The sequence below is a fragment of the Triticum aestivum genome, chromosome 5B, assembly GCF_018294505.1.
Source record: "Triticum aestivum cultivar Chinese Spring chromosome 5B, IWGSC CS RefSeq v2.1, whole genome shotgun sequence".
NCBI classification, from domain to species: domain Eukaryota; kingdom Viridiplantae; phylum Streptophyta; class Magnoliopsida; order Poales; family Poaceae; genus Triticum; species Triticum aestivum.
Window position 1 is genome coordinate 561,047,247 of NC_057807.1, and position 72,089 is coordinate 561,119,335.

The 72,089-nt window shown below is 44.1% G+C and overlaps 2 protein-coding genes across 2 annotated transcripts; one reads left to right on the forward strand and one right to left on the reverse strand.

Moving 5' to 3' along the window:
- The first annotated feature begins 28,517 nt into the window (after nucleotides 1-28,517).
- Nucleotides 28,518-33,897, forward strand: LOC123116928 (uncharacterized). The gene is made up of 7 exons (XM_044537794.1): nucleotides 28,518-28,679; nucleotides 28,758-28,805; nucleotides 28,886-29,003; nucleotides 32,528-32,587; nucleotides 32,967-33,075; nucleotides 33,160-33,382; nucleotides 33,532-33,897. The coding sequence occupies exons 1-7, from the start codon at nucleotides 28,641-28,643 to the stop codon at nucleotides 33,637-33,639; spliced, it is 705 nt and encodes a 234-aa protein (XP_044393729.1). The 5' UTR covers nucleotides 28,518-28,640; the 3' UTR covers nucleotides 33,640-33,897.
- Nucleotides 33,898-35,378: 1,481 nt separating this feature from the next.
- Nucleotides 35,379-39,797, reverse strand: LOC123113227 (DNA repair protein recA homolog 1, chloroplastic). Its single transcript, XM_044534413.1, has 13 exons — nucleotides 39,507-39,797; nucleotides 38,710-38,801; nucleotides 38,548-38,623; nucleotides 38,398-38,460; nucleotides 38,171-38,300; nucleotides 37,510-37,595; nucleotides 37,301-37,426; nucleotides 37,120-37,224; nucleotides 36,995-37,051; nucleotides 36,841-36,903; nucleotides 36,691-36,767; nucleotides 36,057-36,129; nucleotides 35,379-35,733 (listed from the first exon to the last, which is right to left on the reverse strand). The coding sequence occupies exons 1-13, from the start codon at nucleotides 39,702-39,704 to the stop codon at nucleotides 35,632-35,634; spliced, it is 1,248 nt and encodes a 415-aa protein (XP_044390348.1). The 5' UTR covers nucleotides 39,705-39,797; the 3' UTR covers nucleotides 35,379-35,631.
- Nucleotides 39,798-72,089: the final 32,292 nt, after the last annotated feature.

The following is a 72,089-nucleotide window of genomic DNA, read 5'->3' on the forward strand; positions in this document are numbered from 1 at the left end:
TACTGTCACGTGTTGTTGGCACAACAAGCGAGGGGATCGATTGCGCCGCCTGTTCTCCCAGCTGGGGAATGGTTTTCCCGCATTTTTTGACAGCTGCTTCTTGTTTGCTCGATCCCGAGCTCGCCTCCTTACGTAGACGTGCTCGATTTAACTTCCTGATGTGGCGTTCATAGTCTGTGTCAACAGGCTTGGGAGCTGGTGGTTGAGCCATACGAATGAAGTGGTCAAATGTTTCCTCAGGCACTTTCTCCCTTGGCGGCGGTGGCAGTTTCGGTGCAAAATGGGCTTCCACCTCGGCCTTCGATATGGCTGCGATTTCCTCCTCGGACCTGTCATAAGCCCTCTGCGGAAGAGGCGTGAGGCTTAGACCATATTTATATCGCTTGCCTCCGCCTGTACTTCCTGTACTACCTCGACTCGTACCGCTACGCACCATAGCTGCGGGGTGTCTCTTCTGCGATTGGTGAGGCGGCGGAGACGGCTGACGGGGCTGAGTTGGATGAGGAGGAGTGGCCGCCTGAAGCTGTGCCGGACTTGGAGGAGGAGTGGCCTGAGGTTGTGCCGGACTTGGAGGAGGAGTGGACGTCTGACGCTATGGTGGACTTGGAGGAGGAGGATTGGCCTGACACTTTGCCGGACTTGGAGGAGGAGTGGCCTAACACTTTGCCGGACTTGGTGGACTTGCAAGAGCGGGAGACTGCTGACTCGATGGCGGACTTCGACGAGGAGTCGGCTGACGCGGTATCGGTGGCCTTCGAAAGATGATGCAATCCTTTTTCCATAGGATGATACGATGTTTGGCCTCTCCGAGAAAGCGCTCGTCGTCACCTCTAGGAATGTCAAGCTGTAGCTCCGAATATGGTGGGTCCACCACCTCATCAACCAAGACACGAGCATAGCCCGCTGGAATCGGTTGCAATGGAAGGTTGCCTCGGGGGGATTTGTAAAAGCAACGGCGTCCGCCACCTTGATGGATATGTTCGTTATTTTGACGTGTAGCTCGCAGTTAGTGTTCTCCGTGATGTCATCCACGGGGTATCTATCCAGCATTGCATCATCCGGGGCGGCCGAACCCACGCTGCTTCTCGTCATGGATGGGTTGGTGCTATCCAATGCTAGATCATCCGCTAGCTACTACAGCTGCTGAGACCCCCTTTGCTGGGTAAGTGAGTCGATCTGCTCCTGCTGCCGCTGGAATTTGACTACCAATTCCGCTTGACTTGCTTCTAGGCCTTGAAGGCGTTCATAGTCCCGCTTCCTCTGCTCCTCCTCCATCTTCCTCTTCTTCTCCTCCGCAATCTTCTTTCTCGCACGGGTTCTGTAGTCAGTGTTCCAGTCTGAAAACCCCTCATACCACGGAATAGTGCCCATGCCTCGTGTTCTTCCTGGGTGTTCAGGATTTCCCAGGGCACGCGTAAGCTCATCGTTCTCTCTGTTGGGCTGGAACACCCCCGATCGTGCCTCTTCTATTGCAACAAGTATCGCATCGTCGGCTCCCTTCAGACTTGCCTTCGTCGAAACATTGCCTGTCTTCGGGTCCAACTCCCCCCCATGCGCATAGAACCAAGTCCTGCACCTGGGGGGCCAGCTTTTAGTAACCGGAGTGACACCTGCATCCTCCATCTCTTTCTCAGACTTATCCCACTTAGGCATTGCCACCGCATAGCCACCTGGCCCCAGCTTATGGAACTTATCCTTTTTTCGGCATTCTTCTTGTTTATTCTCGACCGTTCCTTAGCTAATTCCGAATCCTTGAATTTCACGAAATCGTCCCAATGAGCACGTTGGTTCTCTAGTGTTCCCTCGAATACTAGAGTCCTCCTTCCTCCCGTGACGTACTTGTCCCATTCATGATTCTTGTGGTTCTTGAATACAACCGCCATATTCCTAAGAGCAGCGTCCTTGACTTTCTGCACATCTACTTCTGTGAAATGATCTGGTAGGGTGAAATGTTCCATGAGAGTATCCCAAAGCAGATCTTTTTGATTCTTGTCGACAAAAGTAACATCTGGACGTGGAGCAGCGTCCTCTTTGCCTTTTTGTCTTTTGTCTTTTGCTGGCTCTCTCCATTCTTGAAGGGAGATCGGGAGTTGGTCCTTCACAAGAACTCCGCACTGACGAACGAACTTGTCTGCAATCTTCTTAGGCGCTAATGGTTCGCCATTAGGTCTGACTGCCTCGATATTGTACTTTACGCCCTCCTTCAACTTTTTGTTCGGGCCTCGTTTCGTCCTTTTGCCTGAAGATTTGCTCGATCCGGATGGCTGAAAGAACAAAGATCGATTCGCTAATATATCTTCAAGTCATTTAAAACATGTGATGATCACCAGATACCTGCTTATATAAATATATATACCTCACCGGTCTTTGTCGTTGTTTCAGGATCAACATGTTCTTCGTCATCGTCATAATCGTAGTTCATGACTTCATCAATTCGGTCGTCGCGATCGAATATCATATCACCCTCTCCGGTGTTGTTTAGAAATTCCGAGCCGTCATAATCTTCTTCATTCTGATCATCATCTGGCCCGCGTATCATATCGAACATGGTCTGTTCTCCCTCTCTGACGGTATTGTCTGCCATAGCTTTTATTTAACTAATCCAAAAGAAATATAAAACAATTTAGTATTCAAATTACATCGTCTCGAATAATAGATATAATCTCGAATACTTCGTCTAGAATAATAGATATAATCTCGAATACATCGTCTCGAATAATATATAATATTGAATAGTACATCACTGGCTAGCTAATTAAAGATCAAATACTACAGAAGAATCTAGGACACTCGCGGTTCCTGCGGCGCAGGCGGTGGACACCCAAAGAGAAGGAACCCTCACAGGATCATAGCTGAAGTGAGATCCCCGAAGATACTGCCAGGTATTGGAGAACCTGCCGCCCTCTAACGCAACCATGTAGCGATGGACGTGCTCATCCTCCTCCCTGACACGGTGACATACCACCTCCGGCGGGGCCGGGTCCCTCCGCACCGAAACTGGCCCACGCGAACGCCACCAAACGAGATCAGGGTCGACGACGGGACCCGGGGCCGGGTTCCTCATCAAGCGGTGCGCCCCTCCAGGCAGCACCTCCCAGTGCCAGCCCAGCGGAGCCCAGTCCCGGACATGGGTCGGCTGGACATCATCGCGGACGGGTCGACGGCGAGGATGCGGGCCGGGCATCATCGAGAACAAATACTAGCTATATGCCCGCAAAAAGTAACATTTTTTTAATGATTGGATTTTGATAACTAAAATTTCTAACATTTCTACTATTTCAAAAATTTATATACTATTTCATACTAATTAGGCATCTAACACTAAAAACAGAAAACACAACTTCTAAACATCCATTAAAAAACTAAAAAACAACATTATATAAAAAATTTCCATACTAATTAAACACTAATTATATCCATCTAACATGCATTCATACATATATAATAGTGAAAAAATAATAATCTAAATAATCTAAACTAATTAAACATACAAAATACGTATATACTAATATATACATGCATTAATTCATACATATGTGTGTGTGTGTGTGTTCATCATGCTTGTGTGTGTGTATGGGCTCGGGGAGGGGCGGCGCCCATGGTGGCCGCCGGGGCCGAGGGAGAGGGGTTAGAGGGGGAGATCTCACAGTGGGGGACGGCGATGGCGAGGTGACAGCCGGGGGCGATGACGGGCCGGGGCGGCGACGCGGGGACGACGCGACGGGGACGGGCCCGGGGCGGCGACGGAGACAAGGGCGGCGACGGTGACGGGGGCGGCGACGGGGACGGGGGCGGTGACGGAGACGAGGGCGGCGATGGGGACGGGGGCGGCGACGGCGACGGAGACGACGGAAACAGAGGAAGAAACAGAGGGAGAATGAAAATTTCGTAAGTCTATATATAGAAGGCACCTTTAGTACCGGTTGGAGCCACCAACCGGTACTAAAGGCCTGTTTTGGCCAGGCCAAGCGGCGGGAAGACGAGGCCTTTAGTACCGGTTGGAGCCACCAACCGGTACTAAAGACCACCCTTTAGTACCGGTTGGTGGCTCCAACCGGTACTAAAGGCCTCGCGCTGCCACCCCAAAGTTTAGTCCCACCTCGCCGGGCGAAGGGCAGCCGCACTGGTTTATAAACCCAGCCGCGGCTACCACTTCGAACTCCTCTATATAGTAGGCTTGTGGGCCTAAATTCTGTGTGCTGCCCTGTGAGCCTGCTGGGCCTTTAAGGCATGTAATTACACACCTGTGGCCTATCAGGCCAACAGGGCAGCGCCCCAATTTTCTTTATAGTTTTTTCTTTTCTGCTTTATTTTCTCCTATTTATTTTTGCGTAGTTTTTTGTATAGTTTTTTCTTTTCTGTTATATTTATTTTCTTCTATTTATTTGTGAGTAGTTTTTCATCTAGTTTGCCAAAATTCAACATTTTCAGAGTTCATTTTGTAGTGATTTTCAATTTCACGGTCATTTTGTAAACGGTTAAAAAATAGCAAATATTTTTTTTTTCTTTTCTGCTTTATTTTTTCTTCTATTTATTTCTGAGTAGTTTTTTCTTTTCTGCTATATTTATTTTCTTCTATTTATTTTTGAGTAGTTTTTTTATATAGTTTTTTTCTTTTCAGCTATAGTTTTTCTTTCTTTTCTGCTATTTTTTCTTTTCTGCAAAACTTGATGGTCAAAGTCTGGAGTTATAACTTAAAAAAAAGAAATGTCGACGTGCAATTAGTTTTTGCCATAACAGAAGAAGTCCGGAGTTGTAATAAGTTATTAAAAATAAAAAAGAGGTGCAATGCTTGTTAATTTGCTTCAAGCCTTTCGGGATAGTGTAAACTGCACTGCGCATAGCTCCGTGCAGTCTACCGTATTCCTGAAGGCTTGCAGCTAAGCAACGTGAGCATTGATCCTCTTCTTCATCGTCTCTGCACTCAGGGCTTATAAACCGCTCCTAGTCCCTCTCACTTCGCGAGGCGGGACTAAAAAACAGCTTACGTCTGGTTCATCCATGAACCGGTACTAAAGGTGCTTGTGGGGCCCCAGCCTTACCTAACACAACCTCATTAGTACCGGTTCGTGGTACGAACCGGCACTAAATGGTGATGGTGGGGCCATAGCCTGACCGGAGGCTGACACAGCCTCTTTAGGTACAAAAAATTACAAACTTTCTGTTACTGCCCGTAGTTTTCAAATTTGAATAGTTTAAATTTTGAATTATTTGAAATTAGTGTGAATTTGTTTGCACATAAAATTTCTTCGCGTTTGAAATGCCAAAACACATAACTACCCTAACTATTACAGAGATTCCCCTCTGGGTGCCAAACACAGAAGAAAGTGATGATAGCTAGTGAAGCCGATCACATCCCAGATCTTTGGGTGTGAAACTTTTTCTTCGCGTGTGTCCCTTTGCGCCGTAACCATGGAAAATCTTCATCATTTAACGGGATGCTCGGGTCAATATTCACTGTGAATGGAGCAATTTCATCAAACTTTTCATAATCTTCTGACTTGTCTGTCTTGTCATCCACTCCCACGATGTTTCTCTTCCCAGAAAGAACTATGTGCCGCTTTGGCTCATCGTACGATGCATTTGCTTCCTTATCTTTTCTTTTTCTTGGCTTGGTAGACATGTCCTTCACATAGAAAACCTGTGCCACATCATTGGCTAGGACAAATGGTTCGTCTGCATACGCAAGATTGTTGAGATCCACTGTTGTCATTCCGTACTGCGGGTCTTCCGTTACCCCGCCTCGTGTCATATTGACCCATTTGCACCGAAACAAAGGGACCTTTAAACCACGTCGATAGTCAAGTTCCCATATGTCCTGTATATAACTATAATATGTTTCCTTTCCCGTCTTGGTTTCTGCATCAAAGAGGACACCACTGTTTTTGTTGGTGCTCTTCTTATCTTGGGCGATTGTGTAAAATGTATTACCATTTATCTCGTACCCTTTGAAAGTCATTATATTCGAAGATGGTAACTGGGACAGCAAGTACAGGTCATCTTCAATAGAGGTGTCATGCAAGGTACGTGTCTGCAACCAGCTGGCGAAACTCCTGGTTTGTTCACATGTAATCCAGTCATCAGACCGCTCCGGGTGTTTGGAGCGTAGCAAATTCTTGTGTTCATCCATATACGGAGCCACCAAGGCGGAATTCTGTAGAACTGTGTAGTGTGCTTCAGTGAGAGAATGCCCGTCCATACATATGATTTGTTCCCCTCCTAGCGTGCCTTTTCCATCCAGTCTGCCCTTATGCCGCGATTCAGGAACACCAATTGGCTTAAGGTCAGGAATAAAGTCAATACAAAACTCAATGACCTCCTCATTTTGATGGCCCTTGGAGATGCTTCCTTCTGGCCTAGCACGGTTATGAACATATTTCTTTAAGACTCCCATGAACCTCTCAAAGGGGAACATATTGTGTAGAAATACAGGACCCAAAATGTTAATCTCTTCGCATAGGTGAACTAGGACGTGCGTCATGATGTTGAAGAAGGATGGTGGGAACACCAACTCGAAACTGACAAGACATTGCACCAAATCATTCTGTAACCTTGGTATGATTTCTAGATCGATTACCTTCTGAGAGATTCCATTGAGAAATGCACATAGCTTCACAATGGCTAATCGAACGTTTTCCGGTAGAAGCCCCCTCAATGCAACCGGAAGCAGTTGCGTCATAATCACGTGGCAGTCATGAGACTTTAGGTTCTGGAACTTTTTCTCTGCCATGTTTATTATTCCCTTTATATTCGACGAGAAGCCAGACGGTACCTTAATACTGAGCAGGCATTCAAAGAAGATTTCCTTCTCTTCTTTGGTAAGAGCGTAGCTTGCATGACCCTGATGTATGTCGTCTTCTCCGTGCATACGTTGCTGGTCCTCCCGTGCCTCAGGTGTATCTTTTGTCTTCCCATACACGCCCAAGAAGCCAAGCAGGGTCACGCAAAGATTCTTCGTCACGTGCATCACGTCGATTGCGGAGCGGACCTGTAGGTATTTCCAATATGGCAGGTCCCAAAATATAGATTTCTTCTTCCACATGGGTGCGCGTCCGTCAGCATCTTCTGGAACAGGTTGTCCGCCAGGACCCTTTCCAAATATCACCTTCAAATCCTTGACCATATCATGTACATCAGCACCAGTACGGTGGCGAGGCTTCGTCCGGTGATCCGCCTCACCTTTGAAATGCTTGCCTTTCTTTCTTACGGGATGCCTGCTCGGAAGAAATCGACGATGTCCCAGGTACACATTCTTCTTACAACTATTCAAATATATACTGTCGGTATCATCCAAACAGTGCGTGCATCCGCGGTATCCCTTGTTTGTCTGTCCTGAAAGGTTACTGAGAGCAGGCCAATCATTGATGGTCACGAACAGCAACGCCTTTAGGTCAAATTCTTCCCCCATGTGCTCATCCCACGCACGTACACCTGTTCCATTCCACAGTTGTAAGAGTTCTTCAACTAATGGCCTTAGGTACACATCAATGTCGTTGCCGGGTTGCTTAGGGCCTTGGATGAGCACTAGCATCATAATGAACTTTCGCTTCATGCACAACCAAGGAGGAAGGTTATACAAACATAGAGTCACAGGCCAGGTGCTATGGTTGCTTCTCTGCTCCCCAAAAGTATTAATGCCATCTGCGCTTAGACCAAACCATACGCTCCTTGCGTCATCTGCAAACTCCTTCCCGTACTTTCTTTCGATTTTTCTCCACTGCGACCCGTCAGCAGGTACTCTCAACTTTCCGTCTTTCTTACGGTCTTCTCTGTGCCATGCTCTTTGTTTTGGAACAAACGTTTCAACCATGGTATTAGAGGAGAATACCACATCACCTTGGCAGGAATCTTCTTCCTGGGGCGCTCGCCCTCGACATCACCATGCTCATCGCGGCTGATCTTATAGCACAATGCACCACATACCGGGCAAGCGTTCAAATCCTTGTACTCACCGCGGTAGAGGATGCAATCATTAGGGCATGCATGTATCTTCTGCACCTCTAACCCTAGAGGGCAGACAGCCTTCTTTGCTTCGTACGTACTCTCGGGCAATTCGTTGTCCTTTGGAAGCATATCCTTTATCATTACCAGCAACTTTCCAAATCCCTTGTCAGATACACCATTCTCTGCCTTCCATTGCAGCAATTCCAGTGTGGTGCCCAGCTTTTTCTTGTCACCTACGCAATTCAGGTACAACAATTCTTTGTGATCCTCTAACATGCGCTGCAACTTCTTCTTCTCCAAATCACTTGTGCAGTTTCTCTTTGCATCGGCAATGGCCCGACCTAGATCATCAACGGGCTCATCTGATGCCTCTTCTTCAGCTTCTTCCCACATTGCCGGCTCAGCTTCTTCCCGCATTACCGGCTCAGCTTCTTCCCCCAATTGTTGTATCATCGTATTCAGGGAACCCATGGCCAGGATAGCTGTCGTCGTCCTCTTCTTCTTCATTGTCTTCCATCATAACCCCTCTTTCTCCGTGCTTGGTCCAAACATTATAGTGGGGCATGAAACCGGACTCAAACAGGTGGACGTGAATGGTTCTTGACGTAGAGTAATTGCGACCATTCTTACAGCCAGCACATGGACAAGGCATAAAACCATCCGCCCGCTTGTTTGCCTCAGCCGCAAGCAGAAAAGTATGCACGCCCTCAACGAACTGGGGAGAGCATCGGTCATCGTACATCCATTGCCGGCTCATCTTCATTACACAACACAGAATAGACCAAATTAATACAAGTTCATACATAAAGTTCATACAACACTTAAATGCAACAAACAAATAACTCTCTACCTAAAGCATTTAAATGCAACAACAAATGCGATCAAGATCGCAACTAAGGTAACAATTGATCAAACAACATAATGATACCAAGCCTCACTATCGATGGCATATTTTCTAATCTTTCTAATCTTCAAGCGCATTTTCTCCATCTTGATCTTGTGATCATCGACGACATTGGCAACATGCAACTCCAATTCCATCTTCTCCCCCTCAATTCTTTTCAATTTTTCTTTCAAGTACTCATTTTCTCTTTCAACTAAATTTAACCTCTCGACAATAGGGTCGGTTGGAATTTCCGGTTCACATACCTCCTAGATAAAAATATCTATGTCAACTTGATGGGCATAATTTGTCATAAACACAAAATGCAACAAATAGTTTTAAAAGAGAATATACCACATCTGAATCATAACAAGGACGAGGGCCGACGGGGACGGATATCAAAACCATGGCACTATGTATAACAAACAACGTACGGGTAAGATAATTATTATACGAGTAACTATATATCCAAATCACACAAACATCAATTTTTTATATAAAATTTCATGAACAAGAGGCTCACCACAAGGTGGTGCAGCGATGGGACGGTGCGGGCGATCGACGGTGGTTACGACGGAGATTTAGAAGGCACTAAGTAAACCACACCTACATATGCAAACTAAGTGTTATTTTGAACTCAAATTGCATATAAATGAAATACTACCACATATAATTCATCCCAAATTACTAAAACCCACAGTTAATAACCAATGCAAGAGCTAATCTAGCAATGAGAGATGAAAGGACAAAGTTGCTAACCTTGGTGATCATTTGAATGGATGAGGGCCTGCAAATCTTGACAAATTTGGGGCAAATTTTGTGATGAACTCGAGAGGAAGAAGGGAAGAACAGAGGAGAGGGAGAGGGGAAAGGGCGAAGAACAGAGTGCGGGTGGACGAAGGGTTTATATAGGACGACCTTTAGTACCGGTTCGTGCCACGAACCGGTACTAAAGGTGCTGGAAGGGCCCCACTCTGACAACATCCTGCCACCACTCTCATTAGTACCGGTTCGTGGAACGAACAGGTGCTAAAGGTTTGCCACGAACCGGTACTAAAGAGCTCCTCCAGGCTAGCCGTTGGAACCGGCACTAATGGACACATTAGTGCCGGTTCTGTTACAAACCGGGACTAATGTGTCTCACATTTGACCCTTTTTCTACTAGTGTAGAACTCGATGAAGTACTACCTCTTGAACCGGAAAGTAGTGCAGCTCAGGAAAATGTTCCTGTGGTGCCTACACCGACTGGAGAGGAAATCAATGATGATGATCAAGGTACTTCGGATCAAGTTGCTACTGAACTTCGTAGGTCCACAAGGACATGTTCCACACCAGAGTGGTATGGCAACCCTGTGCTGGAAATCATGTTGTTAGACAACGGTGAACCTTCGAACTATGAAGAAGCGATGGCGGGCCCAGATTCCAACAAATGGCTAGAAGCCATGCAATCCGAGATAGAATCCATGTATGAAAACAAAGTATGGACTTTAACTGACTTGCCCGATGATCGGCGAGCGATAGAAAACAAATGGATCTTTAAGAAGAAGACGAACGCGGATGGTAATGTCACCATCTATAAAGCTCGACTTGTCGCTAAGGGTTATCGGCAAGTTCAAGGGATTGACTACGATGAGACTTTCTCTCCCGTAGCGAAGCTTAAGTCCGTCTGAATCATGTTAGCAATTGCCGAATACTATGATTATGAGATATGGCATATGGACGTCAAAACGGCATTCCTTAACGGTTATCTTAAGGAAGAGTTGTATATGATGCAGCTGGAAGGTTTTGTCGATCCTAAGAATGCTAACAAAGTATGCAAGCTCCAGTGATCCATTTATGGGCTGGTGCAAGCATCTCGGAGTTGGAACATTCGCTTTGATGAGATGATCAAAGCGTTTGGGTTTATGCAGACTTATGGAGAAGCCTGCGTTTACAAGAAAGTGAGTGGGAGCTCTATAGCATTTCTCATATTATATGTAGATGACATACTTTTGATGGGAAATGATATAGAATTCTTGGACAGCATTAAGGCCTACTTGAATAAGTGTTTTTCAATGAAGGACCTTGGAGAAGCTGCTTACATATTAGGCATCAAAATCTATAGGGATAGATCGAGACGCCTCATAGGTCTTTCACAAAGCACATACCTTGATAAGATTTTGAAGAAGTTCAAAATGGATCAGTCCAAGAAAGGGTTCTTGCCTGTATTGCAAGGTGTGAGATTGAGCTCGGCTCAATGCTCGACCACGGCAAAAGATAAAGAAGAGATGAGTGTCATCCCTTATGCCTCAGCCATAGGATCTATTATGTATGCCATGTTGTGTATCAGACCTGATGTAAACCTTGCCGTAAGTTTGGTAGGAAGGTACCAAAGTAATCCCGGCAAGGAACACTGGACAGCGGTCAAGAATATCCTGAAGTACCTGAAAAGGACAAAGGACATGTTTCTCATTTATGGAGGTGACGAAGAGCTCGTCGTAAAGGGTTACATCGACGCTAGCTTCGACACAGATCTGGATGACTCTAAGTCACAAACCGGATACGTGTATATGTTGAATGGTGGGGCAGTAAGCTGGTGCAACTACAAGCAGAGCGTCGTGGTGGGATCTACATGTGAAGCGGAATACATGGCAGCATCAGAGGCAGCGCATGAAGCAATTTGGGTGAAGGAGTTCATCACCGACCTAGGAGTCATACACAATGCGTCGGGGCCGATCAAACTCTTCTGTGACAACACTGGAGCTATTGCACTTGCCAAGGAGCCTAGGTTTCACAAAAGTACCAGGCACATCAAGCGTCGCTTCAACTCCATTCGTGAAAATGTTCAAGATGGAGATATAGAAATTTGCAAAGTACACACGGATCTGAATGTCGCAGATCCGTTGACTAAACCTCTTCCGCGAGCAAAACATGATCAACACCAGAACTCTATGGGTGTTCGATTCATCACAATGTAACTAGATTATTGAATCTAGTGCAAGTGGGAGACTGTTGGAAATATGCCCTACAGGCAATAATAAAAGGATTATTATTATATTTCTTTGTTCATGATAGTTGTCTTTTATTCATGCTATAATTGTATTATCCGGCAATCATAATACACGTGTGAATACATAGACCACAACATGTCCCTAGTGAGCCTCTAGTTGACTAGCTCGTTGATCAACAGATAGTCATGGTTTCGTGACTATGGACATTGGATATCGTTGATAACGGGATCACATCATTAGGAGAATGATGTGATGGACAAGACCCAATCTTAAGCATAGCACAAGATCGTGTAGTTTGTTTTGCTAGAGCTTTTCCTATGTCAAGTATCTCTTCCTTAGACCATGAGATCGTGTAACTCCCGGATACCGTAGGAGTGCTTTGGGTGTACCAAACGTCACAACGTAACTGGGTGACTATAAAGGTGCACTACAGGTATCTCCGAAAGTATCTGTTGGGTTGACACGGATCGAGACTGGGATTTATCACTCCGTATAACGGAGAGGTATCACTGGGCCCACTCGTTAGTGCATCATCATAATGAGCTCAAAGTGACCAAGTGTCTGGTCACGGGATCATGCATTACGGTACGAGTAAAGTGACTTGCCGGCAACGAGATTAAACGAGGTATTGGGATACCGACGATCGAATCTCGGGCAACTAACATACCGTCTGACAAAGGGAATAGTATACGGGGTTGCTTGAATCCTCGACATCGTGGTTCATCCGATGAGATCATCGAGGAGTATGTGGGAGCCAACATGGGTCTCCAGATCCTGCTGTTGGTTATTGACCGGAGAGCGGTCTCGGTCATGTCTGCATGTCTCCCGAACCCGTAGGGTCTACACACTTAAGGTTCGGTGACGCTAGGGTTGTATGAATATGAGTATGCAGCAAACCGAATGTTGTTCGGAGTCCCGGATGAGATCCCGGATGTCACAAGGAGTTCCGAAATGGTCCGAAGGTAAAGAATTATATATAGGAAGTGATGTTTCGGCCATCGAGAAAGTTTCGGGGTCACCCGGTATTGTACCGGGACCACCGGAAGGGTCTCGGGGGTCCACCGGGTGGGGCCACCTACCCCGGAGGGCCCCGTGGGCTGAAGTGGGAGGGGAACCAGCCCCTAGTGGGATGGTGCGCCCCCCTTGGGCCCCGATGCGCCTAGGGTTGGAAACCCTAGGGTGGGGGGCGCACCACTTGCCTTGGGGGCACTCCACCCCCCTGGCCGCCGCCCCCTTGGGAGATTCCCATCTCCAGGGCCGGTGCCCCCCAGGGGGACTATATAAAGGAGGGGGAGGGAGGGCAGCCGCACCCTGAGTCTTGGCGCCTCCCTCCCCCTGCTACACCTCTTCCTCCTCCCGCAGCTGCTTGCCGAAGACCTGCCGGAGTCCTGCTCCATCCATCACCACGCCGTCGTGTTGCTGGATCTTCATCAACCTCTCCTTCCCCCTTGCTGGATCAAGACGGAGGAGACGTCACGCTGACCGTACGTGTGTTGAACGCGGAGGTGTCGTCTGTTTGGCGCTAGGATCTCCGGTGATAGGATCACGACGAGAACGACTACCTCAACCCCATTCTCTTGAACGCTTCCGCACGCGATCTACAAGGGTATGTAGATGCATCTCTCTCTCTCTCGTTGCTAGATAAACTCATAGATGGATCTTGGTGAACATAGGAAAAAATTTATTTTATGCAACGGTCCCCAACACGGTGCGCCATAAGTAAAAAAAAATTTATTATTTTTTGTTGCATCTAATAATTTTTTAGAAAATGAATATGAATATGAAACAGTAATAATTTTTTATAAAAACAGTAATAATATTTTATAAAAACTTTAATAATTTTTTAAAAAAATATCATCAAATTTGTTATTTGAAAATATTTATGAATATGAAAAAATATCAACAAATTTGTTATTTGAAAATATCATCAAATTTTTTATTATTATTTTCTCGGCGGTGGTGTAGCGGGCCGGGGAGGGTGCGGGGGTCTGCGGCGGCGGTGGAGCGGGGGAGGGTGCGGGGGTGCTCGGCGACGGTGGAGTGGGGCCGGGGAGGGTGCGGGGGGTCGGCGGCGGTGGTGGAGCAGGGAAGGGAGCGGGGGGTGCTTGGCGGCGGTGGAGCAGGCCGGGGAGGGTGCGGGGGGTCGGCGATGGCGGTGGAGCGGGGGAGGGTGCGGGGGTTTCGAGATCGAGATGGAGGGGGCCGGTCGGATAGCGATCGAGATGGAGGGGGATCGAGATCGAGTGTCCTCATGAATATTCAATATTTTTTTGCATATTAAATATGAAAAAATATCATCAAATTTGAAAAAATATTCATGAATTCAAAAAGTGCCCATGAAATTTACAAATATTCATGAGTTCAAAAAGTGCCCATGAAATACAATCGAGAAATGAAGGCTATAATTAAATACAATCGATCTTAGCTAGCTATCTGTTCACAATCTTCTTGCCCTTATTTTTCGTAAATGGAGTTCTTCTCTTGAATGGACATCCTTTAGGTAGGGTGGTCATGCTTCTTCTTGTGGTGTATGCTGGTACTTCATCGTCGTCGTCATGTTCCATCTTCGGGTCGCCGTACTTGTCGAAGTCTTGCTCATTGGCGACTCCATCCATTCCGATGATCTTCCTTTTGCCTCTCCTCACGACAACACGACTGGGCTTTGAAGGGTCGGTAATGAAGAAGCATTGGTCCACTTGGGAGGCCAGTACCCATGGCTCATTTTTTGCGGTGACGTTTGCGCCCGCGGTCTTGGATTTGGCTTCGGATATAACCATGGTGGTGAAATACCGGTCTTCTTTTATGACGCTCTTGGCCCATCTGAAACGGAACATCGGGACCTTCTCTTCAGCATAGCTCAGCTCCCAGATCTCCTCGATCCTTCCGTAGTATCTGTCCTTGTCGTTACCAGTGTAGGATTCCATCGTTACCCCGGAGTTCTGATAACCATAGCTCTTCATGTCCTTTCCCTCGGTGTAGAATGTGTAGCCGTTGATATCGTACGCCTCATACGTCATCAGGTTGTGCTCGGCGCCCTGTGACAAGGCGAATATGAGTTGTTCTTCTGCGGAAGAATCCTCATGTAAAGGGTACGACAGAAGCTTCTGCTTGAACCAACGCGTGAAACATGAGTTGTGCTCTTTGATTATATCTCTGTCCATCCTCTGTTGGCCTCGGTCATTGTACGTCTTCTCAATAAAGGTTTTGTGCTCTACCACCCAAGAATCGACCATGTATATGTGTTGTAGCGCGACTAGGTTTGCTCTTTCAAAGTCGGCGAGTCGACCCGCAAAGTCGACATGCATTTCGCAGCGACCCTCGCGGTGACCCCATCCAGTAAGCCTGCCGAGGTGCCTGTTGACGGGCAGACCAACGGGGTTCTCGATGCCTAGATAATCTGTGCAGTAGGAGATGCACTCTTCGGTCAGAAAGCCCCTGGCTATGCTTCCCTCTGGACGTGACATGTTGCGAATGTATCCTTTCATGACACCATTCATCCTTTCGAACGGCATCATGATGTGCAGGAACGTCGGCCCGAGTTGGATGATATCCTCCATGATATGGACCAACAGATGCACCATAATGTCGAAGAATGCGGGCGGGAAGTACATCTCAAGCTCGCATAGTATCACCACGATCTCTTCCTGTAGCCTTTTGAGTTGCCTCACGCCAACCGACTTCCAAGAGATGACGTCGAAAAAGTTGCATAGGCCAAATAGCATTTCACGGATGTGCGCGTCCATGATCCCACGGGATTGCAACTGGAAGTATCTGCGTCATCAGCACGTGACAGTCGTGAGACTTCATCCCGCTGAACTTCTGCTTCGCTGAGTCTAGGTATCTCCTTATCTTCCCCGCGTAACCGTAAGGAAGTTTTACTCCTACGAGGCAGGTGAAAAACTGATTGATCTCCTCCTGACTTAGAGTGAAGCATGCGGGAGGGAACTCATTTCCGGTCTTCTTGGCCTTTTTGCCTTTGCGACGACTTTTCGTGTCCTGCTTCGCCTCATCATCATCATCATCATCATCATTAGTGTGAAGCTCCTCCCTGATGCCCATTGATTTCAAGTCTGTCCTTGCTTTCGGCCCATCTTTGGTCCTCTCTGGCATATTGAGCAGGGTACCAAGCAGACTCTCACACACGTTCTTCATGATATGCATGACATCAAGGCTGTGAGGCACACGGTGGATCTTCCAGTACGGCAAGTCCTAGAAAACAGACCTCGTTTTCCATACCTTCAGCAACGGCTCTGGCACCTTTTGCTTCTTATCTGGCTCTGGCACCTTTTGCTTCTTTCCCGGCAATGGGCAATCTTTCCAATTTTTCAATAGCTCGTCTATTTCCTCGCTGCTCCTCATACACGGGCGTCTTCGGGGTTCTGTTTCACCATCGAACAGATCCTTGCGTTTCCTCCATGACTCATCGTCGCGAAGCCACCTTCGATGTCCCATGAACACGGTTTTCGAACACCCAGGATCTCTATCTAGCTGGTGATATGTTGTGTCATCCATGCACCTAACGCATCCAGAAAATTCGTGGACCACCTGCCCCGCGACATATCCGTAACCGAGATAGTCGTGCACCGTCGTGAGTAGTGCGGCTCTCATAGGGAAATATTCTTTCTCTGCAGCGTCCCATGTATTGGCTGGCGTTTTCCACAGCGTGTCTAGCTCCTCTTTTAGCATCCCCAGATGCAGATTGATGTCGTTCCCTGGTTGTTTCGGCCCTTCAATTAGCATACTCATGTGAATGTACTTCCTCTCATGCACAACCAGGGGGAAGGTTGTACATCCACACAAACATAGGCCAGGTGCTATGTGTGCTTCTCTGGCTGCCAAACGGATTGACTCCATCGGTGCTCGCGCCCAGCACGATGTTCCTTGGATCCTTCCCAAATTCTGGGTGTTCGAAGTTCAACGCTTGCCACTGGCTCCCATCCTTAGGGTGACTCAGCATCTTGTCTTTTTTATTTATCTCTGGATCATTTGCGTCATCTTATCGCTTCTTCTCCTCCCTATCCGCGTGCCAACGCAGGAGCTTTGCTACCTTAGGGTCCATGAAATATCGCTGCAGACGAGGAGTGATCGGAAAGTACCACACCACTTTTTGAGGAGCTTTCTTCCTCTTCTTGTATCGAGTGACGCCGCACACCGGACATATGGTAGACTCCGCGTGCTTGTCCCGATAAATGATGCAATTGTTCATGCACACATGGTATTTCACGTGCGGTAAATCCAGAGGACACACGATTTTATTCGCCTCCTCGAAACTGGTCGGGCACTTGTTCCCCTTGGGAAGACGTTTGTGCCAGAATGACATGTTCTCGTCGAAGCATGCGTCGGTCATTTTGTGTTTTACCTTCATCTCCAGAGCCATGAGCGTTACTTTCAGGCGGGTATCCTCGGGCCTGCATCCTTCATACAATGGAGTAACCGCGTCTATCTCCAGTTGATCCAGCTTGGCTTTCTCTCGGGCGGTAGCTCTTGCGTTATCCGTCTGCTTGAGAGGCAGCTCTTGAATATGAGGGTCCTATACCCAGCCCATTGATGGTCCATCATCGTCTGCTCCAGCATCTTCATCTTCATGATCATGCCCTTCGTCTGCTCCGGCATCTTCCTCATCATCATGTTCGGCATCTTCTACATGATGACTATGTACTGCATCTACTTCATGATCATGTCCTGGAGATTCTTCGTCTTCTCGCCCGCCCTCGCCGCGGTTGTCTTGCTGCCCTTCCTCATTTCTTTCCCGGCCCCCATGGACAACTTCATAATCTGTTGGAAATATGCCCTAGAGGCAACAATAAATTAGTTATTATTATATTTCCTTGTTCATGATAATCGTTTATTACCCATGCTATAATTGTATTGATAGGAAACTCAGATACATGTGTGGGTACATAAACAACACTATGTCCCTAGTAAGCCTCTAGTTGACTAGCTCGTTGATCAACAGATGGTTACGGTTTCCTGACCATGGACATTGGATGTCGTTGATAACGGGATCACATCATTTGGAGAATGATGTGATGGACAAGACCCAATCCTAAGCCTAGCACAAAGATCGTGTAGTTCGTATGCTAAAGCTTTTCTAATGTCAAGTATCTTTTCCTTAGACCATGAGATTGTGCAACTCCCGGATACCGTAGGAATGCTTTGGGTGTACCAAACGTCACAACGTAACTGGGTGGCTATAAAGGTGCACTATAGGTATCTCTGAAAGTGTCTGTTGGGTTGGCACGAATCAAGACTGGGACTTGTCACTCCGTGTAAACGGAGAGGTATCTCTGGGCCCACTCGGTAGGACATCATCATAATGTGCACAATGTGACCAAGGTGTTGATCACGGGATGATGTGTTACGGAACGAGTAAAGAGACTTGCCGGTAATGAGATTGAACAAGGTATCGGCATATCGATGATCGAATCTCGGGCAAGTACAATACCGCTAGACAAAGGGAATTGTATACGGGATTGATTGAGTCCTTGACATCGTGGTTCATCCGATGAGATCATCGTGGAACATGTGGGAGCCAACATGGGTATCCAGATCCCGCTGTTGGTTATTGACCGGAGAACGTCTCGGTCATGTCTACATGATTCCCGAACCCGTAGGGTCTACACACTTAAGGTTCGATGACGCTAGGGTTATAAAGGAAGTTTGTATGTGGTTACTGAATGTTGTTCAGAGTCCCGGATAAGATCCCAGACGTCACGAGGAGTTCTGGAATGGTCCGGAGGTAAAGATTTATATATGGGAAGTCCTATTTTGGTCACCGGAAAAGTTTCGGGTTTTATCGGTAACGTACCGGGACCACCGGGAGGGTCCCGGAGGTCCACCAAGTGGGGCCACCAGCCCCGGAGGGCTGCATGGTCCAAGTGTGGGAGGGGACCAGCCCCAGGTGGGCTGGTGCGCCCCCCCCCCCCCACACACACACACACAAGGGCCCAAGGCGCCTAGGGTTTGGGGAGGGGGTGCTTCCACCTTGCTTGGGGGGCAAGTTTCCCCCCTCTCCACCCCTTGGCCGCCCCCCTAGATGGGATCTAGGACTGGCCGCCGCCCCCTAGGGGTGGAAACCTAGGTGGGGGCGCAGCCCCCTCTCCCCCTATATATAGTGGAGGCATTGGAGCAGCCCAAGACATGAGTTTCTTCTCCTGTTGGCACAGCCCTACCTCTCTTTCTTCTCATATCTCGCGGTGCTTGGCGAAGCCCTGCTGGACTACTACGCTCCTCCATCACCACCACGCCGTTGTGCTGCTGCTGGATGGAGTCTTCCTCAACCTCTCCCTCTCTCCTTGCTGGATCAAGGCGTGGGAGACGTCACCGGGCTGCACGTGTGTTGAACGCGGAGGTGCCGTCCGTTCGGCACTAGGATCTCCGGTGATTTGGATCACGACGAGTACGACTCCTTCAACCCTGTTCTCTTGAACGCTTCCGCTTAGCGATCTACAAGGGTATGTAGATGCACTCTCCTTCCCCTCGTTGCTGGTTTCTCCATAGATAGATCTTGGTGACACGTAGGAAAATTTTGAATTTCTGCTACGTTCCCCAACAGTGGTATCAGAGCTAGGTCTATTGCATAGATTCTTTGCATGAGTAGAACACAAAGTAGTTGTGGACGTTGATGTTGTTCAATATGCTTACCGTTACTAGTCCAATCTTGTTTCGGCGGTATTGTGGGATGAAGCGGCCCGGACCGACCTTACACGTACACTTACGTGAGACAGGTTCCACCGACTGACATGCACTTGGTGCATAAGGTGGCTAGCGGGTGCCAGTCTCTCCCACTTTAGTCGGAACCGATTCGATGAAAAGGGTCCTTATGAAGGGTAAATAGCAATTGGCATATCACGTTGTGGTTTTTGCATAGGTAAGAAACGTTCTTGCAAGAAACCCATAGCAGCCACGTAAAACATGCAAACAACAATTAGAGGACGTCTAACTTGTTTTTGCAGGGTATGCTATGTGATGTGATATGGCCAAGAAGAATGTGATGAATGATATGTGATGTATGAGATTGATCATGTTCTTGTAATAGGAATCACGACTTGCCTGTCGATGAGTATGACAACCGGCAGGAGCCATAGGAGTTGTCTTAATTTATTGTATGACCTGCGTGTCATTGAACAACGCCATGTAATTACTTTACTTTATTGCTAACCGGTAGCCATAGTAGTAGAAGTAATAGTTGGCGAGACAACTTCATGAAGACACGATGATGGAGATCATGGTGTCATGCCGGTGACGATGATGATCATGGAGCCCCGAAGATGGAGATCAAAAGGAGCAAAATGATATTGGCCATATCATGTCACTATTTGATTGCATGTGATGTTTATCATGTTTATGCATCTTGTTTGCTTAGAACGACGGTAGTAAATAAGATGATCCCTTATTAAAATTTCAAGAAAGTGTTCCCCCTAACTGTGCACCATTGCGAAAGTTCATCGTTTCGAAGCACCACGTGATGATCGGGTGTGATAGATTCTTACGTTCACATACAACGGGTGTAAGCCAGATTTACACACGCGAAACACTTAGGTTAACTTGACGGGCCTAGCATGTACAGACATGGCCTCGGAACACAAGAGACCGAAAGGTCGAGCATGAGTCGTATGGAGGATACGATCAACATGAAGATGTTCACCGATGATGACTAGTCCGTCCCACGTGATGATCAGACACGGCCTAGTTGACTCGGATCATGTAATCACTTAGATGACTAGGGGGATGTCTATCCTAGTGGGAGTTCATAAGATGAACTTAATTATCCTGAACATAGTCAAAAAATCTTTGCAAATTATGTCGTAAGCTCGCGCTTTAGTTCCACTGTTTAGATATGTTCCTAGAGAAAATATAGTTGAAAGTTGACAGTAGCGATTATGCGGACAGAAGAAAGCTTATGTCCTTAATGCACCGCTTAGTGTGCTGAACCTCAATCGTCGTCTGTGGATGTTGCGAACATCGGACATACACGTTTTGATAACTACGTGATAGTTCAGTTAAACGGTTTAGAGTTGAGGCACCAAAGACGTTTTTCGAAATGTCGCAGAACATATGAGATGTTTCGAGGGCTGAAATTGGGATTTCAGGCTCGTGCCCACGTCAAGAGGTATAAGACCTCCGACAATTTTCTTAGCCTGCAAACTGAGGGAGAAAAGCTCAATCGTTGAGCTTGTGCTCAGATTGTCTGAGTGCAACAATCACTTGAATCGAGTGGGAGTTGATCTTCCAGATGAGATAGTGATGTTTCTCCAAAGTCATTGCCACCAAGCTGCTAGAGCTTCGTGATGAATTATAACATATCAGGGATAGATGATCCTTGAGGTATTCACGATGTTTGACACCGCGAAAGTAGAAATCAAGAAGGAGCATCAATTGTTGATGGTTGGTGAAACCACTAGTTTCAAGAAGGGCAAGGGCAAGAAGGGACACTTCATGAAACGGCAAATCAGTTGCTGCTCCAGTGAAGAAATCCAAGGTTGAACCCAAACCCAAGACTAAGTACTTCTGTAATAAGGGGAACAGCCACTGGAGCAGAATTACCCTAGATACTTGGTAGATAAGAAGGCTGGCAAGGTCGATAGAAGTATATTGGATATACATTATGTTAATGTGTACTTTACTAGTACTCGTAGTAGCACCAGGGTATTAGATACCGGTTCGGTTGCTAAGTGTTAGTAACTCGAAATAAAAGCTACGGAATAAACGGAGACTACCTAAAGGTGAGCTGACGATACGTGTTGGAAGTGTTTCCAAGGTTGATGTGATCAAGCATCGCACGCTCCCTCTACCATCGAGATTGGTGTGTTAAACCTAAATAATTGTTATTGGTGTTTGCGTTGAGCATAGACATGATTGGATTATGTCTGTAGCAATACGGTTATTCATTTAAGGAGAATAATGGTTACTCTGTTTATTTGAATAATACCTTCAATGGTCTAGCACCTAAAAGGAATGGTTTATTGAATCTCGATCGTAGTGATACACATTTTCATGCCAAAAAGGATATAAGATATTAATGATAGTACCACTTACTTGTGGCACTGCCATGTAAGTCATATTGGTGTAAAACGCATGATGAAGCTCCATGTTGATGGATCTTTGGACTCACTAATTTTTGAAAAGTTTGAGACATGCAAACCATGTCTATTGGTGCATACGCATGAAGAAACTCCATGCAGATGGATCATTTGGACTCACTTGATTTTGAATCACTTGAGATATGCAAATCATACCACATGGGCAAGATGACTGAAAAGCCTCGGTTTCAGTAAGATGGAACAAGGTAGCAACCTGTCGAAAGTAACACATTTTGATGTGTGCAGTCCAATGAGTGCTGAGGCATGCAGTGAATATCGTTATGTTCTGACTTCACAGATGATTCGAGTAGATGTTGAGTATATTTACTTGATGAAACACGAGTCTGAGTTATTGAATGGTTCAAGTAATTTCAGAGTGAAGTCAAAGATCATTGTGACAAGAGGATAAAATGTCTATGATATGATCATAGAGATGAGTATCTGAGTTACAAGCTTTGGCACGCAATTAAGACACTGTGGAAATTGTTTCACAATTAATACCGCCTGGAACACCATAGTGTGATGGTGTGTCCGAACATCATAGTTGCACCCTATTGGATATGGTGCGTACCATGATGTCTCTTATCGAATTACCACTATCGTTCATGGGTTAGGCATTAGAGACAACCGCATTCACTTTAAATAGGGCGCCACGTAATTCCATTGAGATGACACCGTATGAACTATGGTTTAGAGAAACCTAAGTTGTCGTTTCTTAAAAGTTTGGGGCTGCGATGCTTATGTGAAAAGTTTCAGGTTGATAAGCTCGAACCCAAAGCGGATAAAATGCATCTTCATAGGACACCCAAAACAGTTGGGTATACCTCCTAATTCAGATCCGAAAGCAATAGGGATTGTTTCTTGAATCGGGTCCTTTCTCGAGAAAAGTTTGTCTCAAAAATTGAGTGGGAGGATGGTGGAGACTTGATGAGGTTATTGAACCACCACTTCAAATAGTGTGTAGCAGGGCACAGGAAGTTGTTCCTGTGGCACCTACACCAATTGAAGTAGAAGCTTATGATAGTGATCATGAAGTTTTGGATCAAGTCACTACCGTACCTCGTAGGGTGACAAGGATGCGTACTACTTCAGAGTGGTACAGTAATCCTGTCTTGAAGGTCATGTTGCTGGACAACAATGAACCTACGAGCTATGGAGAAACGATGGTGGGACCATATTCCGACAAATGGTTAGAAGCCATGAAATCCGAGATAGGATCCATGTATCAGAACAAAGCATGGACTTTGGTGGACTTGCCCAATGATCGGCAAGCCATTGAGATAAATGGATCTTTAAGAAGAAGACGGACGTGGACGGTGATGTCACCGTCTATGAAGCTCGACTTGTGGCGAAGAGCTTTCACAAGTTCAAGGAAGTTGACTATGATGAGTTTTTCTCATCCGTAGCGAAGCTTAAGTCCGTCGGAATCATGTTAGCATTAGCTGCATTTATGAAATCTGGCAGATGGATGTCAAAAACGAGTTTCCTTACCAGTTTCCGTAAGGAAAGGTTGTATGTGATACAATCAGAAAGTTTTTGTCGATCCTAAGGATGCTAAAAGGTATGCTGGCTCCAGCGATCCTTCTAAGGACTGGAGTAAGCATCTCGGAGTTGGAATATACGCTTTGATGAAATGATCAAAGATTTTGGGTTTATACAAAGTTTGTGAGAAACTTGTATTTCCAAAGAAGTGAGTGGGAGCACTATAGAATTTCTGATGAGTATATGTCGTTGACATGTTGATGATCAGAAATGATGTAGAATTTTCTGTAAAGCATATAGGGTTATTTGAAAAGTGTTTTTCAAGTGAAAACCTGGATTAAGCTACTTGAACATTGAGCATCAAGATCTATGAGGATAGATCAAAACCGCTTAATGGTACTTTCAAATGAGCATATACCTTGACATGATCTTGAAGGTGTTCAAGATGGATCAGTCAAAGAAGGAGTTCTTGCCTAAAATGTAAGGTATGAAGTTAAGACTTAAAGCTCGACCACGGCAGAAAAGAGAGAAAGGACGAAGGTCGTCCCCTATGCTTTAGACGTAGGCTCTATAGTATGCTATGTTGTGTACTGCACCGGAAGTGTGCCCTGCCATGAGTCAGTCAAGGGGTACAAGAATGATCCAGGAATGGATCATTGGACAGCGGTCAAAATTGTCCTTGGAGTAAATAAGGACATGTTTCTCGATTATGGAGGTGATGAAGAGTTCGGCGTAAAGGGTTACGTCGATGCAAGCTTTAACACCTATCCGAATGACTCTGAGTAGCAAACCGGATACGTATACTGGAGCAACCATTTGGAATAGCTCCAAGTGGAGCGTGGAAGCAGCATTTACAATATGACCTAGAGATTTGCGAAGTACATACGGATCTGAATGTTGCAGACCCGTTGACTAAAACCTCTCTCACAAGCAAAACATGATCAAACCCCAGAACTCATTGAGTCTTAATCACATGATGATGTGAACTAGTTTAGTGACCCTAGTAAACTCTTTGGATGTTAGTCACATGGCGATGTGACCTGTGAATGGTAATCACATGGCGATGTGAGCTAGATTATTGACTCTAGTGCAAGTGGGAGACTGTTGGAAATATGCCCTAGAGGCAATAATAAATTAGTTATTATTATATTTCCTTGTTCATGATAATCATTTATTACCCATGCTATAATTGTATTGATAGGAAACTCAGATACATGTGTGGGTACATAAACAACACTATGTCCCTAGTAAGCCTCTAGTTGACTAGCTCGTTGATCAACAGATGGTTACGGTTTCCTGACCATGGACATTGGATGTCATCGATAACGGGATCACATCATTTGGAGAATGATGTGATGTACAAGACCCAATCCTAAGCCTAGCACAAAGATCGTGTAGTTCGTATGCTAAAGCTTTTCTAATGTCAAGTATCTTTTCCTTAGACCATGAGATTGTGCAACTCCCGGATACCGTAGGAATGCTTTGGGTGTACCAAACGTCACAACGTAACTGGGTGGCTATAAAGGTGCACTACAGGTATCTCCGAAAGTGTCTGTTGGGTTGGCACGAATCGAGACTGGGATTTGTCACTCCGTGTAAACGGAGAGGTATCTCTGGGCCCACTCGATAGGACATCATCATAATGTGCACAATGTGACCAAGGGGTTGATCACGGGATGATTTGTTACGGAACGAGTAAAGAGACTTGCCGGTAACGAGATTGAACAAGGTATCGGCATACCGACGATCGAATCTCGGGCAAGTACAATACCGCTGGACAAAGGGAATTGTATACGGGATTGATTGAGTCCTTGACATCGTGGTTCATCCGATGAGATCATCGTGGAACATGTGGGAGCCAACATGGGTATCTAGATCCCGCTGTTGGTTATTGACCGGAGAACGTCTCGGTCATGTCTACATGATTCCCGAACCCGTAGGGTCTACACACTTAAGGTTCGATGACGCTAGGGTTATAAAGGAAGTTTGTATGTGATTACCGATTATTGTTCGGAGTCCCGGATGAGATCCCAGACGTCACGAGGAGTTCCGGAATGGTCCGGAGGTAAAGATTTATATATGGGAAGTCCTGTTTTGGTCACCGGAAAAGTTTCGGGTTTTATCGGTAACGTACCGGGACCACCGGGAGGGTCCCGGGTGTCCACCAAGTGGGGCCACCGGCCCCGGAGGGCTGCATGGGCCATGTGTGGGAGGGGACCAGCCCCAGGTGGGCTGGTGCGGCCCCCCACAAGGGCCCAAGGCGCCTAGGGTTTGGGGAGGGGGTGCTTCCACCTTGCTTGGGGGGCAAGTTTCCCCCTCTCCACCCCTTGGCCGCCCCCCTAGATGGGATCTAGGGCTGGCCGCCGCCCCCTAGGGGTGGAAACCTAGGTGGGGGCGCAGCCCCCTCTCCCCCTATATATAGTGGAGGCATAGGAGCAGCCCAAGACATGAGTTTCTTCTCCTGTTGGCACAGCCCTACCTCTCTTTCTTCTCATATCTCGCGGTGCTTGGCGAAGCCCTGCTGGACTACTACGCTCCTCCATCACCACCACGCCGTTGTGCTGCTGCTGGATGGAGTCTTCCTCAACCTCTCCCTCTCTCCTTGCTGGATCAAGGCGTGGGAGACGTCACCGGGCTGCACGTGTGTTGAACGCGGAGGTGCCGTCCGTTCGGCACTAGGATCTCCGGTGATTTGGATCACGACGAGTACGACTCCTTCAACCCTGTTCTCTTGAACGCTTCCGCTTAGCGATCTACAAGGGTATGTAGATGCACTCTCCTTCCCCTCGTTGCTGGTTTCTCCATAGATAGATCTTGGTGACACGTAGGAAAATTTTGAATTTCTGCTACGTTCCCCAACATAATCATCTTCGTCACCTTGCCATCGATAGCCATCCATGAAATCACGCAAGAGTAGGTGGTCCCGCACCTGTACGGAATCCGGGTCCATAAGGCTCCTCAGCTTGCATCTTCGACACGGACATCTTATCTCCGTCTCGTTCTTTTAAAGCATCTCGGCCTTCGCGGAGCTCAAAAACCTATTCACGATGCCTTCGGTCATCATGCGGACCATGGTCGCCTGCGGGGTAGAGCAAAACGATATTTTAGAACCAAGAAAAAATTTGGCATGACTTTGCCTAAAAATAGGACCAAAAAGAATGCATAGTGCCAAAATTCTCGCCGAAATGGAAATGAATCAACATTCCGACAAAATATTGGCAACTATCGCATTTCAAATACCGGTACCTACAAACACAAACATATATGCAACACTACAAATATATGCAACACCATAAACATACATAGATCTAGCTAGGCCATAAAAAGTGCATATGCACGTTGTTGGAGGAAGAAAAAAAGTAGATCTACAACATAAAGATAGCTTTCCCCTTACTTACCTATCAAAAAAAGGTAATTTAACCACTTAATTTGGATGAATCTATGATGCAAATGAGGTAAGGAGGAGGAGGCAGCCGAGACAAGCTTGGAGGAGGAGGTGGAGAGAATGAAGTGGGGAAAGTGAGTGTGTAGGTGTGGCTGTCCAAAATATCTAGCTGGTCCCAGGTTACTAATGGCACATTAGCTGATGGTGCGCCATTAATAGTTTTGCAAAAAAAAATTATAGTAGTGGCACACTATGTGGCTGGTGCGTCATTACTAGTTAAAACTAGTAATGACGCACTGTGCCCTGGTGCGCCATTAGCATTTTTGGGGAAAAAAATTGTTACTAGTGGCGCACCGTGTGTCTCACACTAATGGCGCACCGACACATGATGCGCCACTGCTATATAGTAGTGGCGCACCACATGTCTGGTGCACCATTAATGGCCATATCATCTATAGCCGTTTTCCTAGTAGTGGATATTGTCTCGGGGTGGAGTGGGGCTGCTGCAACATCAGGGGTGCACGCAGGTACTGCACCCCACCGTAGCCTAGTGTGGCGTAGTGGAGCGGCGCGTAGGTAGTGTAGGCGTGCGATGGACGCGACCTGAGGATCCTTGGCACCGGAGGCGGGCATGGCGGAGGAGGGAGCGCAACGAGGTAGGCGTTGACGTGCCCAGTCCATGGATTCAGCTAGTTGGCTAGGCGATGGAGAATCAGGGCTTGCCACTGCTGGTGTCCGCACCAGGCGGCTTGGTGTTGCTACCCGAAGCGCCACCAGAGGTCGACAGGCTGGGAGCAGGATGTCGGGTGTGGGCGGCGAGGGCGCTGTGGGATTTGGAGAAGTCATTGCTGGAGGCCATCTCGTCCTGCACGAACATGCCCACAACGACGTCAAACGCCAAGGGGTGGGCGTCTTCTCAATGATCTTCGTCATCATCTCATCCAACGATTTGCCGAAGTTTTGCAGCTCATCCGCGAAGGACTTAGTCAGAAGCGGAAGGTGGAGATGGAAGAGTCGCCTTGGCAGATCCCATGGAGCTCGAACTTTAGGTAGAATTGTCGAGAGCGGCGATGGTTGAGGAACAAGGCCTCAATCGCCGACCAGATCTCAAAGGCAGTGGCCTCTCGATTGATGACGGAGCCGACGAGGGTCTCGTAGAACCATTTTTTAACCGCCTTGTTGATGATCTTTCCATGCCGTGTCACCGGCGTGATCATTGAAGTCGGGACAGATGTGGCCGGTGACGTCGCACTGATTGATTGTCTCCAACATGAGGTCACGCCAGACCTTGGCCCCTTTCATGTCCACATGAACACGCACATGATTGTGAATGTTGGCTCCCTCGACACGGATGGCATTGGCGAGGGCTGGGAAGGCAAGAAACTCGGGACCCGTGGCGCGGTCTGGAGGGGAAGAGGAGTGGTGACCACCGCCAAGGGTGGGGAGGCCGGGGAAGAGAGGAGGTGGGAAGAGGCGCAGAGGCCATGAGGAAGGAGGGAGCGGATCAAAAAACTGATACCATGATAGGAAATTAGTATGAGTAGAGATGCATCATGCTTGGCTTCCTTTTCTTGGGAATTAAGTAGAGGATACATCAAAGAGAGAGGAGGACTCACGCACACAACAACCTAACCACCAATCCTATCTCTACTGAGTGTGGCGGTGTAGTGCATGGCGCATGCATAGGAGATAAGGCCGTGACCGGTTCATCTCCTTGAGAATAGCTCAAGCCAACTAGTCTAACAACTTCCACATCAAGCGATGCATTCCCCAGTCCCCATCGCGCCGGAAACCCAGCCAGTGGCGGCGGCTCTGCTTCTCACCCACCCAAATCGCTGCAATCTCTCCCTGCCGTGACACGCGAGCTGGCGGCCATGAATCCGAAGGAGCTCTTCGAGCTCTTCCTCGGAAAGGTTAGATGGAGGAGGCGCCTCCGATTCCTCCTCCGTCGTCATGCAAGGGACTAATCTTCTCCCGCTGATGTGATGCAGGAGCGTGGGGAGGCGATTCAGGATCTGGAGATCTCCCAGCGGGCCAAGGTTTCGCTCCTGTTTTCACTTGTTGCTGTTGCTGCTACTGGAGTGGTGCTGGACTGGTGGTCTCTTGCTTCCCTTTGCAGGGTCCGCTCACACAGGCGGAGGACGCCACGCTGCGGAAATTCAGCACCGCCGCGGACGTGGCCTACGCCGCGGCCTCTACGCTCTTCACTCTTCCTATCTGTTTTACCATAAATCAAGGTGCCTCGACCTCCATCTATAATCATGAGATGCGAATTGCCTTTCAATCTCGATGTTTGTGAGCTACTCCCTCTGTTCCAAAATAGATGATCCAACTTTGTACTAACTTGAGTACAAAGTTGAGTCATCTATTTTGAAACGGAGGGAGTACAACACTAAATGAAATCCTATTTTATTCGACCCAGTGGTCCGAGTTATATGTTCCAGCAAAGATGTAAGTTAAGAGATCTGTCAAATTAGATAAAGAATGTAAAAAAGTACTAGTTGTTAGGTTGGTATGTTATTCAGAAGTACACCTATTATTCAGATTGGAAATGTAAGGCGAATTTACTAGTAAGGCTAATCATAGTGGAAAGTAACTTAGAGTAGTGTCATGCATATGACATTAGTCTATATTACTACCTTTATAATGGAAAACAACATAGAGGTAATATCCTACTCCCTCTGTCTGGGTTTATTAGGCTAAAGACAACTTCTCTTGGCCCAAGACACATAGTAATTTGCTCATATTAATTATTTCATTTCATTTCCAATGCACTCTCTCACATCCATGCAGCCAATGAAAGCTGGTCACAATGGGGAGGAACTTAGGAGTAACATCACACACTCCAATACAACTTTGCTTATGTGGCACATATTTAATGAAGAGAGAGGTGCTTGTGGTAACTAGCTAAGTTACCGGAACATCACACACTCCAAGAAACAATGAGTCTATAACCTAATAAATACATCGTTGCATGACACTACGGGGGTGTTTGGTTCAGGGACTTTTTAGTCCCAGAGACTAGAAAAAATCCCTAAAAAGTCCCTAGGAACCAAACAGGAGGGACTTTTTCTACAGGGACTAGAAAAAGACTCTACTGGAGAGTCTTTTTTTATTAGTCCCTGGGACTAGAAAAAGTCCTAGGACCTCTGAACCAAACACCCCCTACATAGATGTTCCTACCCACTATGGAGGTAGTAACATAGTCTAGGGAAGTGTGTAAGTTACTAGCTTATGTTCTTGCCCATTGTGACCAGCCGAAAAAGCACGCATGCAGTGTATTAATTTCATGGCCATGGCATCAACAACAATGGTTTTCAATGCAACCAATAAAGTGGTTGCATGCATGCACCTTTCCAAAGCAAGGCCTTATAAAAAGGGACATGCTTGTGATGTTGTGAGGCTTAATAAACTCGGACGGAGGGAGTAGGTAGTTGTATTTATTGGCATGTAGACTCATATTGCATTGGGAAACGTTATGTGATGGTAATATAGGAGCAAGTACAATAGAGCTGAGTCAGCTGGCTATAAAAAATAAACTAGTATATTCTTGCTTAGTTGGAGGAAAGAGAAGAGGAGAGAGAAGATAAGCGGGCTCTTGGTGAAGAGCCAGCTCTAGCACGTGCTCCTAGACACTTTGTGAGAGTGAAAGGTGGGCCATATAATAAAAAAGTAATACACTCTTCTAATCAACTATTGTACATATTGGCTATAAGATGGGCTATAGATGACATGGCAATGGCTTATAGCCAGCAGTTGGCTATACTATTAACCATGCTCTAAGAGCAAGTACAATAGAGCTGAGTCAGCGGGCTATAAGGATTAAACTACTATATTTTTACTTAGTTGGAGGAAAGAGAAGAGGAGAGAGAAGGTAAGCGGGCTCTTCGTGAAGAGTCAGCTCTAGCACATGCTCCTAGACACTTTGTGAGAATGAAAGGTGGGCCACATAATAAAAAATTAGTACACTCTTTTGATCTACTATTGTACATGTTGGCTATAAGATGGGCCGTAGATGACATGGCACTGGCTTATAGCCAGCAGCTGGCTATACTATTAACCATACTCTAAGGCTAGTTCCAATGCATTGGTGCTTACATGAGGTGCTAAGCACATTAAAAACTTTAGCAACTAAAGCCCCCAATGCATAGGTGCTTAATTTGTTGGTGCTAAGCATCCTTCATTTAATGATTTTGCAACTAAAGTTCTTCATGCATTGGTGGGATCCTTCCAATTAAAGTGTTTTGCCTAGGTTCTCGTGCTTGGCATTGTTTCTTCCTGGGGTCACCATACTCATCTCTCTCCTCTTAATTACGTTGCCACATCAGACTTTTTGCCTACATGGCAGCCTTAGCACGTGTACAAGGTGGAGCACTGGGAGGGGCCTAATATGTTACTCTAAATACATCTCTCCTCATTAACTAGCTGCCACATAAGCAAACTTTTCTTGGGATGTGTTATGTTACTAGCTAAGTTACTCACACTATGACTAGCCTAAGAAGGTGCTTGGATCCAAGGGACTTAGAGGGTGCTTGGATACGTTTTAATCCCATAACTAAAAGTAGTGGGACTAAAACTTGCTAGCCTTACCCATGCTTGGATCTAAATACTAAAGAGACTAAAATCAAGTTAATGAGCATTTATTATCCTTCAAACCCTCCAATCTAGAACTCGCCTGTGTTAAAGGAGAGGAGTTTTTTTTTTGAACATAAAAGGAGAGGAGTTAAATAAGGAGAGAGAGGACTAATCCACATTTTAGTAGGGGTACCCCTGACTAAAAAAATTTAGTCTCAAGACTAGTTTTAGCCCCTCTTTAATCAGGGGTGCTTGGAATTGTAGCCTCTTAAAGAGACTATTTTTAGTCAGACTAAAATAAGTCCCTTGGATCCAAGCACCCTCTTATTTTAGTCTGACTAAAAATAGTCTTTTTAAGAGGCTAAAGTTCCAAACACCCCTGACTAAAGAGGGGCTAAAACTAGTCTTGAGACTAAATTTTTTTAGTCAGGGGTACCCCTACTAAAATGTGGAGTGGTCCTCTCTCTCCTCGTTTAATTCCTCTCCTTTAACACAGGCGAGTTCTGGATTGGAGGGTTTGGAGGATAATAAATGCTCATTGACTTGATCTTAGTCTCTTTAGTATTTTGGTCCAAGCATGGGTGAGGCTAGCAAGTTTTAGTCCCACTACTTTTAGTCATGGGACTAAATCGTATCCAAGCACCCTCTAAGACTAGTCATAATGAGGAGTAACTTAGAGTAGTAACATGCATATGTTACTACCTCCATAGTGGGTAGTAACATATCTGTTGTGTCATGCATCACTCTATTTATTAGGATGTAGACTCTTCTTTTTTTGATATGTGTGATGTTACAGTAACTAGCTATGTTACCGCATGCTCTCTTTCATCATTAATTACATGCCACATCATCTATTTTGCCTAAATAAGTGTAATGTTACCACTTACTCCCTCCGTTCCTAAATATTTGTCTTTCTAGAAATTTCAATAAGTGACTACATACGAAGCAAAATGAGTGAATGTACACTCTAAAACATGTCTATATACATCTGTATGTGGTAGTCCATTTAAAACTCTAAAAAGACAAATATTTAGGAACGGAGGGAGTAGTATGTTACTCCCACTGTGGGTAGTCTAACCCATATGGAATATGGGTATTCATAATGACGGGTATCAACGTTGGAAACCTGCAAAGCTAATCATTGTTGAATTTGTTGCTAGATGCTTACTTATACTCTTTTATGCAGCACATAAATTGGTTGCTCTTCCACCTCCGCATAGATTACTGATGTTGGGATACTCTGCTGGTAAATCTCGTGCCTTCTTAACCAGTTTCTGTCTTGCTGAAATCTCTAAATATGAAGAGAATATTTTAATTTAATTTGGAATCGGGCAGATTGGCTACTCCCAAGAATAAATCCATTCATGCACATTTTGTTCATATAAATCCTGTTGTTACTACCTATAAGGATTTAGGCTTGAAAAGTATCAAATCACATTGTTAGATACACTCGCAAGTAGATGGGCTTTCAAATTTTGGATTTGATTTACATCTGCTACTTTGTCCCTCCCTAGTTTGTCAAAAGGAAAACGGATTCAGGGGCATGAAGTAAGGACAGAAACTTTAGAAACGACATCCCTCTTTTTCACTATAAGTGCTAATTTTATGAACCAATGTGTTACCAGGTGGTGCTTGCGTGATCGGGAAGTTGGCATATTATCAGTGCCTTTATGGATGTGCTATAGATATTTTGAAAAATGGTGAAGAACGCATGAAGATGGAGCTAGCTAACATGTGTGGATCATTAACTAATGGCGCTTTATTTACTTTCATTGCCAGACAAAGATACTTTATATTAATAATTTGTTTCATTTACAAAATACTTACTAAGCATAGCAATGAAAAAAAACTTGTTAAAGCTGTTAAAAAGCACTTCATAGCTGAGCATCTGTTCAGTGATCACCATCAAGATGGTCCACTTTTCAGCTGGCGCCAACGCCATTCATATGTGGACAACAGTTTTGTGGAAAGGGAGAAGGAGACTGAAGCAAATAACTCTACCGGGGCCAGATCAATTTCTGGACAGACAATTGTAGACACTGTGAGTTACGACCAAGTAATTTTGCAGTTTGTTAGATCCAATGAATCCACATCGTTAACCTATGAAACAAAAATGTAGAACTTTCTCCTCCCCTCAATTTACTAAATAGCTAAAAAAACAATATTGACCTAATTTTATGTTTGTTGCAGATTGAAAAGGATCCATTGGCTTGTATTGGCTCTCCAGACATCAACAAGCTGTCGGTGGACAAAAGCACCATTCTGACGAGACAACAGCTGCAAGCCCACAGAAGTTAATTGCCGGCATCGTCCTAGGCATGCTGAGAAAACTATGCTATAAATTCTTAAGGATCAGAAGAAGCGGCATTTTATATGGCGACTTGAACTTGATTTCTGCTCTTATATTCCATAGGTTCCCGTGTTCTTATAGTCATTGGCAAATGGGCACTAGAAGTCTTATTTGCCTAATGTGTCTCCTTGGTTGTTGGACCTTCCTGAATTGTATATGCAAGTACCACAATGTACTTGTAGACATGCTTAATGCATTCTCTTTTCGTAATGCATTCTCTTGAATTTAGTAAGTATCCTAAATTTAACATAGAGGCTTATATTCCTAGAAAACTCCAAGATGCTTGGGAACCAATTATTAAAATTTGCATAGGTCCGTACTATTGCAATGTTTTATGTGAATTGGGTGCTAGTATTTCTACTATGCCTAAAATACTTTTTTATATGCTTGATCTTGGAAATATGGAACCTAGCAATTTGACCATTAACCTTGTCGATTCATCTAGTAAGAAAGCTCTAGGAAGAAAAGATGATGCTAAGGTTGAAGTGCAACTGAATATTATTCCCACTGATTTTATTATGAAGTGTGATTTTACTTGACCTATTATTTTGGGTAGACCTTTTCTAAGAACTGCAGTGCCACGCTTTTCTCCCCTAACCTAGGCGGTTAGGATAAACTCTCCCCTCTAGACTTCAATGGCGAGCCCATGGACTCGCCTCCCCTCTGCCAGTCGCTCTGTCGATCGATGGCGGGAGGGGAATTTCGGTGCCTCCGTTGTGGTTAGTAGTTTAGGTCGGGTTTTCTAGTCCTCGCAGGCGCGGCGCTCACGAAGATGGCGACGCTTCTTCTTTGAGTTTGTCTTCCAGCCTTCGATCTTCCTCGAGTTCGTCCGTCTGGACGTAGTCGACGGAGCTCTGGCGTAGATTCCAGCTGTCTATTTGGCCGTGGTGTTAGGGTTTCTCGTTATATGGTGAGATTTGGTGTTATGTGCTTCAAATATATGCAAGGATTCAACGGTGACGACTGCGGCTCCAGGGCACTGGTCCTAAAGGGGCATGTGCACACAAGGTCAAGCCTTCTGGTAGGGGAGCGGCGACAGCGCAGTAGTGGTCGTTTGATGGTCTTGGAACATGGATGTAATTTTTATTATGTTTGAGATGCTATATACTTCCGATGAACTTTTATAATAGATCTGATCATTTTCGCACACACAAAAAACAGCAGGCCCAATTCACATGAAGGAAGGCACTTACAAATTCAAGTTGCCACAGAATCAAGCTTATGGCCACTTCCCTAAAGAGGAGTTCAAGCGTACAAGTGGGAAAGGTCAATTTAGGTGACCTTTCATAAGCTTTGAACAATGGATAGAGGTTACAAAGCCTTGATTTAGGCTTTAAACAAAAGCACTTGTAATACAGTTTATCTTTGTGCAGTTTACTTTTAGTACAATAAGACGCCATGCTTAGTCTTCATTATGGTTTTAGGGGAATTTTCTGAAATTGACTAGGTATAATTTCATATCTTGTCGGTTCAGAACGGCCCGCCCAGCCTGGGCACACCAAGCCCTGGTTGCTCCCCTGGGTGTCATTCTTTTTGCATTGTGTTCTATTTAGCACCCTATTACTGTCCTGATTTTTTATATCTACTTCTGGCAATAATTTTCTGCGTGAACAATTATTTCAATTTCTAGTGCTTCAAGCTTAATGTTTTGATTGAATTTTCATATGAGATAAATTGTCGTTTCCCATGATTAACTTGTCAAGCCCTTTTTAGTACTGGTGGATGGTGGTACATTGTTGCTGTTGTTACAGCAAACAACCAACATATCAAAATCCTAAGAACACAGGGTGTGCCACTGGAACGTTCGCTTAGCTTCGGCGAAGAAGGGCCACTTTTAGCCGCTACAATTCTGATGCTAGACGCTATGGGGTCAAAATGCCTGGAATTGCGGTGCTAGACAGATGGGTTAGCGGTTCGTCTTCGGGGCTTGATGTTTGTCGTCAGTCATCATATACTTCTTCCTCCTCGGGTTGTGACGACGACTGCCCGAAAGCTAGCATGGCCATATGCCTGGTTCCTTCTGGTATCATGGCTCGGACTACCTGCAAGTGTACCAAGCGTAGTTGTAAATGGCTCGGAAAATGGTGTGACGCTAGTACTTAGAACACGATAAGGCCAAATGTTCATTAGATAATTTCTTTTTTTTCATGAAGTACTTTTTTTTGTTTAAATGGCTAATCAATAGCAGGCGTGTCCAAATGTCTGAGTCACATGGTGACGGCTTCGACTTATGATGTGTATATGACTTGGGAGCAGGTAAATAATACGGTATGAAATGTTTCAGATCAGATAGTGGTGAGGTAAATACTCGCAGATGTTCTAGCAGACTAATGTCTAAACAGCCCAGGTGTACAGTCAAACAAACCTTTTCTATCTCATCGCAGACGGTTGGGTTCTCTCGGAGATACTGCAGTGCCTTTTCTCTACCTTGACCCAGTCTGCACACAAAAAAGAGGAGCACATGAAAGCAACAAATTTACAGTTTATCAAAACAAAAATGAAATATATCATTGTTATTTTAATTCGAATGAAGTTACAAAATAACATAACTACGATTATGTTCCTGATTGGAATGTGCAAATCCAACAACAGATTTCCGAAGCACTATATAGAAACAATCATTAAAAGATTAAAACACAAGGAAATTATGTGAGGCCACCTTGGAGTTTTCTGGTTAGTTTCCTGTACAGATATATGTAACAGATGTTCATATCCTCATAATCCTCAAATTTAAGCAAATGAACATGAAGTAGAATTCAGACAGTATAGGCTACATAAAGTTACTGGAGTTCCACAAAAAGAGGAACAGGAATTCAGTACATATGATGTGATATGATGGTTCTCCAGAATCAAAGGGCACATATAACCAGCCGAAACACATGAAGTTCACATGGTAATAGGACTGGGGAGAATGGCATGAAAGGATAGCTGCTAGAAGGTTGTGTTTTGCTAATACATTCACAAGCCGTAACGAAATTCTTCTAAAGCTACTGGCATACCTTATATCTTTGTAACTATACCATGAACCCTTCTTTGCAACAACTTCCATCAGCTCAGCACAATCAAGAATGCAACCCTGTATGAATTCTCTCTTTAGCGAAAGATCTAGTGAGATCCAATGGGAATAGCTGAAAACTTTGTACACCAACCAGTTTACTAACGCCCTCCCCAAACATGATCTCGAATTCAGCTTGCTTGTAGGGCCTGGATACCTTGCAAAGAACAAAAGAAAAGACACTCATGCCCAATGTACAAAGTGTGGAGCAAAATACAAAACAAGAACTAGACATCTTCACGACATACTTTACTCTTCTGCACTCTGACACGGACCTTGACACCAATATCTTCATCTCCCTTGGCCTTGGCAAAATAAGATGAATTTTCTCAAGTCATGTCTTACGGAAGGTGAAATATTTTGTTTATCTTACAGATTTTATCTTCCCAATGTGTCGTATCTCTAGGCGAACTGATGCGAAGAACTTCAAAGCTATCCCTCCACTAGTGACTTCAGGGTTCCCATAGAATACCCCAATCTAGAAAAAAACGAAATTTATCACATGACGGAATAAGATGGAAATGAACAGTGAGCTGAAAGCTAATGTAGAACACCTTGTATCTTATTTGATTCAAGAACATTAGAGTACAACCAGCCTTTGACGCATTGCCTGACATCTTTCTCAATGCTTGACTCATCAGACGAGCTTGTAAACCCATCTGCTGCATCCCTATCTCACCCTAGCAAATAACTGAATCATATTTTTCATGCATCATATTGAATACAAATCTATACTAAAAACAAAAAGGAAAGAAAATCATACTTCAATTTCCGCACGTGGAGTGAGAGCTGATACTGAATCAATACAGATGAGATCTATTGCTCCAGATCTGCACATGCGGTCCGCAACTGGTAGAGAAAGAGACATATTAGTCAAATCACGAAAACAGAAGTCTCGCAACCTCTAGGCTATGTTTGGCATCACAGGTGGATTCTGATAATCCTGTTTGCACACCATAACTAACTATACCTTCAACCTAGCAGGTGCTTGAAATAGTATACGTACCAAAATAAAAATAGATATGTATGAACACATTAAAGTTACAATCCAAGAATTTCTGGTCATCAAATCAAAATACGTCTATGAATAAGAGTTAACTTCAGAAGGGCCAAATCATTTTTTTGGCAAAAGATGCTAAAAATATATTAGATGCCACAAATGCCAGGAAAATTATAAAGTTGAAGTGTCATTAATTATTGTTACATGCCCATCAGATGGTAAAAGATAAAATGTCACGCAAAAGTTCCTCTACTTCAATAGAAACTCTGTGTGCGGAAAATACAAAATAGTCACTAGTATGCGAAATATCCAAATTAGTCGCTACTCACTATGTAACCCTGTTTACAGGACAATATTATAACAGATGCAAGTAAGATTATTCAAACAAAAGGTACTGAACCCTCATAAGTAAAGAATGTATTACTTTCTAGTGCCATCTCTCCATTGTCAGGCTGGCAGACAATCAGATTTTCAATATCTACACCAAGTGCTTTTGAATAAGCTGGATCAAAAGCATGCTCTGCATCAACAAGCATGGCATTTCCTCCTAGCTTCTGCATATAGGATGTCGGGAGTTTTAAATGTCGTTAAGTTCTACGGGAATCATGAAATATACAATGGCGTCATACTCTAATACAGGAAGAAAAAGACCTGTATTTCAGCAATGGCATGCAGAGCTAGAGTGGTCTTTCCACTGCTTTCAGGACCATACACCTTCAATTTATTGTAAAGTTGCAAAAATCAGAGCAAATGGTGATCCAAAGGTGCCACGATGAACAAGAATAAACTATAGTAAGTTACCTCTACCACTCTTCCTTTTGGAAGGCCACCGCCCAAAGCAAAATCTAGTGTTAAGCAACCACTCGGGAAAGTCTCACTGGATAACAAGGTAACAGCAAGTATGAATAGCATGCATGGAACTTATAAGGGGATTTTGATACATTTAAGCAATTAAGAACATACACAAAAGCACCACCAGCACTGCCTAATCTTGTAACACTTCCTTTTCCAAAAGAATTGTTTATGTCTGTCATTGCTGCATCAAGAGCTTTTTGCTGTACATGGAATTGTAAAGAGTATGTCATTTGTCTTGATAAGAAGCAATAATTAACTATTTATCTGCACCAACTTGGGAAAAAATAGCATAGCTATTTCACAAAGAATGCCACAGCCTTGTACGGACAAAACTGACATGCCTATATAAAGTCGAGACAGGATACCTCTCTTAGGAAACATCTATACTGAGAATAATACATCTGAAGTTCAGTATATAGAACTAAAGCATTGTTTACAGTTTTATCCCCAGTAAATTGCGCAGCAGAGGGTTGTCTTTTGAAGTTCACTGTCATTATTCTTGTCCAAGTCAAACTTAGCATAACCACAGCAGCCAATAAGAGAAACCAGTAAGAATGTAAGATGTCAAGCAAATGCTAAACTATAAGACAATAGTTTCCTGAAGTATCGGAAGTACACTCCGGTCACTGCAATGCCACCATGCACCCTAGGTATTCGACACAATGCACAGCCCAGGAAAAGCAATATAAGCAGCAGCAGCAGCAACCTATGTCGTAGAAAAGGCTACAATTGTTCTTGATTCAAAGTTCCACCTCACCGCGGCGCCACACTCCAGGCTCTCAGCGCCAGGGGAACGCGCCGCGCCTTACCCGGACCGTACATCACTTGTTCGGCCAAATGGCGGCCAGAAGAAACGAAAAATGGAAGGGAGATAACAAGAAACGAGGAACGGGGAAGCTTCTTACGCGGTCTATCAGTCGAGGGTCGTCCTCGCCGGAGAGCGCGCCGTTCCCGACGCTGGCAACGAACTCACAGCGCAGCCGGCGGCTGCCGCGTCCGGAGGCGCTGCTCGCTGAGGCGCACGGCGCGGGGACTCTCCTGCGGGGACGGGGCAGGATGGCCGGGGTGAAACGTGCGGCGGCGGCGGCGGCGGCTGTGGCCATTGGTTGCGTGGCGGCTGAGGTCCACGGGGCCGCGTGCTCGATTTGTCGGGGTGGAGTGAAGGGGGAGAAGTGCTTCAAGAAGTTCGGACAGGGAGGGTTTAGAGCGGCGGATCGATCGCATTTAGATTCGTGCAGCGACACGGTGAGTTTAGGCCTTTTGGTTCATGGTAGGGTATAGGAATGTCCTAAGAATAGGAAAGCTGTAGAAAATGAAACGGCATGTATGTTAAATTTTATGAACATAAAAAGGAGATGTCATTTGGTTCATATGATCGGACATTTTTCTCTGTTGAGTCCAAGATAATGTACTTTTTTTCTCCTTTGAAATATGAAGGATAGAAGTCAATCCTGTATGGAAATGTGATTCTATTCCTATAAATCAAAGGACTAAAGGAATATTTTCTACGGAAATCCTATAATACATAATTCTTATAAAATTCATGTAAACCAAAGGAGGCCTTAATTTTTTTTTGAGAAAACATCTGATCTATTCATCTCCAATCATAGCAGTACAAATCAGAAATAATAAAAAATTACATTCAGATTCATAGTCCACCTAGCGACGACTACAAGCACTGAAGCGAGCCAAAGACGCGCCACCGTCATTGCCCCTTCCTCACCGGATTCGGCAAAACTTGTTTAGTAGACAGTCGACAATCGTCGCCGATGAAAAGTAGCGTAGATCAGAAGGATTCAACCTGAAGACACACGAATGTAGACGAACGACGAACATATCCGAGCAGATCCAGAAAAGGTAGATTAACCAGAGACACACCTTCACACGCCCACCGACGATGCTAGACATGCCATCGGAATGGGGGCTAGGAGGGGATCACCTTATTGCATCTTCAAGAAGCCGCCGCCATCTCGCCTTCTTTAGCAGGATATATACCCTAAGAAAACTCGAAGTAATATCTAAAAAAGTCGTGTGTTCTTTGTGCAAACATCTCGGTGGTGGATACACCATTGCGGAAAAAAGTCTAGTGCTCTATTCCCAAAGTGGTCAGTCGTCTTGGGCAGCGGTCCATGCCAAAGAGCTTATAGTGCTTTGGTCTCGTCGATCTTCACATGCTGAAGGGGAGGGGGGAGTAGGGCCCTTCACAGTTGAAAGATCGTGGATGTCGCATAGCGGGAGGTGAATAGGCGCTTTAAAATAGTTACGGTTTAGAATTGAACAAATGTGAAATAAAACTAGCGGTTAATTTGTGAAGCACAAAACCTAAAAAGACTAGGCTCACCTATGTGCACTAACAACTTATGCTAAGCAAGATAAACAACTAGGTGATAGCAAGATATATGACAAGAAACAATATGACTATCACAAAGTAAAGTTCATAAGTAAAGGGCTCGGGTAAGAGATAACCGAGGCACGCGGAGACGATAATGTATCCCAAAGTTCACACCCTTGCGGATGTTAATCTCCGTTTGAAGCGGTGTGGAGGCACAATGCTCCCCAAGAAGCCACTAGGGCCACCATAATCTCCTCACGCCCTCGCACAATGCAAGATGATGTGATTCCACTAAGGGACCCTTGAGGGCGGTCACCGAACCCGTACAAATGGCAACCCTTGGGGGCGGTCACTGATACGTCTCCAACGTATCTATAAGTTTTGATTGTTCCATGCTATTATATTATCAATCTTGAATGTTTTATATGCATTTATATGCTATTTTATATGATTTTTGGGACTAACATATTAATCTAGAGCCCAGTGCCAGTTTCTATTTTTTTCCTTGTTTTTGAGTTTTACAGAAAAGGAATACCAAACGGAGTCCAATTGACGTGCCAATTTTTAATGATTTTTTATGGACCAAAAGAAGCCCCCGAAGTAAAAGAGTTGGGCCAGAAGAGTCCCTACCCATCCACGAGGGTGGAGGGCACGCCCTACCCCCCTGGGCGCGCCCCCTGCCTCGTGGATGACTCGGAGACCCCCCCCCCCTGACGTGAGACCGACGCCAACAATTCCTATAAATACAGAAACCCCCGAAAAGAAACCTAGATCGGGAGTTCCGCCGCCGCAAGCCTTTGTAGCCACCAAAAATAAATCGGGACCGTGTTCCGGCACCCTGCCGAAGGGGGATCCATCACCGGTGGCTATCTTCATCATCCTGATGCTCTCCATGACGATGAGGGAGTAGTTCACCCTCAGGGCCGAGGCTATGTACCAGTAGCTATATGTTTGATCTCTCTCTCTCTCTCGTGTTCTTGATATGGCACGATCTTGATGTACCGCGAGCTTTGCTATTATAGTTCGATTTTATGATGCTTCTCCCCCTCTACCTCTTGTAATGGATTGAGTTTTCCCTTTGAAGTTATCTTATCGGATTGAGTCTTTAAGGATTTGAGAACACTTTATGTATGTCTTGCGTGGGATACACGTGGTGACAATGGGGTATTCTATTGATTCACTTGACGTATGTTTTGGTGATCAACTTGCGGGTTCCGTGATCTTGGGAATCTATGCATAGGGGTTGGCACACGTTTTCGTCTTGACTCTCCAGTAGAAACTTTGGGGCACTCTTTGAAGTTCTTTGTGTTGGTTGAATAGATGAATCTGAGATTGTATGATGCATATCGTATAATCATGCCCGCGGATACTTGAGGTGACATTGGAGTATCTAGGTGACATTAGGGTTTTGGTTGATGTGTGTCTTAAGGTGTTATTTTACTACGAACTCTAGGGCTGTTTGTGACACTTATAGGAATAGCCCAATGGATTGATCGGAAAGAATAACTTTGGGGTGGTTTCGTACCCTACAATAATATCTTCGTTTGTTCTCCACTATTAGTGACTTTGGAGTGACTCGTTGTTCCACGTTGAGGGATTGTTATATGATCTAATTATGTTATTATTGTTGAGAGAACTTGCACTAGTGAAAGTATGAACCCTAGGCCTTGTTTCGAAGCATTGCAATACCGTTTTCCCTCACTTTTGTTACTTGATACCTTGCTGTTTTTATAATTTCATATTACAAAAAACCCATATCTACCATACATGTTGCACTTGTATCACCATCTCTTCGCCGAACTAGTGCACCTGTACAATTTACCATTGTATTGGGTGTGTTGGGGACACAAGAGACTCTTTGTTATTTGGTTGCAGGGTTGTTTGAGAGAGACCATCTTCATCCTACGCCTCCCACAGATTGATAAACCTTAGGTCATCCACTTGAGGGAAATTTGCTACTCTCCTACAAACCTCTACACTTGGAGGCCCAACAATATCTACAAGAAGAAGGTTGCGTAGTAGACATCAAGCTCTTTTCTGGCGCCGTTGCCGGGGAGGTTAGTACTTGAAGTTATATCTTTAGATCTTGCAACCGAATCTTTTTGTTTCTTATTTATCACTAGTTTAGTCTATAAAAGAAAACTACAAAAAAATGGAATTGAGGTTGCCTCATATGCTTCATCTTTTTAATGTCTTTCGTGAAAATAAGGATTCCGATAATTGTGCCAAAGTGTTAGAAGAAGGATGCATTAAAATGTTTGGCACTAAATCTTTGAATGATGAGCATGATTGCAATGTTGTTAGTATGAATTTCTTGAATATCCATGGTGCTAATGATATGCAAAGCTACATGCTTGGGGATGCTATGTTTGATGAAGATGATATTTTTTTGTCCCCCAAGTTTTGATGATAATATTATTATGATGATAGCATGCCTCCTATTTATGATGATTATATTGATGAAAGTGGGTTTGGAAGTGTGTCAACTTTAGGAAGTAATGATCCCACTATTTTGGAGGGTGTTGAATCTTATTGTGATAATTATGAAAGTGGATTTGGAGAGGTCATGACTTTATTTAGTGATGAATCCACTATTTCGGAAGAGGTTCCAATTGATTATGAGAACAAAGTTGCTATCTATGATGATTATTGTGATGACATGTATGCTATAAGGAATAATGAGAACCATGAAACTTGTCATCTTGATTTTAATTTTCAATTGGATTATGCCTCACATGATAGTTATTTTGTTGAGTTTGCTCCCACTGCTATTCATGAGAAGAAATTTGCTTATGTGGAGAGTAATAAAAATTCTATGCTTGTGAATCATGAAAATAGTGCTTTATGTGATGGTTATATTGTTGAATTCATTCATGATGCTACTAAAAATTATTATGAGGGAGGAATATATGCTTGTAGGAATTGCAATAATATCAAGTTTCCTCTCTATGTGTTGAAAGTTTTGAAGTTATGTTTGTTTTGCCTTCCTGTGCTAGTTGATTCTTGCTCCCATAAGTTGTTTGCTCACAAAATCCCTAGGCATAGGAAGTGGGTTAGACTTAAATTTGCTAGTCATATTCTTCATGATGCCCCCATTATGTTTTGATTCTTATCTTTTTATGTGAGCATCATTGAAATCATCATGCCTAGCTAAAAAGGCATTAAAGAAAAGCGCTTGTTGGGAGACAACCCAATATTTACCCCTACTGTTTTTTTGTGTTAACATGATTAAGCTACTGTAGTAATCATGTTTTATAGCTTTTGTTTCAATAAAGTGCCAAGTAAAGCCTTTAGGATAGCTTGTGGTGATAGTTGTGTTGATCCTGCTGAAAATCAGAAACTTTTGCACTTAGTAAATAATTTCCAGAATCTTATTGAAACGTGCTTTTGACCTAATTATTTTTTATATGGATTGGTGCACAAACTTCTTAGATGTAAATAAGTTTTTCAGAATTTTTGGAGTTACAGAAGTATTCGAGAGTTACATATTACTACAGCCTGTTCTGTTTTTGACAGATTCTGTTTTCTATGTGTTGTTTGCTTATTTTGATGAATCTATGAGTAGTATCGGAGGGTATGAACCGTAGAGAAGTTGGAATACAATAGATATTACACCAATATGAATTTAGAATGAGTTCACAACAGTACAAAAAGTGGTGATTTTATTTTCTTATACTATCGGAGCTTACGAGTTTTCTGTTGAGTTTTGTGTTGTGAAGTTTTCAAGTTTTGGATGAAGTTTCGATGGACTACGGAATAAGGAGTAGAAAGATCCTAAGATTGGGGATGCCCAAGGCACCCCAAGGTAATATTCAAAGAATACCCAAGCAACTAATCTTGGGGATGCCCCGGAAGGCATCCCCTCTTTCGTCTTCGTTCATCGGTAACCTTACTTGGAGCTATATTTTTATTCATCACATGATATGTGTTTTGCTTGGAGCATCATTTTATTTTATTTTGTTTTGCTTGCTGTTTTAATAATATCCCAAGATCTGAAATTCTTAAATGTTAGAGAGTCTTCACATAGTTGCACAATTATTCGACTACTCATTGATCTTCACTTATATCTTTTGGAGTAGTTTGTCACTTGCTCTAGTGCTTCACTTATATCTTTTAGAGCACGTCGGTGGTTTTATTTTGAAGAAATTGATGAACTCTCATGCTTCACTTATATTATTTTGAGAGTATTTTAGAACAGCATGGTAATTTGCTTTGGTTATAAATTTAGTCCTAATATGATGTGCATCCAAGAGGGATATAATAAAAACTTTCATATAAAGTGCATTGAATACTATAAGAAGTTTGTTTCTTTATGATTGTTTTGAGATATGAAGATGGTGATATTAGAGTCATGCTAGTGAGTAATTGTGAATTTGAGAAATACTTGTGTTGAGGTTTGTGAGTCCCGTAGCAAGCACGTATGCTAACCGTTGTGTAACAAATTTGAAGCATGAGGTATCTCTTTGATTGTCCTCCTTATGTGTGGAGGCCGGGATCGCGCGATGGTTAACTCCTACCAACCCTTCCCCTAGGAGCATGCGTGTAGTGCTTGGTTTTGATGACTTGTAGATTTTTGCAATAAGTATGTGAGTTCTTTATGACTAATGTTGAGTCCATGGATTATACGCACTCTCACCCTTCCACCATTGCTAGCCTCTCTTGTGCCGCACAACTTTCGCCGGTACCATACACCCACCATTTACCTTCCTCAAAACAGCCACCATACCTACCTATTATGGCATTTCCATAGCCATTCCGAGATATATTGCCATGCAACTTTCCGCCATTTCGTTTATTATGACATGTTTCATCATTGTCAAATTGCTTTGCATGATCATGTAGTTGACATTGTATTTATGGCAAAGCCACCGTTCATAATTCTTTCATACATGTCACTCTTGAATCATTGCACATCCCGGTACACCACCGGAGGCATTCATATAGAGTCATATTTTGTTGTAAGTATCGAGTTGTAAGTAAATAAAAGTGTGATGATCTTCACTATTAGAGCATTGTCCCATGTGAGGAAATAAAAAAAAAGAGGCAAAAGAAGCCAATCAAAAAAAAGAGAAGGCCCAAAAAAAACAAAAAAAAACAAAAAAATGAGAGAAAAAGAGAGAAGGGGCAATGCTACTATCCTTTACCACACTTGTGCTTCAAAGTAGCACCATGATCTTCATGATAGAGAGTCTCCTATGTTGTCACTTTCATATACTAGTGGGAATTTTTCATTATAGAACTTGGCTTGTATATTCCAATGATGGGCTTCCTCAAATGCCCTAGGTATTCATGAGCAAGCAAGTTAGATGCACACCCACTTAGTTTCTTTTTGAGCTTTCATACACTTATAGCTTTAGTGCATCCGTTGCATGGCAATCCCTACTCACTCACATTGATATCTATTGATGGGCATCTCCATAGCCCATTGACCCATTGATATGCCTAGTTGATGTGAGACTATCTCCTCTTTTTTATTTTCTCCAAAACAACCATTCTATTCCACCTATAGTGCTATGTCCATGGCTCACGCTCATGTATTGCGTGAAAGTTGAAAAAGTTTGAGAATACTAAAGTATGAAACAATTGCTTGGCTGAAATCGGGGTTGTGCATGATTTAAATATTTTGTGTGACGGGAGCATACCCAAAACTATATGATTTTGTAGGGATAAGCTTTCTTTGTCCATGTTATTTTGAAAAGACATAATTGCTTCGTTAGTATGCTTGAAGTATTATTGTTTTTATGTCAATATTAAACTTTTGTTTTGAATCTTACGGATCTGAACATTCATACCACAATAAAGGAAATTACATGGATAAATATGTTAGGTAGCATTCCACGTCAAAAATTCTGTTTTTATCATTTACCTACTCGAGGACGAGCAGGAATTAAGCTTGGGGATGCTTGATACGTCTCCAACATATCTATAATTTTTTATTGTCCATGCTATTATATTATCAATCTTGGATGTTTTATATGCATTTATATGCTATTTTATATGATTTTTGGGACTAATATATTAACCTAGAGCCCAGTGCCAGTTTATGTTTTTTCCTTGTTTTTGAGTTTTACAGGAAAGGAATACCAAATGGAGTCCAACTAACGTGCCAATTTTGGATGATTTTTATGGACCAAAAGAAGCCCCTAAAGTAAAAGAGTTGGGCCAGAAGAGTCCCAAGCCATCCATGAGGGTGGAGGGCGCGCCCTACCCCCTGGGCGCGCCCCTGACTCGGAGACCCCCTGACGTGAGACCGATGCAAAAAATTCCTATAAATACAGAAACCCCTGAAAAGAAACCTATATCGGGAGTTCCGCCACCGCAAGCCTCTGTAGCCACCAAAAACCAATCGGGACCCTGTTCCGGCACCCTGCCGGAGGAGAGATCCATCACCGGTGGCCATCTTCATCATCCCGGCGCTCTCCATGATGAGGAGGGAGTATTTCACCCTCGGGGCTGAGGGTATGTACCAGTAGCTATGTGTTTGATCTTTCGCTCTCTCTCTCTCTCTCTCTCTCTCTCTCTCGTGTTCTTGATATGGCACGACCTTGATGTACCGCGAGCTTTGCTATTATAGTTGGATTTTATGATGCTTCTTGCTACCTCTTGAGCATGCGTTTGTTTTCCCTTGAAGAGGAAAGGGTGATGCAACAAAGTAGCGTAAGTATTTCCCTTGGTTTTTGAGAACCAAGGTATCAATCCAGTAGGAGGCTACACTCAAATCCCTTGTACCTGCACAAACAAATAAGAACCTTGCAACCAACGCGATAAAAGGGTTGTCAATCCCTTCACGGCCACTTGCAAAAGTGAGATCTGATAGAGATAATAAATATTTTTGGTATTTTTTATGATATAGATTGGAAATTAAAGATTGCAAAATGAAGTAGATTGGAACTTATGATGGAAGATAGACCCGGGGGTCATAGGTTTCACTAGTGGCTTGTCTCAAGATAGCATAAGTATTACGGTGGGTCAACAAATTACTGTCGAGCAATTGATAGAAAAGTGCATAGTTATGAGATTATCTAGGCATGATCATGTATATAGGCATCATGTCCGCGACAAGTAGACTTACTCCTGCCTGCATCTACTACTATTACTCCACACATCGACCGCTATCCAGCATGCATCTAGAGTATTAAGTTCATAAGAACAGAGTAACGCATTAGGCAAGATGACATGATGTAGAGGGATAAACTCAAGCAATATGATATAAACCCCATCTTTTTATCCTCGATGGCAACAATACAATACGTGCCATGATGCCACTACTGTCACTGGGAAAGGACACCACAAGATTGAACCCAAAGCTAAGCACTTCTCGCATTGCAAGAAAGATCAATCTAGTAGGCCAAACCAAACTGATAATTCGAAGAGACTTGCAAAGATAAAAAATCATACATAAAATAATTCAGAGGAGATTCAAATATTGTTCATAGATAATCTTGACGATAAACCCACAATTCGTCGGAACTCGACAAACACACCACAAAAAGTGTTACATCGAATAGATCTCCAAGAAGATCGAGGAGAACTTTGTATTGAGATTCAAAGATAGAGAAGAAGCCATCTAGCTAATAACTATGGCCCCGAAGGTCTGAGATAAACTACTCACACTTCATCGGAGAGGTTATGGTGTTGATGTAGAAGCCCTTCGTGATCGATTCCCCCTCCGGCGGAGCACCGGAAAAGGCCCCAAGATGGGATCTCACGGGTACAGAAGGTTGCGGTGATGGAAATAGGGTTTTGTGGTGCTCTCGGATGTTTTCAGGGTATATGAGTATATATAGGCAAAAGAAGTCGGTCAGGGGAGCCACGAGGGTGGGGGCATGCCTACCCCCCTAAGCGCACCCCCTGCCTCGTGGCCGCCTCGTTGCTTCCTTGATGTCCACTCCAAGTCTCTTGGATTGCGTTTGTTCCAAAAACGATTCTCCCGAAGGTTTCATTCCGTTTGGACTCCATTTGATATTACTTTTCTGCGAAACACTGAAATAGGCAAAAAATCAGCAATTTGCACTGGGCCTCCGGTTAATAGGTTAGTCCCAATAATAATATAAAGTGTATAATAAAGCCCATTAAACATCCAAAACAGATAATATAATAGCATGGAAAAATCAAAAATTATAGATACGTTGGAGACGTATCGAGCATCCCCAAGCTTAATTCCTGCTCGTCCTCAAGTAGGTAAATGATAAAAACAGAATTTTTGATGTGGAATGCTACCTAACATAATTTTCAATGTAATTCTCTTTATTGTGGCATGAATGTTCAAATCCAAAAGGTTCAAGATAAAAGTTTAATATTGACATAAAAATAGTAATACTTCAAGCATGCTAACCAAGCAGTTTATGTCTTATCAAAATAACATAGCCAAAGAAAGCTTAGCCCTACAAAATCATATAGTTTGGCCATGCTTCATTTTCGTCACACAAGATGCTCCCATTATGCTCCCCGGTTTCAGCCAAGCAATTGGTTCATACTTTTTTAACGCGCTTCAGCTTTTTCAACCCTCACGCAATACATGACTGTAAGCCATGGACATAGCACTATGGGTGGAGTAGAGTGTGATGATAGGGATTATGTGAGAAAACAAAAAAGGAGAAAGTGTCATATTGAAGCGGCTAATCAAGGGGTATGGAGATGCCCATCAATTGATGTTAATACGAGGAGTAGGGATTGCCATGCAACGGATGCACTAGAGCTATAAATGTATGAAAGCTCATCAAAAGAAATTAAGTGGGTGTGCATCCAACTTGCTTGCTCACGAAGACCTAGGGCAATTTGAGGAAGCCCAAAATTGGAATATACAAGCCAAGTTCTATAACAAAAAATTCCCACTAGTATATGAAAGTGACAAAATAAGAAACTCTCTATCATGAAGATCATGGTGCTATTTTGAAGCACAAGTGTGGAAAAAGAATAGTAACATTGTCCCTTCTCTATTTTTCTCTCATTTTTTATTTGGGCTTCTTTGGCCTCTTTATTTTCTCTTTTTTTATTTTTTTATTTGGGCTTCTTTGGCCTCTTTTATTTTTCATGAAGTCCGGAGTCTCATCCCGACTTGTGGGGGAATCATAGTATCCATCATCCTTTCCTCACATGGGAAAATGCTCTAATAATGATGATCGTCACACTTTTATTTACTTACAACTCAAGAATTACAACTCAATACTTAGGACAAAATATGACTCTATGTGAATGCCTCCGCCGGTGTACCGGGATATGCAATGAATCAAGAGCGACATGTATGAAAGAATTATAAAGGTGGATTTGCCACAAATACAATGTCAACTACATGATCATGCAAAGCAATATGACAATGATGGAGCGTGTCATAATAAACGGAACGGTGGAAAGTTGCATGGAAATATATCTCGGAATGGCTATGTAAATGTCATAATAGGTAGGTATGGTGGCTGTTTTGAGGAAGATATAAGGAGGTTTATGTGTGATAGAGCGTATCGTATCACGGGGTTTGGATGCACCGGCGAAGTTTGCACCAACTCTCAAGGTGAGAAAGGGAAATGCACGGTACCGTAGAGGCTAGCAAATTGCGGAAGGGTAAGAGTGTGTATAATCCATGGAACCACATTAGTCATAAAGAACTCATATACTTATTGCAAAAGTTTATTAGCCCTCTAAGCAAAGTACTACTACGCATGCTCCTAGGGGAGGGATTGGTAGGAGTTAACCATCGTGTGATCCCGACCTCCACTCATAAGGAAGGCAATCAAAGAACACCCCATGATTCAAACTTGTCAGACAACGTTCACCATACGTGCATGCTACGGGACTTGCCAACTTTAACACAAGTATTTCTCAATTTCATAATTACCCAACTAGCATGACTCTAACATTACCACCTTTATATATCAAAACAATTATCAAGTATCAAATGTATCATAGTGTTTAATGCACTCCATATGAAAGTTTTTATTTTACCCAACTTGGATGCCCATCATATTAGGACTAATTTTATAGCCAAAGCAAATTACCATGCTGTTCTAAAAGACTTTCAAAATAATATAAGTGAACCATGAGAGATCAATAATTTCTATAAAATAAAACCACTGCCGTGCTCTAAAAAGATATAAGTGAAGTACTAGAGCAAAATTGTCTAGCTCAAAAGATATAAGTGAAGCACATAGAGTATTCTAATAAATTCCGATTCATGTGTGTCTCTCCAAAAGGTGTGTACAGCAAGGATGATTGTGATAAACTAAAAATCAAAGACTCAAATCATATAAGATGCTCCAAGCAAAACACATATCATGTGGTGAATAAAAATATAGCATCAAGTAAAGTTACCGATGGACGAAGACGAAAGAGGGGATGCCTTCCGAGGCATCCCCAAGCTTAGGCTTTTGGTTGTCCTTGAATTTTACCTTGGGGTGTCTTAGTCATCCCCAATCTTAGGCTCTTGCCACTCCTTATTCCATAATCCATCAAATCTTTACCCAAAAACTTGAAAACTTCACAACACAAAACTCAACAGAAAATCTCATGAGCTCCGTTAGTGCAAGAAAAAAACCACCACTTTAAGATACTGTAATGAACTCATTATTTATTTATATTGGTGTTAAACCTACTGTATTCCAACTTCTCTATGGTTCATACCCCCCGATACTAGCCATAGATTCATCAAAATAGGCAAACAACACACGAAAAACAGAATCTGTCAAAAACAGAACAGTCTGTAGTAATCTCTAACTCTCGAATACTTCTGGAAGCCCAAAAATCCTACCAAATTAGTCAGTCCTAGGTAATTTGTATATCAATCTTCTGCAAAAAGAATCAACTGAAAATCACGTTTATGTGATTTATGAAAATTATTCTAGTGAGCGCAAAAGTTTCTGTTTTTCAGCAAGATCAAATTAACTATCACCGTAGGTTATCCTAAAGGTTTTACTTGGCACAAAAACTAATTAAAACACAAAACCACATATAACCAGAGGCTAGATGAATTATTTATTACCGAACCGGAACAAAAACCAATAAACAAAAATAAAATTGGGTTGCCTCCCAATAAGCGCTATCGTTTAACGCCCCTAGCTAGGCATAAGATTTCAACGATGCTCACACGAAAGATAATAATTGCAACACAAAGAGAGCATCATGAAACATGTGACAAACACATTTAAGTCTAACATACTTCCTATCCATATGCATTTTATAATCAAACAAATTATCAAGGGAAGCAAAAACTACCATATGCAAGGAAGAAGAGAGAAACAATAGCAATCTCAACATAACGAGAGGTAATTTAGTAACATGAAAATTTCTACAACCATATTTTCCTCTCTCATAATAATTACATGTAGTATCATAAGCAAATTCAACAATATAGCTATCACAAACATATTCTTAACACGATCCACATGTATGCAAAGTTGACACTCTTCCAAAATAGTGGGATTAACATTAACTAAAGTCATGACCTCTCCAAACCCACTTTTATCAAAAACTTCATAAGATTGAACATTCTCCAAATATGTGAGATCTAAAGTTGACACTCTTCCAAACCCAGTTTCAATATAATTGCAAGCATTATTATCAATCTCATATTCATCATGGGGCTTAAATAAATTTTCAAGATCATAAGAAGAATCACCCCAATCATGATCATTGCAACAAGTAGTAGACATAGCAAAACTAGCATCCCCAAGCTTAGGGTTTTGCATATTATTAGCACAATTGACATCAAGAGAATTTATAGTAACATCATTGCAATCATGCTTTTGATTCAAGGAACTATCAAGTATGCGTGCAATAGCAATAATCTCATGTTTAACATAAGGAACTATAGCAAATTCATCTCCATAAATATTGGCATCATGGCCATAAGAATAACAAGCATCATGTTCATCAAGGGATATTTCAATCAAATCATCGGAATCATCATTATCTATAAATTTATGCATATCATTATTTTCTTCCAAAGCAACGATCATTCTTTCAATAAATTCTTTGACATAGACATTATGAGCATAATTTTCATAGCAATATTTAAGTATGTCAAAAATTTCAGATTTGTAGAGAGTATTATCATACTTTTCAATCAAAGAAGAAACTTCATGAGCACCCTTAAAAACGACAAATTCTTCAAATTGTTCGATATCATAGTAACTATAAACACCCTTTCCATAAGAATATAAGATTTCATTATCATTAAACTCACATAGGTAAGGAAGGTGTTTTTAGGGTTCTTAGAGCAACAAGTAAAATTATAAATTTCACAAAGATTCCAAGCATAGCATAGCAAACTATTTATTTGATACCATAAGAGCTTCCCCTTTTCAGACAAATGATGATGCACAAAATGAGCATGCTCATCTAAAGATTTTCTCTCAACTAAACTAGTTGGGGTTTCAGCACGAGCACATATAGATCGAATATGATCCAAGTAGAACACTTTAAGTGGATCCATAACAATAGATTTTTAGCAAGAAAATATGCAAGCACATATAGGGCACATGGACACACTAGCAAACATAAGATCGAACAGAAAAAGGGCGAATAAAATGGCAAGGGTGAAGTGGGGGAGAGGAAAACGAGAGGCAAATGGCAAATAATGTGATGCAAGGGATAAGAGTTTGTGATGGGTACTTGGTATGTCTTGACTTGTGTGTAGACTCCCCGGCAATGGCGCCAGAAATCCTTCTTGCTACCTCTTGAGCATGCGTTGGTTTTCCCTTGAAGAGGAAAGGATGATGCAGCACAGTAGCGTAAGTATTTCCCCTCAGTTTTTGAGAACCAAGGTATCAATCCAATAGGAGGCTACACTAAAATCCCACATACATGCACAAACAAATAAGAACCTTGCAACCAACACGATAAAGGGGTTGTCAATCCCTTAACGGCCACTTGCAAAAGTGAGATCTGATAGAGATAATAAATCTTTTTGGTATTTTTATGATATAGATTGGAAAGTAAAGATTGCAAGATAAAATAGATCGGAAACTTATATGATGGAAAATAGACCCGGGGGCCATATGTTTCACTAGTGGCTTCTCTCAAGATAGCATAAGTATTACGGTGGGTGAACAAATTAATGTCGAGCAATTGATAGAAAAGTGCATAGTTATGAGAATATCTAGGCATGATCATGTATATAGGCATCACATCCGCGACAAGTAGATCAAAACGATTCTGCATCTACTACTATTACTCCACACATCGACCGCTATCCAGCATGTGCTACCTCTTGAGCACTGCGTTGGTTTTCCCTTGAAGAGGAAAGGGTGATGCAGCAAAGTAGCGTAAGTATTTCCCTCAGTTTTTGAGAACCAAGGTATCAATCCAGTAGGAGGCTCCATGCGAGTCCCTCGTACCTACACAAACAAACAAGAACCTCGCAACCAACGCGATAAAGGGGTTGTCGATCCCTTCACGGCCACTTGCGGAAGTGAGATCTGATAGAGATAATAAGATAAGATAATTTTTTTTGGTATTTTTCTGATATAGATTGGAAATTAAAGATTGCAAAATAAAGTAGATTGGAACTTATATGATGGAAGATAGACCCGGGGGCCATAGGTTTCACTAGTGGCTTGTCTCAAGATAGCATAAGTATTACGGTGGGTGAACAAATTACTGTTGAGCAATTGATAGAAAAGTGCATAGTTATGAGATTATCTAGGCATGATCATGTATATAGGCATCACGTCCGCGACAAGTAGACCGACTCCTGCCTGCATCTACTATTATTACTCCACACATCGACCGCTATCCAGCATGCATCTAGAGTATTAAGTTCATAAGAACAGAGTAACGCATTAGGCAAGATGACATGATGTAGAGGGATAAAGTCAAGCAATATGATATAAACCCCGTCTTTTTATCCTCGATGGCAATAATACATTACGTGCCTTGCTGCCCCTGCTGTCACTGGGAAAGGACACCGCAAGATTGAACCCAAAGCTAAGCACTTCTCCCATTGCAAGAAAGATCAATCTAGTAGGCCAAACCAAACTGATAATTCGAAGAGACTTGCAAAGATAACCAATCATACATAAAAGAACTGAGAGGAGATTCAAATATTTATCATAGATAAACTTGATCATAAACCCACAATTCATCGGATCTCGACAAACACACCGCAAAAAGAGTTACATCAAATAGATCTCTAAGAAGATCGAGGAGAACTTTGTATTGAGATTCAAAGAGAGAGAAGAAGCCATCTAGCTAATAACTATGGACCCGAAGGTCTATGGTAAACTACTCACAACTCATAGGAGAGGCCTTGGTGATGATGTAGAGGCCCTCCATGATCGATTCCCACTCCGGTGGAGTGCCGCAAAAGGCTCCAAGATGGGATCTCACGGGTACAGAAGGTTGCGGCGGTGGAAATAGGGTTTCATGGTGCTCCTGGATGTTTTCAGGGTAAGGAGGTATATATGGGCGAAGGAGGTCGGTCAGGGGAGCCACGAGGGGCCCACGAGGGTGGGGGGCATGCCCACCCCCCTAGGGCGCGCCCTGCACCCTCGTGGCCGCCTCGGCTGCTTCTTGACGTCCACTCCAAGTCTCTTGGATTGCGTTTGTTCCAAAAAGATCGCTCCCAAAGGTTTCATTCCGTTTGGACTCTGTTTGATATTCCTTTTCTTTGAAACACTAAAATAAGAAGAAAAAAAACAGCAATTTGGGCTGGGCTTCGGTTAGTAGGTTAGTCCTAAAAATGATATAAAGGTGTAAAGTAAAGCTCATAAACATCCAAAAAGGGTAATATAATAGCATGGAACAATCAAAAATTATAGATACGTTGGAGACGTATCAAGCATCCCCAAGCTTAATTCATGATCGTCCTCGAGTAGGTAAATGATAAAAACAGAATTTTTGATGTGGAATTCTACCTTGCATATTTCTCAATGTAATTTACTTTATTGTGGCATGAATGTTCAGATCCAAATGATTCAAGATAGAAGTTCATATTGACATAAAAATAGTAATACTTTAAGCATACTAACAAAGCAATCATGTCTTCTCAAAATAACATGGCTAAAGAAAGTTTATCCCTACAAAATCATATAGTTAGGCTATGTTTCATTTTTGTCACACAAAATACTCCCATCATGCACAACCCTGGTTTCAGCCAAGCAATTGGTTCATACTTTCTAACGCGCTTCAGCTTTTTTCAACTCTCACGCAATACATGAGCGTGAGCCATGGATATAGCACTATGGGTGGAATAGAATATGATGATGGAGGTTGTGTGGAGAAGACAAAAAAGGATAAAGTCTCATATTGACGAGGCTAATCAACGGGCTATGGAGATGCCCATCAATTGATGTCAACATGAGGAGTAGGGATTGCCATGCAACGGATGCACTAGAGCTATAAATGTATGAAAGCTCAACAAAAGAAACTAAGTGGGTGTGCATCCAACTTGCTTCTCACGAAGACCTAGGGCACTTTGAGGAAGCCCATCGTTGGAATATACAAGCCAAGTTCTATAATGAAAAATACACACTAGTATATGAAAGTGACAACATAGGAGACTCTCTATTATGAAGAGCATGGTGCTACTTTGAAGCACAAGTGTGGAAAAAGATAGTAACATTGCCCCCCCCTTTTGGGCCTTTGCTTTTTTTATTTGGCCTTTCTTTTTTATTAAGGGACAATGCTCTATTAATGATGATCATCACACTTCTATTTATTTACAACTCATGGATTACAACTCGATACTAGAACAAGATATGACTCTATATGAATGCCTCCGGTGGTGTACCGGGATATGCAATGAATCAAGAGCGACATGTATGAAAGAATTATGAAGGTGGCTTTGCCACAAATATGACGTCAACTACATGATCATGCAAAAGCAATATGACAATGATGGAACGTGTCATAATAAACGGAACGGTGGAAAGTTGCATGGCAATATATCTCGGAATGGCTATGGAAATGCCATAATAGGTAGGTATGGTGGCTGTTTTGAGGAAGATATAAGGAGGTTTATGTGTGATAGAGCGTATCGTATCACGGGGTTTGGATGCACCGGCGAAGTTTGCACCAACTCTCAAGGTGAGAAAGGGCAATGCCCGGTACCGTAGAGGCTAGCAATGATGGAAGGCTAAGAGTGCGTATAATCCATGGACTCACATCCAAAATAGATAATATAATAGCATGGAACAATCAAAAATTATAGATACGTTGGAGACATATCACTTCTCCCCCTCTACCTCTTGTAATGGATTGAGTTTTCCCTTTGAAGTTATCTTATCAGATTGTGTCTTTAAGGATTTGAGAGCACTTTATGTATGTCTTGCGTGGGATACCCGTGGTGACAATGGGGTATTCTATTGATTCACTTGACGTATGTTTTGGTGATCAACTTGTGGGTTCTTTGATCTTGGGAATCTATGCATAGGGGTTGGCACATGTTTTCGTCTTGACTCTCCGGTAGAAACTTTGGGGCACTCTTTAAAGTTCTTTGTGTTCGTTGAATAGATGAATCTGAGATTGTGTGATGCATATCATATAATTAATCATGCCCGTGGATACTTGAGGTGACATTGGAGTATCTAGGTGACATTAGGGTTTTGGTTGATGTGTGTCTTGAGGTGTTATTTTACTATGAACTCTAGGGCTGTTTGTGACACTTATATGAATAGCCCAATGGATTGATCGGAAAGAATAACTTTGAGGTGGTTTCGTACCCTACAATAATCTCTTCGTTTGTTCTCCGCTATTAGTGACTTTGGAGTGACTCTTTGTTGCATGTTGAGGGATTGTTATATGTTCTAATTATGTTATTATTGTTGAGAGAACTTGCACTAGTGAAAGTATGAACCCTAGGCCTTGTTTTGAAGCGTTGCAATACCGTTTTCCCTCACTTTTGTTACTTCCTAACTGTTTTTGTAATTTCATATTACAAAAAATCCATATCTACCATCCATATTGCACTTGTATCACCATCTCTTTGCCGAACTAGTGCACCTATACAATTTACCATTGTATTGGGTGTGTTGGGGACACAAGAGACTCTTTGTTATTTGGTTGCAGGGTTGATTGAGAGAGACCATCTTCATCCTACGCCTCCCACGGATTGATAAACCTTAGGTCATCCACTTGAGGGAAATTTGCTACTGTCCTACAAACCTCTGCACTTGGAGGCCCAACAACGTCTACAAGAAGAAGGTTGCGTAGTAGACATCAGTCACCAAACCCGTACACTTTAGCAACCCTCGGGGGCGGTCACCGGAACCCATCAAATTTCTCGGGGTGATCTCCACAACCTAATTGGAGACCCCGACACTTTCCTGGAGCTTCACACCACAATGATTGAGCTCCGAACACCACCAACCGTCTAGGGCGCCCAAGCACCCAAGAGGAACAAGATCAAGGGTACCAAGCACCCAAGAGTAATAAGCTTCTCAACTTGTAGCTTCCATGTATCACCGTGGAGAACTCAAACCAATGCACCAAATGCAATGGCAAGGGCACATGGAGTGCCCAAGTCCTTCTATCCCAAATCCCACTAGAGCAACTAATGCTAGGGAGGAGAATGAGAGGAAGAACAAGAAGAAGAACACCAAGAACTCCAAGATCTAGATCCAAGGGCTTCCCCTCACATAGAGGAGAAAGTGATTAGTGGAAATGTGGATCTAGATCTCCTCTCCATTTTCCCCAAAAAACTAGCAAGAATCCATGGAGGGATCGATAGATAGCAAGCTTGAAGAAGGTTTTCAACAATGGTGGAAGAACACGAGCTCAAAGGGTAAGGTTTATTGGGGAAGAAGACCTGATGACCCACAAGTGTAGGGGATCTGTCGTAGTCCTTTCGATAAGTAAGAGTGTCGAACCCAACGAGGAGCAGAAGGAAATGACAAGCGGTTTTTAGTAAGGTATTCTCTGCAAGCACTGAAATTATCGGTAACATATAGTTTTGTGATAAGGTAATTCGTAACGGGTAACAAGTAATGAAAGTAAATAAGGTGCAGCAAGGTGGCCCAATCCTTTTTGTAGCAAAGGACAAGCCTGGAAAAATTCTTATATAGAGAAAAGTGCTCCCGAGGACACATGGGAATTATCATCAAGCTAGTTTTCATCACGCTCATATGATTCACGTTCGTTACTTTGATAATTTGATATGTGGGTGGACCAGTGCTTGGGTACTGCCCTTTCTTGGACAAGCATCCCACTTATGATTTGAATGGGGAACATAGTAATTTCAAAAAAAATCCTACGCACATGCAAGATCATGGTGATGCATAGCAACGAGAGGGGAGAGTGTTGTCCACGTACCCTCGTAGACCGAAAGCGGAAGCATTAGCACAACGTGGTTGATGTAGTCGTACATCTTCAGGACCCGACCGATCAAGTACCAAACGTACGGCAGCTCCGTGTTCAACACACGTTCAGCTCGATGATGTCCCACGAACTCCGATCCAGCAGAGCTTTGCGGGAGAGTTCCGTCAGCATGACGGCGTGATGATGGTGTTGATGATGCTACTAACGTAGGGCTTCGCCTAAGCACTGCTACGATATTACCAAGGTGGAATATGGTAGAGGGGGGCACCGCACACGGCTAAGAGATCAATGATCAATTGTTGTGTCTAGAGGTGCCCCCCTGCCCCCGTATATAAAAGAGCAAGGGGAGAGGCGGCCGGCCTAGGAGGAGGGCGCGCCAAGGGGGAGTCCTACTCCCACCGGGAGTAGGACTCCTCCTTTCCATGTAGTCGTAGGAGAAGGGGGAAAGGGAGAGAGAGAGAGAGAGAGAGAGAGAGAGAGAGAGGGGGGGGGAAGGAAAGGGGGGCGCCGCCCCCCCCTCCTTGTCCAATCCGGACTAGAGGGGGAGGGGGCGTGCGGCCTGCCCTGACCGCCCCTCCTCTTCTCCACTAGGGCCCATGAGGCCCAATTAACCCCCTGGGGGTTCCGGTAACCCCCCGGTACTCCGGTATATGTCTGAAACCTTCCGAAACCATTATGGTGTCCGAACATAGTCATCCAATATATTGATCTTTATGTCTCAACCATTTCAAGACTCCTCGTCATGTCCGTGATCATATCCAGGACTCCGAACTACCTTCGATACATCAAAACACAAAAACTCATAATACCGATCGTCACCAAACTTTAAGCGTGCGGACCCTACGAGTTCGAGAACTATGTAGACATGACCGAGACTCGTTTTCGGTCAATAACCAATAGCAGAACCTGGATGCTCATATTGGTTCCCACATATTCAACGAAGATCTTTATCGGTCAAACCGCATAACTACATACGTTGTTCCCTTTGTCATCGGTATGTTACTTACCCGAGATTCGATCGTCGGTATCTCAATACCTAGTTCAATCTCATTACTGGCAAGTCTCTTTACTCATTATGTAATGCATCATCCGGAACTAACTCATTAGTCACATTGCTTGCAAGGCTTATAGTGATGTGCATTACCGAGAGGGCCCAGAGATACCTCTCCGATAATCGGAGTGACAAATCCTAATCTCGAAATACGCCAACTCAACATGTACCTTCAAAGACACTTGTAGAGCTCCTTTATAATCACCCAGTTATGTTGTGAAGTTTGGTAGCACACAAAGTGTTCCTCCGGTAAACGGAAGTTGCATAATCTCATAGTCATAGAAACATGTATAAGTCATGAAGAAAGCAATAGCAACATACTAAACAATCAAGTGCTAAGCTAACGGAATGGGTCAAGTCAATCACATCATTCTCCTAATGATGTGATCCCGTTAATCAAATTACAACTCATGTCTATGGCTAGGAAACACAACCATCTTTGATCAACGAGCTAGTCAAGTAGAGGCATACTAGTGACACTATGTTTCTCTATGTATTCACACATGTATTATGTTTCCGGTTAATACAATTCTAGCATGAATAATAAACATTTATCATAATATGAGGAAATAAATAATAACTTTATTATTGCCTCTAGGGAATATTTCCTTCAGTCTCCCACTTGCACTAGAGTCAATAATCTAGATTACACAGTAATGATTTTAACACCCATGCAGTCTTGGTGTTGATCATGTTTTGCTCGTGGAAGAGGCTTAACCAACGGGTCTGCAACATTCAGATCCATATGTATCTTGCAAATCTCTATGTCTCCCACCTGGACTTGGTCCCGGATGGAATTGAAGTGTCTCTTGATGTGCTTGGTTCTCTTGTGAAATCTGGATTCCTTTGCCAAGGCAATTGCACTAGTATTGTCACAAAAGATTTCATTGGACCCGATGCACTAGGTATGACACCTAGATCGGATATGAACTCCTTCATCCAGACTCCTTCATTTGCTGCTTCCGAAGCAGCTATGTACTCCGCTTCACACGTAGATCCCGCCACGATGCTTTGTTTAGAACTGCACCAACTGACAGCTCCACCGTTCAATATAAACACGTATCCGGTTTGCGATTTAGAATCGTCCGGATCAGTGTCAAAGCTTGCATCGACGTAACCATTTACGACTAGATCTTTGTCATCTCCATAAACGAGAAACATATCCTTAGTCCTTTTCAGGTACTTCAGGATGTTCTTGACCGTTGTCCAGTGATCCACTCCTGGATTACTTTGGTACCTCCCTGCTAAGCTAATAGCTAGGCACACATCAGGTCTAGTACACAACATTGCATACATGATAGAGCCTATGGCTGAAGCATAGGAAACATCTTTCATTTTCTCTCTATCTTCTGCAGTGGTCGGGCATTGAGTTTGACTCAACTTCACACCTTGTAATACAGGCAAGAACCCTTTCTTTGCCTGATCCATTTTGAACTTTTTCAAAACTTTATCAAGGCATGTGCTTTCTGAAAGTCCAATTAAGAGTCTTGATCTATCTCTATAGATCTTGATGCCAATATATAAGCAGCTTCACCGAGGTCTTTCATTGAAAAACTTTTATTCAAGTATCCTTTTATGCTATCCAGAAATTCTATATCATTTCCAATCAACAATATGTCGTCTACATATAATATCAGAAATGCTACAGAGCTCCCACTCACTTTCTTGTAAATACAGGCTTCTCCAAAAGTCTGTATAAAACCATATGCTTTGATCACACTATCAAAACGTTTGTTCCAACTCCGAGAGGCTTGCACCAGTCCATAAATGGATCGCTGGAGCTTGCACACTTTGTTAGCACCTTTTCGATCGACAAAACCTTATGGTTGCATCATATACAACTCTTCTTCCAGAAATCCATTCAGGAATGCAGTTTTGACATCCATTTGCCAAATTTCATAATAATAAAATGTGGCAATTGCTAACATGATTCAGACAGTCTTAGGCATCGCTACAGGTGAGAAAGTCTCATCGTAGTCAACCCCTTGAACTTGTCGAAAACCTTTCGCAACAAGTTGAGATTTGTAGACAGTAACATTACCATCAGCGTCAGTCTTCTTCTTGAAGATCCATTTATTTTTGATGGCTTGCCGATCATCGGGAAAGTCAACCAAAGTCCATACTTTGTTATCATACATGGATCCCATCTCAGATTTCATGGCCTCAAGCCATTTTGCGGAATCTGGGCTCATCATCGCTTCCTCATAGTTCATAGGTTCGCCATGGTCAAGTAACATGACCTCCATAATAGGATTACCGTACCACTCTGGTGCGGATCTTACTCTGGTTGACCTACGAGGTTCGGTAGTAACTTGATCTGAAGTTTCATGATCAATATCATTAACTTGCTCACTAATTGGTGTAGCCATCACAGGAACCAGTTTCTGTGATGAACTACTTTCCAATAAGGGAGCAGGTATAGTTACCTCATAAAGTTATACTTTCCTCCCACTCACTTCTTTCGAGAGAAACTCCTTCTTTAGAAAGGATCCAAATTTAGCAACAAAAGTCTTGCCTTCGGATCTGTGATAGAAGGTGTACCTAATAGTCTCCTTTGGGTATCCTATGAAGACACATTTCTCCGGTTCGAGCTTATCAGGTTGATGTTTTTTCACATAAGCATTGCAGCCCCAAACTTTAAGAAATGACAACTTTGGTTTCTTGCCAAATTGCAGTTCATAAGGCGTCGTTTCAACGGATTTTGATCGTGCCCTATTTAACGTGAATGCAGTCGTCTCTAAAGCATAACCCCAAAACAATAGCGGTAAATCAGTAAGAGACATCATTGATCGCACCATATCTAGTAAAGTACAATTATGACGTTCAGACACACCATTATGTTGTGGTGTTCCGGGTGGCGTGAGTTGCGAAACTATTCCGCATTGTTTCAAATGTAGACCAAACTCGTAACTCAAATATTCTCCTCCACGATCAGATCGTAGAAACTTTATTTTCTTATTACGATGATTTTCCAGTTCACTCTGAAATTCTCTGAACTTTTCAAATGTTTCAGACTTATGTTTCATTAAGTAGATATACCCATATCTACTCAAATCATCAGTGAAGGTGAGAAAATAACGATACCCACCGCGAGCCTCAATGTTCATTGGACCACATACATTAGTATGTATGATTTCCAATAAATTTGTTGCTCGCTCCATAGTTCCGGAGAATGGCGTTTTAGTCATCTTGCCCATGAGGCATGGTTCGCAAGTACCAAGTGATTCATAATCAAGTGATTCCAAAAGTCCATAAGTATGGAGTTTCTTCATGCGTTTTACACCAATATGACCCAAACGGCAGTGCCACAAATAATTTGCACTATCATTATCAACTCTGCATCTTTTGGCTTCAACATTATGAATATGTGTATTGATGACCCACAAGTATAGGGGATATATTGTAGTCCTTTCGATAAGTAAGAGTGTCGAACCCAACGAGGAGCAGAAGGAAATGATAAGCGGTTTTTAGCAAGGTATTCTCTGTAGGTACTGAAATAAGTGGTAACAGATAGTTTGGTGATAAGATAAATTGTAACGAGCAACAAGTAACAAAAGTAAATAAAGTGCAGCAAGGTGGCCCAATCCTTTTTGTAGCAAAGGACAAGCCTGAACAAACTCTTATAATAAGAAAAGCGCTCCCGAGGACCCATGGGAATATCGTCAAGCTAGTTTTCATCACGCTCATATGATTCGCGTTCAGTACTTTGATAATTTGTTATGTGGGTGGACCGGTGCTTGGGTACTGCCCTTACTTGGACAAGCATCCCACTTATGATTAACCTCTATTGCAAGCATCCGCAACTACAACAAAAGTATTAAGGTAAACCTAACCATAGCGTGAAACATATGGATCCAAATCAGCCCCTTACGAAGCAATGCATAAACTAGGGTTTAAGCTTCTGTCACTCTAGCAACCCATCATCTACTTATTACTTCCCAATGCCTTCCTCTAGGCCCAAATAATGGTGAAGTGTTATGTAGTCGACGTTCACATAACACCACTAGAGGCTAGACAACATACATCTCATCAAAATATCGAACGAATACCAAATTCACATGACTACTAATAGCAAGACTTCTCCCTTGTCCTCAGGAACAAACGTAACTACTCACAAAGCATATTCATGTTCATAAGCAGAGGGGTAATGATGTGCATAAAGGATCTGAACATATGATCTTCCACCAAATAAACCAACTAGCATCAACTACAAGGAGTAATCAACACTACTAGCAACCTACTAGCACCAATCCCGGACTTGGAGACAAGAATTCACTACAAAAAAAAAGACACATCCGTGACATTTTGGGCCGAATGAAATTTTTTTCTGTCATACATATGACACTTCTATGACGATAATTATGACAAAACCCGGTATCATCATAGATGTGGTGGGATCCTACTTCTATGACAAAAAATCATGACAAAAAATGGGCTTTTCGTCCTGGGCGGGCGGGAGACGCAGCTGCATGACATTCTTTGGTCCGTCCATGACGGAAAAAACCGTGGTAGAAGCGAGGGGGAGGAAAATTTTAGGGAGTTGCCAGTTACGGTGGGAGGTCGGGGGCGGAGTGATGCGTGTTTCTCTCGCACGTATGCGCGTGTGTGCAAGGCGTTGGCTCTAACTGAAGCTGAGGGAGGCGTTGGGCTCTAACTGAACCCGAGCGATTGCACTGCAGGCTACGCGTTACTGAACCCGAGGGATCGATCGATGGCTATTAACTGAACCCGATGGAGCGATTCCTTCGCTACTGCTGCTAACTGAAGCCGATCGATTGGATGAACAGTGAGCGTTGCAGGGGGGGTTGGATGAACAATGAGCGGTGGCGTTGCCTCTGGATGAACAGGAACCCGTGGTGTGGAGGGCTGGATGAACAGTAGACGATGGAGGGGTGGCCGTGGAGGGGTGGTTGAACAGGACCCCGTGGTGTGGAGGGCTGGATGAACAGTAGACGGTGGAGGGGTGCCCGTGGAGGGGTGGTTGAACTGTAGCCGGTGGAGTAGCGCGCGATGGAGGCTGGATGAACAGGAGCCCGTGGAGGCTGGAGGAGGTCGACGGTGGAGATGAACAGTATCCCGTGGAGTCCCGTTTTGCGGTACGTCACACCCCTCCCGATGAACAGGACCCCCGTTTCGACCGTAGTGCTCCAACACAAGTCCATTTCGTCCGTTTTGCGGTACGCCACACCCCTCCCGATGAACAGGACCCCCGTTTCAAATGTAGCGCTCTAACAAAAGTCCGTTTCATCCGTTTTGCGGTACGCCACACCCCTCCCGATCAACAGGACCCCCGTTTTGACCATAGGAGGTCCGTTTCCTCCGTTTTGCGGTACACCAAGCCCCTCCCGATCAACAGGACCCCGTTTCGAACGTGGCCGGTCGAACACAAGGTCGTTTCCTCTGTTGTGCGGTACGCCATGCCTCGTTTCCATCGCCTGTTCCGTCCAGCCCTCCCGATGAACACGACCATGCATTCCGTTCCGACCCAGCCGGTTGGCTCCCCATGAACACGACGACGACGATGTTTCTCCGTTCCGACCCAGCCATGTACGTATGCGCGATAGGCGTTAGAGACCCTGCCCGTATGTACGTACGTGGCCGTAGTTTCTTTCTTGCACCCTCGCCGTTGTACGTACATGTACATGCTACATGCGCGCCTCTACTACGACACATGCACGCCTCTACATCTACGACACATGCGCGCCTCTACATCGACCAGTAAGTACGTACACGTTCACGACCAGAATGACAACGCTACGTATGCTTTGACCATGTGGGTCCCGACTGTCAGGCACTTCCTTGCGTGTGAAGATGTAGCTGGTGGGTCCCAGCAGTCAGTGGGGCGAATCATTTTTTTTGCCCGGACGCACTTCCTTGCATGCGAAGATGTAGCTGGTGGGTCCCAGCAGTCAGGGGGGCGAATCATTTTTTTCGCAAAATACGGTGGCCCATCTGGCGGGTCCTCGCTGTCAGGTGGAGGAATCATTATTTTGCGCGTAATAAGGAGGCACTTCCTTGCGACAGCCGTGGACCCAGCTGTCAGCCTCTCCACGTACAGTCCACGTCCGATGGAAGTCGTTCCTTGACCACGTTGACCACGCCGCGCCGAGAGCACCACGGCGGTGGACGATGGCGAGGCCTAGGAAGGGGACGACTCAGAGCCGGGGAAGACGCATCAGTGGATGCCCACGCGAAGAGGAGTACGAGGATTCACTGGTTCGGCTGCGGTGTGAGGCTGCTGTCGCCGCAGAATAACAGGGGGTGTGGGTGAGTAGAGGGATGTCCTGGACAGCGGTGGGAGTAGTAGGGGGCGGTGAGGCCTCCGCGGCATCACAGCCGGCCACGGGAGGCAGGAGCACGCGGCACGACCGGCGCTGGTTTGGGCGGCTGGAGCAAGAAGACCAGAGGTTGAAGAAGCACTACGGCCGTTGGATGAACATCGTACGGTAACACGAGCTAGAATCGTTCATATTGACTAAGTTGACAAAGCCCTCCGTCCCCGTCAACTTGCTAGGCCCACAAGTCAGCCTCCCACTATGCTGGGTTCCAGCTGGCAGGGGGAGTATTCATTTTTTTTCTTCTAATAAGGAGGCACTTCCTTGCGTGCGAAGATAGCTGGTGGGTCCGACATGTCAGCTGGGGGCACATTTTTTTCGTGAAATACAGAGGCCCTTCCGGTAGGTCCCAGATGTCAGGTGGAGGAATAATTATTTTGCGCGTAATAACGAGGCACTTCCTTGCTGCGGCCGTGGACCCAGCTGTCAGCCTCTCCACATACAGTCCACATCCGATGGAAGCCGTTCCTTGACCACGTTGACCACGCTGCACCGAGAGCACTAGGGCGGTGGATGACAGCGAGGCCTAGGAAGGGAACGACACGGAGGCAGGGAAGACTCGGCAGTTGTTTCCCACGCGGAGGGGAGTATGACTGTACGAGGGTTTACTGGTTCGTCTGCCCTCGCCGGAGAATAATAGCATGTGTGGCCGTGTGGGTGAGTAGAGGGATGGCTAGGCCAGCGATGGGAGTACGGTGGGGCGGTGAGGCCTGCGCAGCAGCACAACCGACCACGGGAAGGAGGGAGCAGGCAGTCCCGCCGGCGCTTGTTTGAGCGGCTGGAGCAGGAAGAGCAGAGATTGAAGAAGCATGCCGGCCGTTGGATGGACATCGTATGGTCAATGGAGCTAGAATCGTTCATATTGACTAAGTTGACAAAGCCCTCTGTCCCCGTCAACTTAGTAGGCCCACAAGTCAGCCTCCCACCATGGTGGGTCCCAGCTAGCAGGGGAGTATTCATTTTTCTGTGGATAATAAGGAGGCACTTCCGGTGGGTCCGAGCTGACAGCGGGGGAACGTTTTTTTCACGAAATACGGTGGTCCGTCCGGTGGGTCCCAGCAGTCTGGGGCAAACATTTTTTTTGCGAAATACGGTGACCCGTCCGATGGTCACATCAGTCAGGGGGGAAACATTTTTTCCGTAAAATACTGGTGGCCCATCCGGTGGGTCCTTGCTGTCAGGTGGAGGAATAATTATTTTGTGCGTAATAAGGAGGCACTTCCTTGCGGCTGCCGTGGACCCAGCTGTCAGCCTCTCGACGTACAGTACTCTTCCAATGGAAGTCGGTCGTTGACCACATTGACCATGCCATGCCGAGAGCACCAGGGCGGTGGACGATGGCGAGGGCTAGGAAGGGGACGACGCGGAGTCGGGGAAGACGCGGTAGTGGATGCCCACGCGGAGGGGAGTACGAGGGTTCACTGGTTCGGCTGCGGTGTGAGGCTGCCGTCGCCGCAGAATAACAGGGGGAGTGGGTGAGTGGAGGGATGGCCTGGCCAGCGGTGGGAGTAGTATGGGGACAGTGAGGCCTCTGCGGTAGCACAGCCGGCCATGGGAGGCAGGAGCATGCGGCACGACCGGCGATGCTTTGGGCGGCTGGGGCAAGAAGACCAGAGGTTGAAGAAGCACTACGGCCGTTGGATGGACATCATTGATCACGCCGCGCCGAGAGCACCAGGGCGGTGGACGACGGCGAGGCCTACAAAGGGAACAACAGGGAGCCGGCGAAGACACGACAGTGGCTGCCCATGCGGTGGATAGTACAAGAGTTGACTGGTTCGGCTCCCGTCGCCGGAAAATAACAGGAGGTGTGGGTGAGTAGAGGGATAGACAGGCCAGGGATGCGAGTATGATGGGGCCGTGAGGCCTGCCCGACGGCACTGCCGGCCACGGGAGGAGGGAGTAGGCGGTTCCGATGGCGCTGGTTTGGGCGGCTGGGGCCGGAAGATCAGAGACTGAAGAAGCATGATTGTCGTTAGATTGACATCTAACGGTTTAACGCTGGTAGAGTCGATTGTTGACTAAGTTTCTTTTTTAAGAAACCTTGTGTACGCATGAACTTAGTAGGCCCACAAGTCAGCCTCCAAATCTGTGGCAGACAACATAAAGCCCATTTGCTATTTTTTACAATTTGCAGCCCATTTGCTATTTTTTATAATTTCCAGCCCATTTGCTAATTCTTAAGTAATTTATTACAGCCCATTTTCTGCCCAGGACCACGGTCAAAAAGTTCAACCTTATTTTGCATATTTCGGTGGAGTCCAAACTGTTGTAATCCTGAAATGATAAACATTTTTTAAGAACTTATTCATTTGCCAAAAAATCATTTTGTTTTTGTAAGCAAATAAGACGTGGGACAATTGAGTTTGTTTAAGGGAAAACCAGTGGTAAAAAATCAGCGCTGGGTGGGAAAAACAACAAAAATAAGGATGTAAATATGAAAAGGGAATTTATGTGTTTTCAATATAATGATACGTGTATATGAACTAGTAAAACTATAGGTAGAGATTAGAAAACGGATGTAGGACATGCGTTTCAAGAGGAAAATAGAACTGGGCTGTGTGTTTGATTCAGTAACAAAATTGCCTACGGATGTTGTAAGACAAAATATAACTAACGCTGGCGGGCCAAGGCCAGTCGATACCTGCTGGATCTTTGTGCCCCGTTGTCGTCATGGGCTGGGCCTGTTAAAAACAAAACCAACCCTGGTCAGTCTACAGCCCATTTGAAACTTGCTCGACCTGAAAAAACAATATACGTACTCAATAAACGAGAGAATTCTGCAAGCACAGACTGATAACTGGGACGCAGCACGGATATTGTTTTTTTATCGTGATAATAAGTGCATGCACTTGTTTCGAAAAAACTGCAGAACTGGGAATTCGAACGGTGGGTGCTTATGCTACCCATCAAATAAAAATCAGGTGCCTGAGAATTCGTTTCGAAACAAATGATTCAGCTTTATATCCACGTCGACCCTCGGCATGATGGTTGGAAGCAAATGCAAGTTCATACCAAAAGATCGTTAACAACAATACCAACTTGCGGACGACAAGGTAGAATAACTACCAATACCAAACTACTCCTGGCCCTAGTGTTCGTCTGGTAGAAAATCTTGCAGAGGACCAGCTCCCGCTCCTTCTCTTGCTCCAGGTCCCCGATGTGGTACTGGTGCATCACCTAGTTGGTCCTCTACTGGTCAAAGTTCTTGTTGGTGTGCAGCACCAGAACCTTTTTTGCTGCCCGTCTGCCGGCCGTTGACCATCGCAGGCAAGGTATTGTCGGTCTTGTGCCACATCGCATGTGTGCCACACTCCGACTGTATCTTGCGACGCGTCCACGTGCCCCTTTTGAACGCCCTAGAATTGCGCTGGAAGAAATGCTTCCTTAGGCCACTCAGTGTGATACCTACAGTATTGTGGAATACATGTTTTAGTGTACCTAGTTGGCATTTTCATAACATCTTTGGCATGTTGCAGTCACTTGTTTCACTTTTTATTAACTGTCAAATTGTAATTGTTTCACCAGGTCTGCGTCTAAAAACAAAAATAGAGCTATAAACAAAGGAATATGTTTGTGCAACTAGACGGCCGATCGGTGTCTTACCTGGAAGTTTCTCAGGTTGGGTGTAGCATATGCCGTGCTCACTGTCGATGGTTGGTATGAACAAATCGATGAGAGACTGGAATAAGTGGATCTATCGTAGGTTGGGTGTAGCATATGTCATGCTCCCTGATGACCCACAAGTATAGGGGATCTATCATAGTCCTTTCGATAAGTAAGAGTGTCGAACCCAACAAGGAGCAGAAGGAAATGATAAGCGGTTTTTAGCAAGGTATTCCCTGCAAGTACTGAAATAAGTGGTAACAGATGGTTTTGTGATAAGATAAATTGTAACGAGCAACAAGTAACAAAAGTAAATAAAGTGCAGCAAGGTGGCCCAATCCTTTTTGTAGCAAAGGACAAGCCTGGACAAACTCTTATAATATGAAAAGCGCTCCCGAGGACACATGGGAATATCGTCAAGCTAGTTTTCATCACGCTCATATGATTCACGTTCGGTACTTTGATAATTTGATATGTGGGTGGACCGGTGCTTGGGTACTGCCCTTACTTGGACAAGCATCCCACTTATGACTAACCTCTAATGCAAGCATCCACAACCACAACAAAAGTATTAAGGTAAACCTAACCATAGCATGAAACATATGGATCCAAATCAGCCCCTTACGAAGCAACGCATAAACTAGGGTTTAAGCTTCTGTCACTCTAGCAACCCATCATCTACTTATTACTTCCCAATGCCTTCCTCTAGGCCCAAACAATGGTGAAGTGTTATGTAGTTGACGTTCACATAACACCACTAGAGGCTAGACAACATACATCTCATCAAAATATCGAACGAATACCAAATTCACATGACTACTAATAGCAAGACTTCTCCCTTGTCCTCAGGAACAAACGTAATTACTCACAAAGAATATTCATGTTCATAATCAGAGGGGTAATAAAGTGCATAAAGGATCTGAACATATGATCTTCCACCAAATAAACCAACTAGCATCAACTACAAGGAGTAATCAACACTACTAGCAAACTACTAGCACCAATCCCGGACTTGGAGACAAGAATTGGATACAAGAGATGAACTAGGGTTTGGAGATGAGATGGTGCTAGTGAAGATGTTGATGGAGATTGCCCTCTCCCGATGAGAGGAGCGTTTGTGATGACGATGGTGATGATTTCGCCCTCCCGGAGGGAAGTGTCCCCGGCAGAACTGCTCTGCAGGAGCCCTAGATTGGTTCCGCCAAGGTTCCGCCTCGTGGCGGCGGAGTCTCGTCCCGAAAGGTTGCTTTTTTTTCTCATCGAAAGACTTCATATAGGAGAAGACGGGCGTCGGAGAGCCACCAGGGGGCCCAGGAGGTAGGGGGCGCGCCCAGGGGGCACCCTCGTGAGCAGGGTGTGGGCCCCCTGGCCTTCATCTTTGGCGACGATTTTTCTTTATTTATTTTAAGGTATTCCGTGGAGTTTCAGGACTTTTGAAGTTGCGTAGAATGGGCCTCCAATATTTTCTCCTTTTCCAGCCCAGAATTCCAGCTGCCGGCATTCTCCCTCTTCATATAAACCTTGTAAAATAAGAGAGAACAGCCATAAGTATTGTGACATAACGTGAAATAACAACTCATAATGCAATAAATATTGTCATAAAAGCATGATGCAAAATGGACATATCAACTCCCCGAAGCTTAGACCTCGCTTTTCCTCAAGCGAAAAGCCGATAACAATAAATATTTCCTCATGTTTAGAGGTAGAGGCGTCGATTAAAATAAAATACGGACATGAAGGCATCATGATTATTTCATAACAGCAACATAAATATGGATTTCGTCATATGATTACTCATGTTCAAGTGATGATCTTTTCACAAAGCCAAAGCATGAATCATAAACCTTATTGAGCACCAACAAGTTATACCCTTGGTCATTGAAGCAATTGCAATTTATCATAACATCGGAAAGAGTCT

Coding starts and splice junctions, on each gene's coding strand:
- LOC123113227 (XM_044534413.1), bottom strand. CDS start 39,704: ATGGCCACAGCCGCCGCCGCCGCCGCCGCACGTTTCACCCCGGCCATC. Junction 37,596..38,170: donor TGGAGAGATGGCACTAGAAA/GTAATACATTCT, acceptor TTTCTCTACCAG/TTGCGGACCGCATGTGCAGA. Junction 37,427..37,509: donor CTCCACGTGCGGAAATTGAA/GTATGATTTTCT, acceptor GTTATTTGCTAG/GGTGAGATAGGGATGCAGCA.
- LOC123116928 (XM_044537794.1), top strand. CDS start 28,641: ATGAATCCGAAGGAGCTCTTCGAGCTCTTCCTCGGAAAG. Junction 28,680..28,757: donor TCGAGCTCTTCCTCGGAAAG/GTTAGATGGAGG, acceptor GATGTGATGCAG/GAGCGTGGGGAGGCGATTCA. Junction 33,383..33,531: donor GACAGACAATTGTAGACACT/GTGAGTTACGAC, acceptor TGTTTGTTGCAG/ATTGAAAAGGATCCATTGGC.